Below are 72089 nucleotides of genomic sequence, written 5' to 3'. Positions count from 1 at the left end.
CAGTGAATTCAAGCATGGTACCGTGATAGGTTGCCACCCGTGCAATAAGTCCATTCGTGAAATTTCCTCAGTACAAAATATTCCATGGTCAGCTATTAGTGGTATTATAACAAAGTGGAAGCAATTGGGAACAACTGCAATTCAGCCACGAAGTGGTAGGCCACGTAAAATCACAGAGCGGGGTCAGCGCATGCTGAGGTGCACAATATGCAGAGTTGATTACATAGCTACATACATACCTCCAAACTTTGAGTGGCCTTCAGATTAGCTCAAGAACAGGGCATTGGGAGCTTCATGGAATGGGTTTCCATTGCCGAGCAGCTGCATCCAAGCCTTACATCAACAATTGCAATGCAAAGCGTCGGATGCAGTGATGTAAAGCACACCGCCACTGGACTCTAGAGAAGTGGAGAAATGTTCTCTGGAGTGACGAATCGCCTTCTCTGTCTGGCAATCCAATGGACGAGTTTGGCGGTTGCCAGGGTTTGGCGGTTGCCAGGAGAACGGTACTTGCCTGACTGCATTGTGCCAAGTTTAAAGTTTGGTGGAGGGGGGATTATGGAGTGGGGTTGTTTTTCTGGGGTTGGGCTTGGCCCCTTAGTTCCAGTGAAAGGAACTCTTAATGCTTCAGCATACCAAGACATTTTGGACAATTTCATGCTCCCAGCTTTATGCGAACAGTTTGGGGATGGCCACTTCCTGTTCCAACATGACTGCGCACCAGTGCACAAAGCAAAGTCCATAAAGACATGGATGAGCAAGTTTGGTGTGGAGAAACTTGACTGGCCTGCACTGAGTCCTGACCTCAACATGATAGAACACCTTTGGGATAAATTAGAGCAGAGACAGGCCTTCTCATCCAACATCAGTGCCTGACCTCACAAATGCGCTTCTAGAAGAATGGTCAAAAATTCCCATAAACACACTCCTAAACCTTGTGGAAAGCCTTCCCAGAAGAGTTGAAGCTGTTATAGCTGCAAAGGGTGGGCCAACTCCATATTAAACCCTACGGATTAAGAATGGGATGTCATTAAAGTTCATGTGCATGTAAAGGCAGGCGTCCCAAAACTATTGGTAATATAGTCTGTCTGTCTGTCTGTCTGTCTGTCTGTCTGTCTGTCTGTCTGTCTATCTATCTATCTGTCTATCTATCTATTAACAGGCATAATTTCTAACTTGCATGAAAAAAGTAAAGTGTATGTTTTCGTATTTCGTAAATTTCGTATACTCTTTCTGAGGTACCTTTATCTTTATCAAACAGTGCAAACGATGGCTGCCTGTATGTGTTTGATCGTGAACAAAACAAGAGAACTCTGAAGGTATGTTTCACATGTTAAGAATAAACAAGAATAACAATAACAAGAATAAAAACCTTCTCTAGAGAGACAATTCTTATAAAAATATTGATTTAAACTATTGAAAAGTGACAAGAACCCCATCCTTAGTAAATGAAAAGTCAAAATGGTTTTGTCACATTTCACCTACTGCACGTGTCACTTTTTTCTGTTCCATTGGTATCCAAATAAATATTTTTGTGGCCTTTTTTTCCTTGGATTAATGTGCAAGATTTTTACCTTCTAATGGATTATTATTTCTTTATCAAATTAAGTTAGCTCTACTGTCAATCTGTTATAAATCTCAGCCGTCCTGTGACCTTATTCCTTGCATAATCTTTACAGCTTCCCGGTCTCAGTGCATCAAAGCAAAGGTCTATCGCTCTGAATTGAATGTGGTCATTGATAAGCATGATAGATTTAGTAAGAACATTATCCAGACATTGCCCTTTGTAGAATGACTCATGTGTATTTCTTTTTTCATCTCTCCGTCTTCCAGATTGACGCTCATGAGGATGATGTGAATGCTGTTGCGTTTGCAGACAGTTCATCGCAGCTGCTGTTCTCAGGCAGTGATGATGCTCTGTGTAAGGTATGGGACAGACGTACACTCAGAGAAGACAGACCACAGCCTGTGGGTCAACTGGCTGGACACAGAGATGGAATCACCTTCATACACAGCAAGGTATAATAGCAATCCATACTGTCATTGTCAAGACGCTGTGATTTGCACTACAGTTATTACATCAATATATTCATATGTGAATATACGCTTTTTAAGCAGCATTTGTATGTTTTCTTGAAGGGTGACGCTCGATACTTGATCAGCAACTCCAAAGATCAGACCATTAAGCTGTGGGACGTGAGGAAGTTTTCACCCAAAGAGGGACTCGCGGCCTCACGACTCGCTGTCACACAACAGAACTGGGACTACCGCTGGCAGCAGGTTCCTCAGAGAGGTGTGTTAACATGCTTGAGTAACTTTTATAGACCAAAACTGGTTTATTTTCAACCTTAATTGTACACATAAACACAAAGCACCTGTTTACACTTGTCATTTTGTTGCCCTGCAGCACTAAAGAGGCATAAGCTGACCGGTGACACCTCTGTGATGACCTACAGGGGTCACGGGGTTTTGCACACGCTCATTCGGTGCCGCTTTTCCCCTGAATTCAGCACTGGACAGAAGTTTATTTACACAGGCTGTTCAACAGGCAAAATCGTCAGTAAGTTGATAAAAAATGCGTAACAAAGTGTGAAATAGTCGTATTATTCAAATCTGCATAATTTCACCTTTTCCCATCTTTTTTGTAGTCTATGATGTGTTGACGGGATCCGTTGTGTGCAAATTGTCCAATCATGACGCATGTGTGAGGGACGTCAGCTGGCACCCGTATCACAACAACATGGTCAGCAGCTCTGTAAGTAAAACCACTGTTTAATACTATTAATGATGTAGTCAATTGTGAGAATATATCGATTTGCATGGAATACATTAATCATTGTATCTCAATGTTTATGTTCATCCCCCTGTCATGTCCCTAGAGCAGATGCCAATGAATAGGATGACAACCCTGCTCAATACGTTTGCATTCAAACGGGGGGGGTTATCAGTTTCAGGGCTGAGAAAGAACATTATGGGCCAGATTTACCAAACAAAGCAAATTAGTGTAAGAACACAATTCCAAAAAAGTGGCGATGGGAGTGGAACGTTCTGCACGACACGTGATCTACTGACGACGTGCAAATTAAAGAACAAACACAGTCGGATCAATTCCATAATGACCAACGCAATCTACCAAGAGCAGCGCAAATTTGCGTCTGGTTTACCAGTAAATTGACAAGCGCAAACTACCTTGCATGATTCATTTTAATACTCTCCGCGCATAAATTTTGCGTCTGAAATGGAAACTCCTACAAATGCAATAAGGTCAGCCGCAAAATTTACCCTGTACGTGTCTTTTCAGCGTACATTTTTCACTGTGTGTCATTAGTAAATCCAAAATATGGTGCTAATGTGCAACCTGCCCCTTATGTGCAAATCTACCCCTATATGTAACGTGCGTGATTCTTTTCCCCCCAAATCAGTTCAGCGGAAATCCCGCCCTGGAGCTGATTCTAAACAATTCATTGGCCATGTCAATCACAATAACGACATCCAACCCTGATCCCTAAACCTACCCGTCACTGTAACCTCAGCCAATGAAATTGGTTGCTGGGCGGGGATTTCCGCCGAACTGGTTTGGGGAAAAAATCATGCATGTATTGTTCTACATTACAGAGAAATACTAAACCATAATAATGAGTATTTAAAATATGAATTAAGCGCTCAAGTGCAAGCATAAAACTTGCCTCAGCGCACCAGCAAAAGTGATTATGGATGTGAATGTTTTTTTATTTTTTTATACTGTGGTCTGAGGTCAACTTATGACGTTCCCGTGGTTTTTACATTCGAAAACATCATAATGAAAAAGTAATAGGCTATTTTCTACCCTGGTTTTGAGGCTCTCTGAAAAACGGTTGTGCCGTTTGATGGGCGTGCCGCACTGAAGACTTGGAAGTAAACGCTCACGGCTAGGATTTGATAAAATTTGCATATTTAATGAGCTTCAGCTCCCCTCAGTACATGTGGAAATTGTTTTGAAAGCGTCTGGAGAAACGGTCACAGGGATCGAAAAATATCTTTATCAAACAAACACAATTATTCATCTCTCATCCACCCGCGATTGACTGGAATGTTATTTCTGTATTACTTGGTCGGCCCGATCATCAGTGAATATTACTGCGAATCGTACACACACACGCGCGCGATTTGATAGATATCAAATGATCTGTAACAATGCAATACTAACATATAAAAACACGTTTCACTCACATAAGTGTGTTGCACCGTTCCTGTCGGATCCAATATAGAAGGCACAGCATTGTGTTTTAATCTCAATATGTCTGCAAATCCAGTCGAGACTAGGGATGCACCGATATGAACATTTTGGCCGATACCGATAACCGATAATTCTTAATATTTGAAAGCCGATAACCGATATATTGGCCGATAAATCTAAATACAAATTTTAATAAACTCTGAGAGCCTGATTACAAAAACAAAAGGCTCACCATTAAAAGCCATGTCCCAAACACTTCAACATAAATCAAACCTATACACTACAGTAGCCTATTTGAACCAGTGTGAGATTCCTTACCTTTTCAAATTAATTTTACACTCCTATGGCCAAATTTTTTTTTTGTTAGTATTAGTTAACCAACAATGAATGAACAATACATCAACAGGATTTATTAATTTTAGTTCATGTTAATCTCAACAGATTCAGACCCAAAGTTGTGTCTTTTAACATTAGGTATGAACTGTGAATGGACTGTTACAAAACACAAACATTTTATTACTAAAATAAACAAAGGTTATTGCTCTCTGTTTGTTCATGATAGTTAATGCATTAATAAAATGAGACCTTATTTGTAAAATGTTACCAAAAATTATATTGTCTAAAAAATAAAAATAATATACCTAAATAATGCAAACAAGTAATTGAACAGCATTACTTAGGCTGCATAATAAAGAATCAGAATGCAAGTGCATGAAATAACCTCCGCACAGACGATAAAGAAATGGTTTTAATCAAACCATATTGTTGATGGAAATGATACGAGAACAATAAAAGTGCTAATTATAAAAAATAATGCTTCTGTGTTTTTGAAAAAAATATATGTTTAATATTACAGTAATAGTAAACATCTGTAATATTAGTTTAGTCTATTAGGAATAATGTTGCTGTTTGAGAGAGCGCGCTGAAGCTGGAGAGAATGAACGAACAACCATAAACTGAAGCGCTTAGAAGTTTAAGTAACAACTAAACGCATCATATATGAGAACAATCAGATATTTATACAAAATAAATATAATATTACAACTTATATTAGCACAAAATCACGCATAGGTGAAGGGTTATAACTCCTGTGGGTGCTCTTCCCCTGTTTGAGAGCGTGCTGAAACTTAAGATGATCACCGGTACAGTGAAGCACTGCGGGTTATTGACTTAACGAAACACATCCTATATGACTTTAATCAAATGTTTATACTACAAAAACGTAATATTACGACTTAAATATGCTTAAAATGACGCGAATGCACAAGCGAACTTGACTGTGCTGGTCAGAATGCGTTGTTGACGCTTCCCACAACAGCGCGCTGAAAAACAACTAAACCCAGATAATTCACTACGTTTTATAACAGAAATATTCTCATTGCAGTGTTATGTATAGGACAGTCCCAGTTATTAATGCTGTGCATTTCTGTTTGAAATGCGCGCGCCGGTACAATGAAGTGCCTTACTGCATCGTTAATTAACTCAACCAAACGCATCCTATATGGGATTATATACACAAAATAATAAATATAATATTACAACTTACAATGGCACAAAAGGCTGTGAATGCACAAGCAAACTTGACTGTGCTCGTCATGAAGGTGTAACTCCGTGGGCGCGCGCTGAAGCTAAAGACCGGTACAATGAAGTGCTTTACTGCATCGTTTATTAACTCAACCAAACGCATCCTATATGATATTACATACACAGAATAATAATAAATATAATATTACAACTTACAATGGCACAAAAGGCTGTGAATGCACAAGCGAACTTGACTGTGCTCGTCATGAAGGTGTAACTCCGTGGGCGCGCTCTTCCCTCAACAAACAAGCTGAAACACAACGCTCTTTTACAGCCTATTCTATTCTCATTATCATTTTATGTAGATTATAGAAGACTTGTGCTGCACATGTTGCACATAACTATATTTTCCTTTTCGAAGTGATTCCAAACATATTTAGAGCAATTCAAACCCATCATGGTGGACAGCGCGTCCGTCTCAGCTGAAGGAAATAATACATTATCTATCGGCTTGACTATATCGGTCAAATTTTCTTATTGGACCGATAACGATAACATCAAAAATAATAATTTATCGGCCGATAACGATATGTTGCCGATATATCGTGCATCCCTAGTCGAGACCTCTATCTTGTTTACAATCGATTCCACGGTGAAATGAAGCGAACAAACGCAATGTCTTACACAGGTGAGCAGAAACCGGCATCGTTTAGCTCCACGAGTCGGTGGGCGGGCTTGAGGCGGTGCTTATGCATTCTATTACGTCAGTGGTCGACATATTCTGAGATCTCTCGTTTTCTGGGCCTGGTGTCTATAAAAGCTTTTCTTTAGCTTACAAGGACGTTTTCAGCTCTGAAACTTATTCTTATATCACGATGAACTTTTTAAATACCAAAGGCTCAAAGGAAAGTTGATTTCTCAATTCATCACCCCTTTAAGAATTGATTAATAAACTAGTGATTTCTGAGTTGGTGTCGGCTGCAGAGATGAAGTTGGCGACGACGACTCGTCATCTCCACAGAATAGTGAATACGCCTTTAGAGAGAAATGCACATTACTAATTTAGCTTCCACACTCCGCACAAACACTTGGATACGTGTCTAATAATAGCGCACATCTGGGTTAACGTTTGTTGTTTAAAATATCTGACAGATGAAGTGTCACCTCAGGATTATAGCATGCTGTCATTTGAAATAAAACTTCCTAGTGTAATGGGCATCACCATCTTTGATAACTTATACTTTGAAGGATTAATTGACAATCAGAAAATAATCAATAGATTTATCGATTATAAAATAAACGTTAGTTGCAGCTCTAAACATCATACAAATAAAACAAAATCAAAAGATGTGCATCAACAACTCATTGCCGCTCTTTTATCTTTCATGTTCGCTCAGTGGGATGGCGCCATACGTTTGTGGGAACACACGCAGAACCACCTTCTGGACAAAGACAGGGAGAGGATGAACGTGGATGTGGTGGAGACGAAAACAAAAGGCCATTGATGACATCAGAGGTAGATGGTGCCATCCCAGCAGGAACGAGATGATGGAGGAATAAAGAGAAACGGGAAATAACTCTCAAAAGACAACTGATTTTGTGCAGAGAATTTTGTGAAATCACATTGATATAGTGTCAGGCAGAGTCTTCAAGTGTTGTTTGTTTGATTCCACATTGCTCCGCCTACTGGCACAAAAAGATATAAAGGATCAATGACATTTAATTAATGGACAGGGCGTTTTGTGATTTCTCTTTCACGCCTACTTTCTCCTCTTTTTCAGCTCGGAGGTGACCTTTTAACTGCAGGTTTAAGCTTTAGTGAAAGACTTTGAGTGAATTTCACCGATATAAAGAACGCATGATTTCAGGCACAAAACAATTGCTTTGCTTGAAAAATTACTGTATGGTAATATAGCAAAATAATTTAGACATGTTTCTAAAAATGCAAAGATTTCCGGGAATAATTCTAAATATTGTAAGATATTTTATTGCTATTAATGTCCAGGATTTGATTTTGTAGTTCAATGTAAAGAAAAAAAATATTTTCTTTGTCAAAACTGAATGTGTGTTAAAAGTGTGTGTGGAGATGTAGGGTTTATGGGGGCGGGAGTGAGTTTCTTTATGCGTGGGAGCGTGTGTGCAAATATGTTTCTGTTGACACAAAGGTTTGATTTGTGTATGATTTAAGTGCATTTAGAATTCATTGAAACACTCAGAATTGTTTTACAAGATTAATTAAACTTATGCGCAAAACTTTGTTTGTTTGGACTATAAATCATATCTCAAATATTTTCAGCCAGCTGAAAGAACTACAGTTCAAGCCAATTTCTCACATTCTACATGCATTCAAAATTATTTTTCAAACAATTTATGAGGTCATATTTTATGTACTCACATTGACAGTGTCTCACATAGTCTGTACAAGAGTTTGCTATATTGTAATGATAGTACCGGTAGGTAAAGCTAAAGAGAACATGCTCTTTTCTACTCTTGATCTGTAAAGATACAAAAATCAATGTACTCACTCAACATATACACTGATCAGGCATAACATTTCGACATAATATTGTGTTGGTCCCATTTTTGCTGCCAAAACAGCCCTGACCCATCGAGGCATGGACTCCTAGACCCCTGAAGGTGTGCTGTGGTATCTGCTGGCACCAATATGTTGGCAGCAGACCCTTTAAGTCTTTTAAGTTGTGAGGCAGGGCCTCCATGGATCATACTTGTTTGTTCATCCACAGATGCTCGATTGGATGGAGATCTGGGAATTTGGAGGCCAGGTCAACACCTCAAACTCGTTGTTGTGCTCCCTCAAACCATTCCTGAACTATTTTTGCTTTGTGGCAGGGCGCATTATCCTGCTGAAAGAGGCCACAGCCACCAGCGCATACTGTTTCCATGAAAGGGTGTACATGGTCTGCAACAATGCTTAGGTAGGTGCCGGTGGTGAGTGTCAAAGTAACATCCACATGGATGGCGGCAGAACTCAAGGTTTCCCAGCATCACACTACCTCTGCCGGCTAGCCTTCTTCCCATAGTGCATCCTGGTGCCATGTGTTCCCCAGGTAAGCGACGCACACTCACCCAGCCATCCACGTAATGGAAAAGAAAACAAGATTCATCAGACCAGGCCACCTTCTTCCATTGCTCCGTGGTTCAGTTCTGATGCTCAAGTGCCCACTGTTGGCGCTTTCGGCGGTGGACGGGTCCGCATGGGCATCCTGACTTGTCTGCGGCACTGCATTCCTTTCTATCAGAACCAGCATTGACTTCTTGAGCTCGTCTGTTTGATCAGACCACACGGGCCAGCCTTCGCTCCCCACGTGCATGAGCCTTGGCCGCTCATAATGACCCTGTCGCCGGTTCACCACTGTTCCTTCCTTGGACCACTTTTATGGGTCAAAGACGAGACGTCACAATTTTGGCGTCAGTATTAAATAAAGTTTACAAAAGTCATTTTATACACATTAAAAACATGTTAAATGCAAGTAAAGTGTCTACTTTCTATTTCAAATTACTTTTGTCAAAATAAAACATCACCATATAGGGGAAATAATGTTCCAAAGTGTAAATTTGTCATTCAACGTATGGTCCGGACTTTGATTTTGTCATTACATCTTTAAATAAACGTATAAAATACCAAGTAAAAAAAAAAACATAAAAAAAAAATGTTTCCTTGGCATTTTCAAATAAGTGTTGGCTGCGTTATATTACAACGACTTTTTTAAGTATTTAAATAACCAGGGGACTTTTGTCACGAAAATGCAGTTTGTAACAGGATCAATATAAAAACAGTATGTGACATCACCACCATGTGGTGCTGCCGAAAAGTGAATTCATCCTTAAGTTACAAAACCGCATGTCATTCAGTGAAATGCCAAAAAACACTTAAATTGTTAGATTTTTTTGAAAAATAGGTAGATGTTGTGAATAATTGTGATTAACTTTACTGGTCAAGCTCACTGTTTGATATAAGTGGCCAGTTGATGGCCTGCAATATAAGCTGAAGTAGAAGTTTCGTCATTCTTTTTTTCATTCAGTGTAATGCAAATTCTAGCATCTTATTTATATTACAGATAAATGAGGAATGTTTAGCAAGAACAAATATTTGTTAAACTTAATAAATATCAATATTTTAATGCATTTTTGTATTGTTTAATTTGTGTTATTGATTCATTTTAGATGCCCACGAACAGAGAGAGTTAAAAGGCACTGCAAAATGCCAAAAACCCAAAAAGTAAATGCAGACACTCTTAAAGCCCATTCACACCAAGAACAATAACTATTATGGTAATTATAATGGTTACCATATCAGCGTCCACACTGTTCATTCTAAGCATCTAGGCTACTGCAGTTTTGTCGTCTGATGCTTTAAATGCTAGAGCTCTTATTATTGCTTATTATTGTCAACATCTGCTTCTGTCGTCATTTACTAAGGAATATTATTAAAACTAATTTAATGATACAGACTAATACTAAAAACATTGCAATTATGGGAACAATGGCAATACTATCTCCCTTTTTGGCAAAATGTCATTCAGAGTAACAAACCGTGGTCATTCAGCGTAACATATTTATTTATGTAAAAATTAAACAATATATTTATTCTAACCTGTAATCATTAAAATATATATATAAAAAAAATATTATATTTTAACTGATTTTCACTTCCTTACAAAAACTTCTTGCTGACAAATGGGTAAACTTAGTGGTTTGAAAATGTGTGGCAAAATACAAAGATTTAAAAAGGACAAAAGGACAATTAATTAGTATTGTGGGCTCATCTTCAGAACAGAAATTAAGATATTTTAGTTGAAATCTGATGGCTCTGAAAGGCCTCCATTGGCACAATGGCACTCTACACTCTCAAGACCCTTAAAAGGTACTAAAGACGTCGTTACAAAGTCCATCTCACTACAGTGGTTCTAAAATAACTTTATGAATTGGCGAGAATAGTTTTTGTGCGCAAAAAAACCCTGAATAACGACTTACATAGTGATGACGATTTCAAAACACGGCCTCATGAAGCTTCGAAGCGTTATGAATCAGTGAGCTGAATCATGATTCGGATCACGTGTCAAACCGCCAAACTGCTGAAATTTGGCGATTCAAACTGCTGATTCGACTCACTGATTCATAACGCTTCGAAGCTTCATGATGCCTTGTTTTGAAATCGTCATCAATATGTAAGTCGTTATTTAGGGTTTTTTTGCGCACAAAAATTCTCACCGATTCATAAAGTTATTTTAGAACCACTGTAGTGAGATGGACTTTGTAACGACGTCTTTAGTACCTTTTAAGGGTCTTGAGAGTGTAAAGTGCCATTGTGCCAATGGAGGCCTTTCTGAGCCATCAGATTTCAACTAAAATATCTTCATTTCTGTTCCAAAGATGAACGGAGGTCTTACGGGTGTCGAACGATATGAGGGTAAGTAATTAATGACAGAATTTTCATTTTTGGGTGAACTAACCCTTTAACTTTCAACATTCAAAACTTTTCCACGGAAGGCGGTGGGCCGAAAGTTTACTTGATAAAGTTTTAAATATGAATATTTTTCTTACACAAATGTGTCGATTCGCTTCAGAAGGCCTTTATTAACACCCCGGAGCCGCGTGGAGAACGTTATTTGACGAACAGATGCACTTTTTATGGACTTCAAAAACAGAGCAACTATGAATCAAATTCTAATGCTTGGATTAGCCTGGACTTTTGTAATATAGTGTAACTCCGATTTTATTCGTCTGAAAGAAGAATGTCATATACACCTATGACTTGAGGGTGTAAATTATGAGCTAATTTTCATTTTTGGGTGAACTATCCCTTTAAATAGTCTTCAAATGATTCCTGTTTTAAATATGCCTAATAAGATTTTCTGATGCATAAATAGTGTCACACTGAATGTCATTTTAGTGGGTGTCTTCTGTAAATCATGGTAAAATGTGTGATAGTCATTATTTTTTGCTCAGAAAATATGAAATTAAACCGGACATATTCTAATGTACAGGGAAATTGCATTACACATTAATTTTTTGGATGCTTGAAACCCCTGCTTCGTCTTTGACCCAGATACTGAACACTGCAGACCGGGAACACCCAACAAGAGCTGCAGTTTTATTATATTTTTTGTTATAGTAACCAATATTAGATAAGTCAGTGCTCTGTAGGTAAATATCTTGTGATCAGCTGCCGCATTTATTTTGCTTCAAATTGAACCAATTTGAGCAAAGGAATGAACATCAAATTTAATGGAATCAGCTCTTTCCTCATGGTTGAAGTCAACAAGAGTGCCTTGACCAAATTACAGGTAAGAAAACATTTTAATGAAGTAGGGTGGAAGGATTCTGGTGGTTCCTTTATATAGGCTTATAGTTGTTAATAGTTGTTAATTTTCTGTTAGGAGTGTAATATACAAAAAAATGAACTATTATTTTTACCATTGTTTTGTTTATGTGTAACATTTATATATATTTTTAAATCAACGTGTAATGATTGTAAGGAAAAACTGTTAGTTGAATCACAGACACGTAAATGCTAAATACAGTTGAAAACACTAAGGGAATGCTGCTGCCCTGCTTTATATCACACACACATGAGGGCTACAACAAGCTGATAAGATGGGAATGTTCGGAGCTGTTAGGGACCAACATGTTGTCAGGGACTCAGTGAGTGAGAGGGTAAATGATGAGACGTGTGACATAAACCAGCAGGTTGAGCTCAGCTGTGAAAACAAAAGGGAAGCTATTAACACAGATGGTAGAACAGTCTCATCTCTGTCTTTCTCTCAATTTGTGCTGTTATAGGATTTGTTAGACATGCGCTGGAAGTACTGCCCTGAGCAAACCAAGATGGATCATTGTGGACAAAAGGAGATACTTTATAAGATCCATAACTCTGCCAACAAGCTTCTGCACTCGGCTCTGGTGCTGTTTACTGATCTCACAGCTGGAATACTTGGTCATTTGTTCTTCAGACGGCACTTTCACTTCCTCCTCTCTGTGCTGGTGCTGTTTGGACCTGTTCTGAGTCTCTGGGTGTCCAAGTACAGCATATTTGGCAACAAGAACCACTACCTGTACAGGCAAGATCTTACTTAGTTAACTGTACCAGAGGAATTACTCGACTCTTTTACCTTTAAAATATAGGATTTTTTAAAATACACATTATTATTGTAAATATTATTAGTAACACTTTACAATACGGTTCAATTACTGATTGTGCAAGGACCCGATTGGAATTGCTCTCTTTATTAATTTATGCATAATCAACAAATACTGATTTTTTTTAGCATTTATTTTGGTTAATGTTAATTTTATATTGTTCATTGTTTATTCATCATCATTCATAATGCATCAAATAATATTAATTCATTCAACTTGTTGAAATGTTTAAAAATAAATCAATGTTAGTTAATGCATATAGCCCAATGTAAACAAATTGAACCTATAATTGTTAGCATATTTCTTTAATTAAATAATATGTTTAATACTTATTATTGTGAAGCTATTAATTATTGTAAATTGTTAAATTTTTAAGCTGTAAATTGTAAAAATATTTAAGCTATACATGTTAAAATATTTAACAAACTTAATCTTAATCTGTATTTTTCCAGACTTTCCTTGTTTTAAGCATAAACCTCTGAATTGTATTCGGTTTTTGTGTAAATTGTAATAAATCTTAATACTCTCTTAATCTCTCTCTCTCTCTCTCTCTCTCTCTCTCTCTCTCTCTCTCTCACACACACACACACACACACACACACACACACACACACACACACACACACACACACACACACACACACACACACACACACACACACACACACACACACACACACACACACACACACACACACACACACACACACACACACACACACACACACACACACACACACACACACACACACACACACACACACACACACACACACACACACACACACACACACACACACACACACACACTTAAAATAAAAATATTGTAATTTAGAGCATTTATTTTCAGAAAATGTGTGATAAAATAATATATATATATAAATATATATAGTTATAGTATATAACTGATTACACCAGTCTCTTTCCATACATTCCCATACACTTTTTTATAGAGCAGATCTTACTATTTGTCACAAGTTTACTATTTATTTATTATTATTGATGTATTTGAATTATTTATAGTTTATTAACCGTTTTGTATTTATTTCCTTTGTAATGTTTGTGTTCTGAGATATCTCTTTGATTCTGGTTGTTGTGATCTCATAGGGTATTTCTGCATTCATGCTGGGGCTGGACCTGTATATTATGTGGCTCTTTCGTCTTTCTTCTGTCATACTGCATCAGTAACTCCCTCGTTCACTCAATCCGTCACCTCTCTCGGCTCGCTGTGACCGGGACGCTGTGGATACTGTTCCGTCACGTTCTCTCCTTCCTAGTGGACGCCTCAGGAAGCTGTTTTGAGCCTCTACAAAGCACCACAGAAGTTTGCAGGAACCCCGGGGAGCTCCTGGACTCTGATACAGGCCCCTTATTACTACTGAGAGAGCAAAAGGGCAAAGCAGCCTGCCTTAAGGCCGGGCTACAATGGCAGGGATGTGAGGTGTCTGATGACATCCTGATTCTAAGTTTATGTTGTTTGATTCTTGCTGAGGAAATAGCCGTTTTTGGGCCCTGCATGGCTCTAGGAAAGCCTCTGGGGGCGCCACTGAGGATTCTCTTCATGCTGTGCGTATTGTTGATGAGTCTCTGGATTTTCCTGATTTTCTGCTTGCTACGGCACTTCCCCCAGTTCCCTTCTCAGCTGGTTGGAGGAGCTCTTGGGTATCTGGGATGGAAGGGACTTTATAAGGGCTGGTATGTTTTAAAGCCTGGCTGGTGCTGTCTTGGAAGACCAAGAGCTTCGCAATCGGACATCACTCATAAAACTGCAGTAAATGTGTCATGCATGTTAAGGAAATAAGAAATATACAGTACTGTGCCAATCCAATTAGATGCGTCTTGGAGACGTTGCCGCAGTTCTTCTGGATTTAGTCAGTCTCATTTTTTTCTGTTTCTTCATAAAACAGACTCGATGACGGTGAGATCAGATCTCCATGTGGAGCACCAGCTGTTGTCAGAGTCCTTGTGCATGCAAAAATCTCACTGGATTATCACAATTAATGGCAAAATGAATGTTTTGAAATGTAAACTGATATTTCTTACTGACACACTACAGCAAAATATATAAATAACTGGCTCGAAAAACATTTTTGTGTGAAAATACTAACATGCCTAAGGCTTTTGCATAGTACTATCTATCTATATATATATATATATATATGAAGTATGTTCATTTTAACATTTACTAATACATTTTAAAATCAAAGTTGTATCTGTAATTTTGTTATTTAATGGACCTGAGCAAACAATAAACAGTTGTATTTTGATTAACTAATGTTAACAAAGTCTAACAAATAAACCAACATTAACCAACAAATGTATTGCTCATTGCTATATGTTGGTTAATGCATTGTCTAGTGTTAAGTAATAATACCTTATTGTATTTTTTTTATACTCATCAAGTCCGCATTTATTTTATAAACAAATACAGTAAAAACAGTAATACTGTGAAATATTATTAAAATAACTGCTTTCCATTTGAATATATTTTCAAATGTAATTTATTCTTGTGTTGGCAAAGCTGAATTTTCAGCATCATTACCAGTCTCTAGTCACATGATCCTTCAGAAATCCTTCTAATTTGCTTATTTGGAGTTCAAAAAACATTTATTGTTATTATTATTAATGTGTTCTGCTTATATTTTTGTGTAAACCATCATGCAACAATTCATTCAGGATTCTTTGATGAATAAAAATATAAAAAGAACAGCATTTATTTGCAATATAAATCCTTTAAAACTTTATAAATCTCTTTACTGTCACTTTGGATCAATTTATTGCCACCTTGCTAAATAAAAAAGTATTATTTTCTTTAACTATAAAACAATTCAATATATATAGTTATCTTCCTGTTTTGTCAAACCATAATGCATTTATAAAGATATTACATCTAAATGTCATGTGACACTAGGAATGAAAACATGAGTGACGCCACATTTAGCTAAACTCTTTATTGAGGAAAAACTACTACAGTTGATTCTGTTGATGTAACTGAAGCTCAAGTCAATGCACTGTGACTGTGCATGTGAAACTCAATATGACATGTTTTACTTTTCAGCAAATGTGTGTGTTTGTGTGTCGGCTGCGGTTCTCAGTAGATAAGCGCTTTTGAAGATAAGTCTCCTCTGGGCTTCTTAATCTTGTCAAAATTCTTGATGATGACATCATACAGCATGGCCTAGAGTTGAACAGAAGGGATGAAATCAGTCAAAGCCATCTTACGACACACGCAAGACCCAACTTACATTACCCCCCCCCCCCCCCCCAGTTATTATTCAAATATAATAATATTTGTTAATTAACAGTTGTTTAAACGTAATTACAAAATTATTATAACATCTCAAATTCTAAATGTGTTTTTTTTTACATTCTATGGTTTTTGCATAATGCTTGATGAGTTTGATTGACAATTAGGTGTCAGGCTGTCTCATGCATGCGAGTTCATGAAGTGTGTTTGCCTATTCACTTAGCCTGTAATTTGCAGTTGTGTGATAGATAAACAGCAGCGATGCAAAATTCTATATAAAGGACTTATTGACGTGGGAGAGAGCTCATCCATCAGCCCGCAAGTAACTAAGCAGGTTCATTCTGTAAAGCCAGGAACACACCGTAAGGAACTGTCAGTAGTGATAGTGTGGGGTTTTGGGGTGAAGTTTTGACACAATTCGACCTGAGGTTCGAATCCGCCTTTTGCCAAACTTGTTCTACTTCCTTTTCCCATCACTTGTCAGATCAGGAAAGGCGTTTGTTTTCAATAAAAATGAAGAAAATATTAGAAAAGTGGAAATAAAGTGTCTAACGTGTGTTGTAACCGCTGCTCATGTTTTGTATGTGGACAGGTTGTAGCTACAGTTTTTGGTTCTGTTGACAGTAGCCGCGTTTCCATTACCCTTCAAATCACGCAAATTGAAATTGAAAATACGCCCAATGGAAACGCGTCAATTTTGCAAAAAAATCCCATATATCACAAAAAAGTTTTTACGCTCACATGAGGTAGATTTTCAGCTAATTCGAAAAAGGAAATTTTCACAAAACTGCAATGGAAACAGTTTTTTCGCATTTACAGGTCACCTGGCATGTGTAAAAGTCTATCATTCTTTACAGATAACGCAGTATGTTTGGACAGAAGACGAGACTCATAAAAGACAATAGAATTACAGGAATACTGGACTCTAAACAACAGAAAAACCACAAATTATCATTAAGACCTTGAAGCAGATATGAGGGTGAAACATCCACAAACACCCCATATGTGGCCGCTCCCAAGTATAAAGGGCTTTCCTTGCCATTAATGCTTGGATAACACGCCAACATCTCCTTCGATTAAAAATAATGGCTAGTGCGGTGGCTGGGATATTAGGAAACCTACCAACATACTGTGACAAGCAGGGAGAGCGAGAGCTGTGAGAGAGTGGCGCGAGGCCGGTGCATGATTGAAGATGAGCGCCAGCTGTACGTCACACCGGCCTTGAATCCTCTCACGGAGGAGCTCGGAAGCATAAAAGGAGGAGCGACGACAGTGAAGGATGAGAGAGGGCCAGGCCTGGACTTTATGTTGTGTTTTGTTCATGTCCGGCTGTTGTCAGAGTCCTTGTGCATGCAAAAATCTCACTGGATTATTACAATTAATGGCAAAATGAATGTTTTGAAATGTTAACTGATATTTCTTACTGACACGATACAGCAAAATATATAATTAACTGGATTAAAATGTTTTTTTGTGTATGTATGGAAAAGGGACTCCTTTTATGCTTCCGATGTTTTATGTTTTACTATGTGTGTGTGCGTCGTTTTTAATAACAGTTTGTTCATTTATTGATTAAAGTTTGTTGAACGTTCGCAGGTTCCCGCCTCCTTCTTCCTATAACTACGAACTGCGTAACGCATACGTTAGCATAATTTTTGTAATGACTTATCGCGAGGAAAAAAAAGTTTTAGTCGCATAACATTAGTAAATGACATTTCGCAATAGTTTTTATCAACATTTAGAAATTATCGCAAAAGTTTTAGTCATGGAAACGCGGCTAGTGACACTGACTGGGCACGTTTGTGACTTATTTTTTCAATAGGATCAAAGAGAATAAGATTGAAATGACCTGAATATTTAGTCCATCCGTTATTTTACCTGAAAGCACAGGTGTAATTTGTAGGTGGGACACTGCACAATCTCCAACCACACCCCACCCCCGCATGAAAGTGCCCACTCACTTTTGCCCAGGCCCGACCATAAATTCTGCCTAAGCCACTGATTGCAGCATTGAGATGTTTTGATCAGGGTAAGCTGAGACTGGACTTACGTAAATGTTGCGAATCTCCAGTGCTACGATGCGTAACTCACAGTACTGGTGCTGATCCAGTTCATGGACAAGCTGCCTGAAATCTCCCTGTTTCCAAGCAACAAAACAATCAAATTATCAGAAGCTCAAAGATTTTGGAAAACATATATAATTCAGCTGGTTAGCAATGTCTAAATCTAACACAAATTAAACTGACCACATGTGGCTGTTTGGAAGCCTTGGCTACAGCGTCTCCCCTCTCGCTGTAGTACCTGAGTAAAGGCAAACACATTAAAAAAAACTATAATATAAATAACTATAACTGCATTTGTAATAGAGACATCAGGAGGTTAGTGTTTGACTGTGGTTGTGATGCAGTCTGGTCTCTTACTTGGAAATCTGTGTCTGAAATCCCTCGATCTTGGTGCGGGTGGCGGTAAGCAGTTCAAAAACTTTTTCCTGTGGGAACATTTTTGCACTTATTCACATATTAAATAAGTACAACGTTTCTATCCTATGTACCACAGCCTCATCAATATGTCCTGTGAACTTTCAGTATCATTACTCCGGTCTTCAGTGTCACATGATCCTTTTGTAGTGTACTTTGTACTGCCTTATTTGATCAATACAGTGCATCCTTGCTTTCAAAAAACAACAAACCCCAAACGTTTGATTGGTAAAGTAATTTAAAACTCTAATTAATATTTAAAATGAAATATTAACCGTGCATAAATTAAAAAATCATAAAGTGCACAAGTCATAAAGTTGCACATATATTCTGCAAGTGTCATCCACACACATTTATTAAACTTTCCATACATTACACATCATTTTGGTATATAAAATAAATTACATTAAATATATATTATACATTTGTTAATTGATATAATTTTGATTAGGGGAGCGCGGGGCACAACCTTAGTTGAAACACTTTCCACACATGCCAGGATGACGAAACTTAGTGTATTAACTAGTTGCCATATCAACATTATTGAGAGAAAAAATAGCACCAAAATTAAAAAATCTTTGGAAGATATCACTGAGCATTTATTTAACCATAGCAAAAGTACATTTCTTACTTAAGTTCTAATTTCTGTTTTTTTGTGTTTATTTAAAACAAGACAAATCTGATATTATTTTAATCTTATATCTGTTATTTATCAGTTGAGATCGTTCTTTAATGCTGATCTAACCAGCAGAAGACACGAGCCGTGGTTTAAATCCCAGTTGCGCAGTTGGAGTGTGTTGTAACACTGCGTTACAATGAGCCCCTATTAGAACTACGCTATTATATTCTATACTTTTATGAATTCTTTTGAGAAACCATGAGAAAAGGGTGAATAATGACTGAGAGTCAATGTTCAGAAATTATTAACTATTATTATGTTTTTAACTCTGCTGTTTAGCTGTATTTAGCGATGTGTTTGTTGTCAAACTCAAAAATCAGTATATTTTTAATGATTAAAAAATGCCATTATTTTATTTTAAAAAGTTAATAATTGTATTTTATTGACTAAATATTTTAGTTTGTCTTGTATATTTTTTTTAATTATAACAGGTAACATTTTAAGCGGTCATTTGGTCATGTTACAAAGTGCCCCTCACATGTTACAATGTACCCATCCATGCACCTATGGGGCATGTTGTCACATTTCACTTCCATTCTTTCGGGGTAAATCAAGAAAGAAGTATACACCGTATTAATGAAACAAAACCACATATTTGTACTAGACATGTGGGGAATTAATGTGGGAAAAAATAAATACTCTGAGCCCCAAGTGAATTTACACAAACTGAGACAGTCAAAAAGTGTTAGGTTGTGCCCCGCTCTCCCCTACCCCTCTTAAATGACACATTTTATACATATATATTGAGGCTGCACAATATTTTAAAATATTTCAAACGTACATGCATATCGTATTGGCTTGCGATTTCTGAATTATTTTAAAACTTCAAAAAGTTACAAAAAGTCTTAGGTCGACGCAGATAGCAAAGAATAAACTGGACATACATACATACATTTTCTGAAAAGACACGATCACTGAAAAGACACTATGAACAGATTCAATTGAGGCTTTTATTCACATATAAACATTCATCAGCACAAACATCAGTTGTGGTAAACGGAAGCTCAAGCATGTTCGCTTGACATGAGAGAACCAATGAGGTTCATTCTTGGGTGTTACGTTGCACGTTTGAGTTTACACAAGAGGTTTGTTCTCACGTGCCAAGCAGGTTCGGCTGAGCTTCTGTTTGTGTTCGCTGATCAATGTTTAAATGTGAATAAAAGCCTAAATTCAATCTGTTCATCATATAATGCGATCAAGTCTCTTCAGAAAATCTCATTGCGCCGCTGCACCCATGGGACGGCAGCAAAGTTCCTTGATTATTACGCAGGAATGAGAGATTAGTTCCTAGCCATATCGGTCTAGAGAATCACAACTTTTAATTTTCCGTCGGTCTTAGTACACAAAGTAACTATACACATCACAACATGTAAATAGGAAAATGCTGTTATTTTGTCCCTTATTGAGCAGTAGGCTAGCTGGAGCCGTTTACCTCCAGTCTTTGTGCTAAGCTAGGCTAGCGGTGGGTGTGTCAGACAGAGTTATGGCACACACAGAGAATGGTATGTATGGTCTTATCTAACTCTGAGGGATACAGTGAATAAGCTAAAGTCCCAAAAAGTTGGCGTGTTCCTTTAAGTGAATGTAAACAGTTGAGAAAGAATATAGTATAATGGATTTGTGCGGTTCTTAAAGTGACAGTAACCTAAAAAACCTGCTGCTGTCTGTCATTAATGTTACTCAAGCAACAAACGACAAAGAGAAAATCACTCACTGCTCAAGAATCACTATTTAGTTCATGCAGCGTTTTTTACATTTGATTATTCAATTTGTTTTATTTCTTACTTGAATGTTACTGTTAAAGGGATAGTTCACCCAAAAATGAAAATTAGCCCATAATTTACTCACCCTCAAGTCATCCTAGGTGTATATGACATTCTTCTTTCAGACGAATAAAATCTGAGTTATATTTCAAAAGTCCAGGCTAATCCAAGTATTAGAATTTGATTCATAGTTGCTCTGTTTTTGAAGTCCATAAAAAGTGAATCTGCCCATCAAATAACGTTCTCCACGTGGCTCTGGGGTGTTAATAAAGGCCTTCTGAAGGGAATCGACGCGTTTGTGTAAGAAAAATATCCATATTTAAAACTTTATAAAGTAAAGTTTCGGCCGACCGCCTTCGCTGTTCAATTTATGGAAAAATTGAAAGTTCCCCTGCCGATCGAAAGACTAACGCGACCAGGTAGGCTCGTCATGACGTCACGTACGCATTTTGAGTTTCACTTTCAACATTCAACACTTTTCCACAGAAGGTGGTCGGCCGAAAGTTTACTTGATAAAGTTTTAAATATGGATATTTTTCTTACACAAATGCGTCGCTTCAGAAGGCCTTTATTAACACCCCGGAGCCGTGTGGAGCACGTTATTTGACGGACAGATGCACTTTTTATGGATTTCAAAAACAGAGCAACTATAAATCCAATTCTAATGCTTGGATTAGCCTGGACTTTTGAAATATAACTCCGATTTTATTCGTCTGAAAGAAGAATGTCATATACACCTAGGATGATTTGAGGGTGAGTAAATGATGGGCTCATTTTCATTTTTGGGTGAACTATCCCTTTAAATAAACCTTGTAGTCCTACCTGAAAAAGTGTAAAATGTTAAAGCACTGTTTATTTCATTTGTATCTTTTTTTATAGCATTTATCCTATTGTTTGTAATTTGCACACAAAAAAAATTATAACATAAAAGTAAAGTACACTAACAAAAATATTTTTGTATGATCTTGAAGTTTTCAGGTTGCTATTGCTATATATTACCAAAGAGATGGTGGTTTTTGAATAGTTTTTTGTTTGTTTATCTACATCAACGTTAAAATTAAATTTTTATGTAATGCTACAGTAAAACACTGCTGTTGACTTTCAGAAGTTTTCGGGGGTTTTTTTTATTTAAATATAATTTAAATCGATTTTACACATTTAAAGCATCATCATATAGTTATTTAATGAGTTTTTTTCTTTCTTTTTCTAATACAAAAATTCAGAAATTCAAATCTATACTTACAGATGTGGAAAAAGTTATTTCATTAAGTCACTATATAGGGCTAACTGACCTGTACAGAAACTCCGAAGTTGTTCCCATCTTCAATTCTGGGGACCTGTAGCTGGATCCACATTGACACCTGCACAAAGGTGTCACAATGTTACAAAATTTTCAAAAATGTACCAAAATGCTTTATTAAAGAGTCTACATGCAGTACAAATTAACTATAAATTACAGTATTATAGAACCAGTTGAGCAATTACAAATGTCAAAAAAATCATCAAGAAGGTAACAATGGAATATCATATTTACTTTTTTTTTGACAGGTTTAAGTTTTTTTTTTACATTTTTTTTAATGTAACTGTTCAGATCTGCATAGTTAGCATGATATCACTTCCTCACCGTGTTGAGACACTCCTTTAGAGTCTGAATCTCAGGCTTGATGAGCTTGAAGAGTTTCTCTACTGTCTCATTGCAGGCGATGGGACCACAGGGAGGACCTTTCAAATCAAAAATAATATTATTAGTTAAATTTGTGCTCTCCAAATCACCACTTCAGTTTGTACGGACAGAGATGGATGGAATACTTTGGCTGCGTCCAACATTGCATAATTCCCTACTATATAGCAGGCGAAAAAACAGTATGTGACAAAATAAGTATGTCCGAATTCACAGTCCTCATAAAAGAGTAGGCAAAAAATTACTTCTGGCGAGATTCTGAAGTGTGCATAGTGCATACGATGGACACTTTACTATCCAATGAGGACACACAGGAAAGGATTTGTGATAATGACAACATGGCATTACACTCATACAATAGAATATAGTTTTTTTTAGCAGTCACAAAGTAATTGCTTATTCAAAAATCTTTAGGTTCTGAACAATGTCCATGACATTAACAGTCCAACAGTGCCAACCTGTGTTCATGCTGTGAATTACACATTGACATTTTGCATTTGGGGGAATTCAGATCCAGGCAAAAGGGAACCGAACAATTAACATTTTCAGTTTCATTTTCCAAATTGCATCTATACATTTACCTTCATCCTCTTCTTCTCCTTTCTCTCCACCCTTCTTTCCCTCTTTTCCCTCTTTGGCCTCTTTCTGTGTGAATAAAAAGTTGAATAGGTTACTTAAACTAAACCACAAACTTGGAGGTGCAAAAATTGACCTAAAAAGTCTTTAATGTGGATAATTAGTGTCATTTTTTGGTAAAACTTAACTGAGCAATAGTGTGAATGAGGAATTAATTATAGAAAGAGAATGTCATTCATTTATACGATGCCTTCACCTAAATGTATGACATTTTTCATATATATCATGTTAAAATATAGAAAATGTCTAAAATGTTGCTAATATATATTTGAAATGCATTGGATGCATTTCAGTCATTTATTTGTCCTGGTATATTTGTTCTATATTGAAATAATGTAAATAATTAGGCTTGTTGATAAAAAAGAATGTGTACCGCCTCTTTCTTCTTCTTCTTAAGCTCCTCTTTGGCAGGGTCTGGGATCGGGATGTCCAGAGGAGCCCTGACGACAGACAGATCCTTCAGACTACAGGAACCCTAAAAAAATTAAAATTAAAATAACATAAATACAAACACAAGCGACATTGCTTAACCACAGCACAACCTGTACTCACTGGGTGTGAATGTTTATGATGCACCTGCTGGATGACTTCATACCTGTAATATTTTATCCATCGCTGCAATTTTCTCAGGGAAGACATTTGAGATCAACTGTTCAGCCTGATGAGAGAATGACATGTAACACACTTTACAGTTATTGTTACGAGTGCAAAATCATATATTGGTTCTCCATCAAACTGCTTCATGAATCTTTCGGTCACGTTGTTTCATTTCTTTTCACAATTACAATAGAGTATAATACACAGTCTTAACTATAATAACTAGAATTTTAGCATAAACTAAATTACTGAGGTATATTTGTAAAATAAGTGATGACAGAGAGTGGCAATTTGAGTATAATTACCTCTTTGGTGATTTTTTGGGAGAATCCATCCACCTGCAAAGTACATAGGAAGTGTCTGTCAAACTTACATTTTCAACACAAATACGCCTTCATTATATATGCTGATGTTTATATACAGGTTAAACTCAAATTCCCTCATTTTTTTCGCTCAATAAACAGTCATGAATTCGTTTAAGTTATGTTTCGGGCCTATAATATGCGGCTTACCTGTTTCTTAGACGCGGGGCTCATGTCTAAGGAAGTCATTTTTGCAGAATAGTCGTTTCGATTTGTCCTTTTGCAAAACTTTATTGAACCTGTTTGCAGAAAAACGCGTTTATTGTCTTATCCCACTGGGTAACGTGGGGTTTAGTTTGAAAAGAGACGATGAAATCCAGTTGTTATCGACGAAACGACGATAAGTCGCAGTTAGTCAGCACAAAGAATGAAAATGAAAGTGAATTATGTATTAAATAAATAATTCCTGATGTCACCGAAGGGGGCGACAACATGCAAAAAAACGTTTAGCGAGTTACGGAAATAGGCTTGCTTTGCCAAATAGAATAAAAGTCTTATAGGAGACAGCAAATGCAGCTTTAGTTTTTTTTTTTTTCTCCATCATGTCACGATTCCTTGCCACTGTCGTCTCTGACTCGCCTTTGGCTTTTTCCTTGCTCAATTGGGGACACTAAATATTCAACTATTACTGATCAGCTCATTTCAATTATCATAAAGTCATAATTAAGAGATAAAATGTTGAACATATTAAATGTCCTCATTATTAGATGAAAAGTAAAAAATATGAATTGAAAAGTCATAATAGTGAAAATACAAAAATATGACATGCTAAGTCATAATTATAAGATAAAATGTTGAAAATATAATTTTAAAAGTCCTCATTATTAGCCTAGATAAAAAGTAAAAATTATGACATGCTAAATCATTGTGAAATGAACAGTTGAAATTAGGACTTTAAAAAAATCTGAGATAAAATTTCAAAAATTTGGATTTAAAGGCAAAATTATGACTTTCAAATCTAAATTATGATTAAAAGTCCTATTATGAGATACAAAACTGAAATTATATATAAAAAAGTCTAAATTATGACCAAATAACACACTAAGACATTTAAGAGATTTTTTTTAAAATGTGCTTTTAGTTTTTTGATTCACACTTATAATAATAGCTAATATTTACATTATTGTTTTCATTTTGTGCAGTATAATTTTTTACATGCGTTTTTACATTTTGAAATCAGTTTTAACAACAGAAATTAATCAATCGAAAACTTACTTTAGCTATTAATCTAAAACAAAATAATTTTCCTATCATCACTGTATAGCAGCTTTGAAGCAATCCGCAAAAAGTGCTTTAGAAATAAAGGTGATGACTTGACTTGACTTGAATGTATGGCATTTTTTCATGTATGTTATGTATTTAAAAAAAACAAAACAGAAAACGTCCAGAATATTGCTAATATATTGCTAATTTTAAATTAAATTGAATAAAAAAATGAAATAAATAAATAAATGAATGGAGTAATTAATGAATCAATATAAAAATACATTGCATCCAACTTGTTTATTTAAAATTATAGAAAAATATTCAAAATATTGCTAAGATATTTAAAATAAATGAGAAAAACGTAAATATGTGTCAATAAACGAACAAACAAACAAACTAACAAATAAATCTAAAATACAAAAATAAATGTATTTGGCAAATATTTCAGTTATGCATTTATCCTGATATATATATATATATATTTTTTGTATAAATTTTAAAATAAATATATATAAATATTATTGAAAATAAATTGAAATATACATACAAATACATTGTATACCCCTTTTATGTATTCAAAGTATAGAAAAATATTCAAAATATTGCTAATATATATTTTAAATAAATTATAAAAATATAAAGTAAAATATATGTATAATGTATGTATGTAATATATTGTAAAATGTGTTATGTATTTTACAAACATAAATATAAAACATATATTTCAGTTATTTATTTGAGCTAATATGGTTTTCCTATATTTTTTATTGGAATATTTTGAATTACATTTTGTAATATATTTAAAAAATGTTTTTTTTTAATGTTAAAATTTAAAAATTAAAGTATTTATAGCCTACATGGAAATATGTTTTATATTTACAATATGTGTAAAAACAACAACAACAAAAAAAACATACAGAACCCAAAGAACATTGTTCCCTTTCGTTCAGTCACTCCGACGTACGTCAGTGACTGACGAATGGGGGTTTCGCCTAGAAGCCAATTACCTTCGAGGTGTTTAACAGCGCCCAATGGCGTGCCAATGCCATGGGCATGTGGAATTTGCATGCGTAACTCCGCCCCACCTCGTGGGTATATAAGGAAGTATGCTAGCAACATCGCATTATGTTTCTGCTTTGGAGCCAAGAGAACCTCTTCACTCCTTCAAGCCTGCTAACTGAGTCTTTGTCAGCCTTCGAGACGAACAGCTTTCCAGAGGCGTTGGATCTACGGCGCGTTCCAGTGATCGCATACTGCCTGCCTGCTGATCTGCGCAGTGGTCCGTCTGACAGCTGGTGTGTGGTCCCTGGGCGCTTCGGCGTCTCTGCGAAGCTTCCTCTCTAAAAGAGCTTACACGTGGCACGTCCTTTTCAGGATGTCTCGCCCGTGTACTTCTGGGTGTGGCCGGTCGCTGACTTCCTCTGATGGGCACAATCTCTGCTTGGTATGCTTGGGCGTTCAGCATGCTCAAGCAGCGTTTGTGGATGAGTCATGTTCCCACTGCGAGAACATGACCATCGCGGTGCTGCGGTCAAGACTCAAGGATCTTCGTAATGAAGTGAGAGTCCCCTCAACCACACCCCGATCTACCGTGCCCCCCGTGGCCGGTACTTCGGCTGGTGGTCAGGGTGACCTGAGGGTTACGGTGTGGAACAAAGGCTCCGCAACTCGCGAGTGTCCAGGCTGAAATCGCGGGGCCAGCTCCGGCTCCCTCGCGCATTTCGTTTGGCGCTCCGGAGGATGATGCGATGTTGGTCACCGCATCACAAGGTGGGCTCGAGTCCTCTGAGGATGATAACTCGGCTGTGCTGCCGCCTTCGGGCGCGCCAGCATTGCCCGAGTTGGACCCAGAGCTGACAGCCATGTTGTCTCGGGCAGCCGCGAGTCTAGGGTTAGAGTGGAACCCTCCACCCTGTCCCGAACGCTCGCGGCTCGATGATTGGTTTTTGGGGGCCCGCGCTGACTCACGTCAGTCCCCGCCCCCAATACCTTTCTTTCCCGAGCTGCATGAGGAGATTGCCCGGTCCTGGAAGGCCCCGTTGTCTTCCCGTGATCGGTCTGCAGTCTCCTCCGCCTTCTCCACCCTTGATGGGGCCACGGCCAAAGGGTACACTGGGGTCCCCCAGGTTGAACGTTCTGTTGCAATGCAACTGTGTCCTCAGAGCGCTTCGACCTGGCGAGGCGATCCTAAGCACCCCTCCAAAGCCTGTCGATTCACATCAACCTTGGTGGCGAAATCGCACAGAGCTGCGGGGCACGCTGCCGCCTCTTTGCATGCCATGGCGATCCTCCAGGTCTACCAGGCCAGGATCCTCAAGGACATGCACGAGGGTGGAGTTGATCCGGGGCTCTTAGATGAGCTGCGTGCCGCCACCGACCACGCTCTCCGGGCGATGAAGGTGACCGCACGCTCCCTGGGTCAAGTGATGTCCACAAATGTGGTCCAGGAGCGACACCTGTGGCTAAACCTGGCCGATATGCGGGACACCGAGCGGACACGTTTCCTCGATGCCCCCATATCCCAGGCTGGCCTCTTCGGCGGAGCGGTTGAAAGCTTCGCCCAACAGTTTTCAACCGCCCAGAAGCAGACTGAGGCTATCAAGCATATACTGCCCCGGCGGCCAGCTGCTGCTTCCACCCAGCCGCCGGCACAGTCGCCTCAGCCTGCTCACCGCCGAGGACGCCCTCCTAAGGCTCCCGCCCCTCCCACCCGGTCCAAGCAGCAGCCTTCACCCGGGCCGGGTCGTGGAGGAAGCCGTAGGAAGGCGTCCCAGTCCCCTCAGGCCGCCCCGTGCCCCGCTAAACGCCAGGCCAAGCGGCGCTCCTGAGACGGGCGGCTCAGGGATGGGAAATTCTTTCCAGGAGATGGTAGCAGGACAACTCCTTTCCCCGGTGGAGGGCCGGGGGAAAATCCTTTGTTCAGCTGCTGGCCCCCGGGTCAGCAGCACCCTAATTTGGTCAATGAAAGAATTAACACTCCCATCCCTGAGCCCCCAGAGATCGGTGATGCCAGTGCGCGCCAACCACGGGTCCCACCACTCGCATCCCTCTCTGTCGCCAGCCTCCTGGCAGAGCAGACCCCAGTGGAACGTGCATCCTTCCCTGGTCTCCTCTGTCAGGACGGAGCCGTTAACCGCACCCCCACACCGGGATGCCCAACAGCCTCCCTTGTCCGGGTCGGTAACGCTGCATCGCTGCCCCACACCGGGTACGTCTGTAGTCCGAATGACCCTGCTGGTGCAGTTCCTGGGAGCCTGGCTTCAGATTCCAGGGCTGTCCCGCTGGGTCGCAAAGACAATCAGGCGCGGCTACGCGATTCAGTTCGCGCAGGCTCCTCCCTGCTTCCGGGGAGTCCGCTTTACTATGGTCGGGGCCAATGCCCCTGTCATGCGAGTGGAGGTTGCCACCCTATTGGCAAAGGGTGCGATCGAGCCTGTCCCTCCAGCCGAGATGAAGTCCGGGTTTTACAGCCCCTACTTCATTGTACCCAAAAAGACCGGTGGGTTAAGACCAATCCTGGACCTGCGCATCTTGAACCGTTACCTACACAGGCTTCCGTTCAAGATGTTGACAGCGAAACGCCTTTTCGAATGCGTTCGTCCCGGCTATTGGTTTGCAGCGATCGACCTGAAGGACGCCTACTTTCATGTCTCCATCCTACCTCGACACAGACCGTTCCTACGGTTTGCTTTCGAGGGGCGGGCATACCAGTACGCGGTCCTCCCATTCGGGCTATCTCTGTCCCCTCGCGTCTTTACGAAGATTGCCGAGGCAGCCCTTGTGCCCCTACGGCAGCACGGGGTTCGCACCCTGAACTACCTCGACGACTGGCTCATAATGAGTCACTCTCGAGAGCAGGTTTGCGAACACAGAGATCTGGTTCTCCACCACTTAGCCTGTTTGGGCCTTCGGGTCGACTGGGAGAAGAGCAAACTCTGCCCTGTGCAGAGGATCTCTTTTCTCAGAATGGAGATCGACTCGGTCGCCATGTGCGCGCAGCTTACAAGCGAGCGCGCGCAGTCTCTGCTGACTTGCCTCCGTCAAATCGAGAGCAAGAGTGCGGTTCCACTGAAACACTTTCAGAGGCTCCTGGGGCATATGGCATCTGCAGCCGCGGTGACGCCGCTCGGATTGCTACATATGAGACCGCTTCAGCACTGGCTTCGCGATTGAGTCCCGAGATGGGCATGGCGGTCTGGCACGCTCCGGGTCCAAGTAACCCAGGCCTGCTTACAGACACTCACTCCGTGGTCGAACCTCAGTTTTCTACGGACCGGCGTGTCCTTAGAACGAGTTTCCAGGCATGTTGTTGTATCAACGGATGCCTCCTCCACGGGCTGGGGTGCCATGTGCAATGGACAAGCAGCTGCGGGCTCCTGGACAGGACCCCAGCGCCTTCTGCATGTCAATTGCCTCGAGTTGCTGGCAGTACGGTTCGCCCTGCACCGCTTCCGAGCGTTGCTGAGGGGTCAACACGTACTTGTCCGGACAGACAACATGGCCACTGTAGCGTACATCAACCACCAGGGCGGTCTACGCTCCCGCCGTATGTCTCAACTCGCCCGCCATCTCGTTTTATGGAGTCAGAAGCACCTGAGGTCCCTTCGTGCTATCCACATCCCGGGAGAACTGAACCGTGCAGCCGACGAGCTCTCACGGATTCAGCCACTTCCTGGAGAATGGAGACTCCATCCCCAGACGGTCCAGCTGATTTGGGAACAGTTCGGCGACGCACAGGTAGATCTGTTTGCCTCCCACGACTCTTCCCACTGCAGTCTGTACTATTCCCTGACCGAGGGCACGCTCGGCACAGATGCACTGGCGCACAGCTGGCCCCAGGGCCTACGCTTATATGCGTTTCCCCCAGTGAGCCTTCTCGCACGAGTACTGTGCAAGATCAGGGAGGACAAGGAGCAGGTCATGTTGGTCGCCCCGTATTGGCACGGCCAGACCTGGTTCTCAGAACTGCTACTGCTTGCGACAGCCCCTCCCTGGCCTATCCCTCTGAGACCGGACCTCCTCTCTCAGAGACGGGGCACCCTATGGCACCCGTGTCCAGCGCTCTGGAAGCTCCACGTGTGGCTTTTGGACGGGACGCGGCAGGTTTGAGTGGCCTGCCACCTACGGTGGCCGCCACCATCACTTCCGCTAGGGCAGAGTCTACACGACACCTCTATGCGTTGAAGTGGAACCTCTTCGTCACCTGGTGCTCTTCCCGCCAAGAAGACCCCTGGAAATGCCCGATCGGGTCCGTGCTTGAGTTTCTCCAAGAGGGGCTGGAGCGAAGGCTGTCTCCCTCCACCCTGAAAGTGTATGTGGCTGCAATATCTGCCCATCACGACCTCTTGGGAGACAAAAAGGTAAGTCAGCACGACCTGATCATCAGGTTCCTGAGGGGGGCGAGGAGACTGAATCCTCCTCGCTCTCCTCTCGTTCCCTCTTGGGACCTCTCAGTAGTCTTAAGTGCTCTGCAGAGGCCTCCCTTTGAGCCTTTGCGGTCGGTTGATATTAAGTTTCTGTCGATGAAGACGGCTCTGCTGACCGCATTGGCATCTCTTAAGAGGGTTGGGGACCTGCAGGCATTTTCGGTTGACGAAGCGTGCCTAGAATTCGGGCCGGCCAACTCTCACGTGATTCTGAGACCCCGGCCTGGATATGTGCCCAAGGTTCCTACCACTCCCTTCAGAGATCAGGTAGTGAACCTGCAAGCGCTGCCTTTGGAGGAGGCAGACCCAGCCTTGGCATTGCTCTGTCCAGTACGCGCTCTCCGCGCTTACGTAGACATGATGCAGTGTTTCAGGACCTCAGACCAGCTCTTTGTGTGTTATGGTGGAGAGCGGAAGGGAAGAGCTCTCTCAAAGCAGAGGTTGTCTCACTGGACAGTGGACACCATTGTTTTGGCTTACCAGCAGCAAGGTCGACCAAGTTCCCATTGGTGTGAGGGCACACTCCACCCGGAGTGTGGCCTCCTCTTGGGCTCTAGCGCATGGCGCCTCGCTAACAGACATCTGCAGAGCTGCAGGCTGGGCGACACCCAACACATTCGCCAGATTCTACAATCTCCGAGTGGAGCCAGTGTCCGACTATGTACTCGCCCCCCCGAGGGGCCGGTAATGGACCAGGCTCTGGTGTCTTCGCTTGCTCGCCACTCCACTCCACGGACTGGATACGTGCGATATTCTCCTCAGGTGAGCTCCCCGAGAGCCCTGAGCTCCTCCAGCACTGTCGACGCCGACATCAGTTCAGTCTGCCCTTTCGAGCCCAGACCCTCATGTCCGGCCAGGTGCCCCGTGTGCATGGTTCCCCTCCGGCGACCCCCACACGAGTATTTCCACCGTAAGCCTCCTCAGTGAGCAGGTGTCTTTCCCTTGGCAAAAATCCACCTTCGGCTGGTACCCTGGAGTTTCCCATATGCAGCCCACAGCGGGTCATATGTGTACTCTCTAAGTCCTCCCCACGGGTAGGCATCTTTGGCATTCCCTCACTGGGATATGCTTCCCAGTGTACCTTGGTAATCCTGTGATAAGTGGGAGTCCTACGGCCTTAAGTGGCGGGATCTCACACTTACGCAGGGCACTGGATGACAGCTGAGTGGCGCGGTTATACTGGAACCCCCATTCGTCAGTCACTGACGTACGTCGGAGTGACTGAACGAAAGGGAACGTCTCGGTTACGTATGTAACCCTCGTTCCCTGAGGAGGGAACAGAGACGTACGTTCCTTAGCCACATCAGCTGTGCTGCTGGAACGCGGAGTTCAGATCTTGGCTCCGCAGCAGATACATAATGCGATGTTGCTAGCGTACTTCCTTATATACCCACGAGGTGGGGCGGAGTTACGCATGCAAATTCCGCATGCCCATGGCAATGGCACGCCATTGGGCGCTGTTAAACACCTCGAAGGTAAACCCCCATTCGTCAGTCACTGACGTACGTCTCCGTTCCCTCCTCAGGGAACGAGGGTTACATACGTAACCGAGACGTTTTCTTTGTGTGAAGAATATTTTAATAATCTAATAATCTTTTTCCACTAAAGGAAGTTTTGTGCACTGGAAAGGTTCTATAGATGTTAAAGGTTCTTCATGGAACAATTGATGCCAATAAAGAACCTTGTATACAAGAGATATAATAATTTATTCCTAAAAGTTGCTTTTAATGATATCAACAAAGGACCAGACAAAACTGTGAGTAAAGAGATACTGCGTGCTGTTTCTCATAATACAAAAAGTAGACTGCAATTATGTGCAGGTCACTGGACTTTATTCCTTGACCTTCCCTTCATCCACTGAACTGCTCTCTTCCATCACAGATATCCACTGATTAAACAGAAAACCTGTTTACATGGGTTGTTTGCATATTAAAGAGGACAGAACAAGTCTCCTTAATCTAGTCAAACTGAATTGAGTAACATTTATTCAATGTTATTTTTGTTTGGGTTAAAACTCTTTTCAAGTTTAATTATTGCTTGAAATGACCCAATGCATGTTTTTGTTTTTGCACAGTCCAAAGGGCAAAGTTCTCTTTTCTCATAAAATGTAGTGTGGGTTTGTGAATGAGTGAATGGTCCTTGCTCCATTCAACAAATTCATTATATATTGTTTGTTTTTAAATGTAATATTGTTTGCATATAGTCTAAAAAAGTGTGTTGCCACCTTTGTACGATTTGAACCCCAATAAACTTCAAAATTAATTTTTATTTATTCATCTTTACTCAGGATGTGTTTATAATGGTATCATGAATATAGTGGTGTATTGGGCTTCAGTGGATCTGTTACTTCACACAGATTAAAGTCTAACAATGGCTTTTCATCTTATCTTTATCCACTATTCTCTAATCTACCTCTATCTCTCTCACACACACACACACACACACACACACACACACACACACACACACACACACACACACACACACACACACACACACACACACACACACACACACACACACACACACACACACACACACACACACACACACACACACACACACACACACACACACACACACACACACACACACACACACACACACACACACACACACACTGTGATCTTTAGCCTGTTCATAGTGTTCCTGTCCCCTCTCACGTTCTCACTCAATGTCACCGTCATTGCGCTGGAGACGTCATGCAATTTACCATGCAGCATATACAGTACCTGTGGTTTGTGTGTGTGCACTGGCAAGGGTTAAACCTTCATGGCTTTAAAACATATTTGGAACATATTCAAATGTAAATATTATTGTTGTATACAAAACGAAATATAAAACCAAAAGGCAGTCTGTAAACAAATGATTGTACTTTTCTCTGAACTAACTTTACTCCTCTGAATTATGTTTGCTATTGTTGCCTCAAGGTCATTTTTGTGTCAACTTTTGGACCTTTTTTACATTCTCATTAGTGTTCATCTGATTTGTGCACTAAAAAGGTCAAGAAGTCATGAACATTTTCACCACATCTCAGAAAAAGTATTTTGTCTGTCAGCAGTCTCACAAATTATAATTATCGTAGCTAGCATTTTATATATTCTAAATACACACAATTAAAATGATTCAAAATATTGTATTATTGCTTTATTATATTGTTATTAATTTTTATAATTTCAACAATAGTATTGAACAATCAAATATTTTATATTCTATATTGAAATACTGAAATAAAATTATATTGAACTTTGAAATGTTTTATGAGCAAGTTTTAAAGGCACACAATGTAATTTTTCGCCGCAAGAGGTCGCTTATTTAAAAAAAAGCCATAGCTTGATCACGCCATGATTTCGCGGAATCATGGGAGTTGTTGATATTAGGCATGGTAAAACATGGTACTCACAATAAATCAAGAAAACGAGATTTAAACAATAACACCGTGTCTACAACAGATGCGACCGTTATCGCTCGTGACGCAACAGCTAAAAGCTGTCTATACTGAACGCGACAAAGCTCCTGTTGCAAACATTTGTCATTTGTGTCATTACGTCATAAATGAATGAGTTTACTGTCAGAGATTTGCCGCATCCAGTGTAGACAGACTCACTGATTATAACTGGTTCTGTTGTCTTTTGTTGCATCGCATCGCGCCGCTCACGTCCGGTGGAGATCAACTGATTAATATAACAATGATTAGCTTCTGTCGATGAATATACAAACAGTTGCTTACCTGTCTATTAAAACACATAATATATTAAAGTGTCTTTGGTGTTTCCATGGTTTCTACAAAATAGTCTCGGAAATCGAGAGAAATGCGGGTATTATGTCATTGATAGGCGACGCACGGACACGGTCCATGTCCTTGTTAAAGGGATAGTTCACCCAAAAATGAAAATAAGCCCATGATTTACTCACCTTCAAGTCATCCTAGGTGTATATGACATTCTTCTTTCAGACGAATAAAATCAGAGTTTTATTAAAAAATGTACTAGCTCTTCCAAGCTTTATAATGGCAGTGAATGGCTGTTTCTGTTTTGAAGTCCATAAAAGTGCATCTATCCATCATAAAAGTGCTCCACACGGCTCTGGGGGGTTAATAAAGGCCTTCTGAAGCGAAGCGTTTGTGTAAAAAAAATATCCATATTTAAAACTTTACAAACTGTAATCTCTCTTACGAGAGACTGGCGTTCCAGCGTATGACGTAGGACGCTCCGGTGAGAATATGCTAGTTCTCACGAGAACCATGTTTTGTTTTGCTCTATCCTCTGCGCTTCCGCGTTCGTCACCAGAACTTAGTCGTCAACCAGTTACTACGCCAGGGTCTCTCATGAACACGCGTACGACAGTTAGCGGAAGTTCCAGATTACAGTTAATACAATTTTAAATATGGATATTTTTCTGCAGAAGGCCTTTATTAACCCCTGGAGCTGTGTGGATCACTTTTATGATGGAAATAAAAATGTATGGACTTCAAAACAGAAACAGCCATATTATAAAGCTTGGAAGAGCCAGGACATTTTTTAACATAACTCCGATTGTATTCGTCTGAAAGAAGAATGTCATATACACCTAGGATGACTTGAGGGTGAGTAAATCATGGGGTAATTTTCACTTTTGGGTGAACTATACCTTTAAAATTGCTTATTTCTCTGTATTTAAACATTCTTGGAAACATTTGGGATGATGTAAGTACACAATATATATAACAGTGTTCTAGTGGTTTTTGAATATTTAAATCCAAAATCGTACCTATTGTGCCTTTCAACGTGGCCATAACCACATAAAAAAGGTTAAATCTTCTAACTTGAATAAAAACCAAGAGCTAGTAAACAGAATGCAAAATAATCTGACACACATAGATAGCAAACAGTGATTGAAACTATCCTAAATCAACATTTCGTGGTCAACATTAAGTCATTGAATCAACATCGAACTCTGATGTTGATTCTACATCATTTTGCACCGTTTTAATATTTAAACAATGTTGAAATCCTGTCCATAGTTCACCGTGATTTCAATGGAATTTCAATCGTTATCAAGCCATAGAAAATGATTGCTATGCATACGAAAATGTAATGTCATAAACGAAATAGCCTATAATGAATATCAGCCAGGCTGTTAAAAAGGGATGGCACATTTGAAAGCTTGTATGCCAAAACACTGACCACACCACACTATTTAAGGTAAAAACAAATTCATTTATTATTTTATTATTTGTCCTTTTTAGCCTATTTACAGTTCATGGTCCTCTGACGTCTGAATGATTTGTCGTCCAGTCCCTCCTGCCCGCATAGCACAGCCACTTTGGCACAGCCTGGGCAAAAGTAAATTGGGTGACGGCGGCTGTCCACATCTGCTGTGTAAGAGCATCTAAAACAGAAAATACAAGCACAATGCCAAAAAATTTGCATTTAAGTTAAACAGAACATATTTTCACACTTGGAAACAAATACAGTAGCCTAGGCCTAGGAGTTTTCAATGATCTGATAAGGCAATTTGTCCAGTGTTGTAGGCTAGCCTGTCATGTTTTCCCTACATTCAAAGCACTACATTTCAAATTGCCAAAATAGGCCAGAAAATTCTTTAAATAAAAATAAAAATATCTTTTGGAAAACATACATCACTTAAAAAGGTTCCCCTATGATTACGAGCCAAGAACTATTTTTGGTGCCATATAGAACCTTTTTTTTAGAGTGTGCTCTTTAAAGGCTGCACTAGTTCACCAAAAAAAGAAAATTGTCATAATTTACTCACCCTCATGTCATTCCACAAATTAAGATATTTTTTAAAATTCTCAATTTTTGTCCATCTATTGCAAGTCTGAACAGATCATTTTATATGACATTTAGGATATCATTCATAAATAAATATTGGTATGGATTACTTCTACAATCACTTTGTATTTTTGAAGCTTGAAAATGTTGATTATCTATAAATGGATCAACGAAAAATTATAAAATATCTTAATTTATGTTCCGAACATGGGCAAGTCTTTGGGTTTGGAAAGACATGAGGGTGAGTAAATGACAATTTTATTTGTGTGAACTAACCCTTTAAGAAAGGAAGACACCATATTACTCAGCTATGACCATTGAAATGCATCTCTTTTTTTTATTAAGACAGATTAGTTATTGCTTTTAAAGATTTACAAAGATTTTAGAAATAAAAAATGTAATAAAATCATTCAAATGTCTATAGCTTTCTTGTTTTTTTAAACGTAGGCCTAATATTATTTTTATAGGCTATTATTAACCAAAAAAAAAGTTCTATTTCCCCCATATTTATTTTTTATTGCTAAGCACATAAAAACCAACACCAGGGATTAAATACAGTCGAGAATTCAATTAGTTTACAAAATCAGGAAAATATCATAAAAACTAGACAGTTTTAAGCCATTTAAATGCGCTACACAAACACAGCTGTGATGATGAATGAAGCGACGTCACAAGGAGCCCATAAGCTTCCGCCTTACAATGTTCATTGAACAACACTCAAGTTTTCTCAACATCTGCAGTCTTGGAACGAAGCAAATCCCGACGACGCTCACGTGACTTCAGAACTCGATATAGAAGCTTTAAAAGCAAGATTCACTTCTACACAACTTTATTCAGCCGTGTTTTGCAGCCGGACTTGAGCAGAAACGCGGGACGGTGCACAGCGAGTGCTCTGCGGAGTCGGATACAGGAACCACCGCGCGCTTGCGTCCGCCTCGGGATTCACTCTATTTGATTGACTTAAACCACTTCAGATGCTTCAGTCTAGAACTTTTGACTGAAATGCAACAGCTAGTTTTCCCACTTTGTCGAGTTTTATTGGAAACGCACGCTTATATAGTAATATTAAACTTATAGAATATGTTTATCGACTTGGAAGTTTGTCAGCACAAAGCTTTATTTATTATTGAAACATCTCAGGCTGGTTTGCAGAGAGAGGAGCGTCATTAGTGCAGGATCTAAGTTGAGGGGGGTGGGATCAGCTGATGATAAGTTACACGTGTTACAGTGCAAGGGTCTTACTTTACTCTCCTCTACACCAAGAGCTAGATTATCACTATCTCCAGTCTGATATGAGAGGTTCACAGGACTGAAGAGGAACAAGCCAACCCCTCTCATATTGCTTTATTTTTATTTTATTGTTTACTCCACAAATTTGACTTGCACCAAAGATGTCCTGCCTGTTGCTTGGAGTACTAAGGAGGTGAGTGTCTTTTAGGCATCATTAATAATCTATTTAAACAAGGTATATCCCCATATACTGTATATTGGGGGCAATATTGCTGAGCTGCAAAACAGAATTAAAGGTCTAGGTATACTTTTATTGATTTTTCTGCTGTCTCAAAATATTCACTATACAGTATCACACCCCTCTTGTTCCTGGTTAAACATCCTTGTTGTGTAGTTTCTTTTGATACTTAAACAAACCTAACTGGTCTATAAAACATTTGTTAACACCCTGTACAATTACAGTTTTAGTTGGGTACTAAACTACAAAAGCCTGTTATTATAATGCAGAATGATCTTTGATAGAGTTATATAGAAATACAGCGTAAATTATAATACTCCAAAGTCCTGTAGTCTGCTATTGCAAAATAATGACATTTGCCACATATTACATCTCACTATTAGACTGAAACTAGTGTTATTGAGTGTGTCACGTACAGGAATGCAGAAACATAAATCACGTATAACTGGCATTCTTCTTTTGAGTTTAGAGACAATGTGCATAAGTCAGAAAAACAGGTTATGAATGAGTAAATATAACCATCACCTTTGACCACACAGAGCAAAGTCACAGCAAGCATTTGTGAGCCATATGTACCACTTTAATATGGAATATTTGGAGATCAATCATATCTCTTTCGAAGCCAAAATGATGAAATTGAACAAAATCTGTATCTACTCTGTCAATCTCTCAACAGAATGAGTGATTACATCAGCACAGGATTTCAAGTAAATATGCAGTGTGAAAGTCTAGTTTGCTAAACTTTACCCTACAGCTGCATGATACTGGGAACTGATTGTTAATGACGTATATGTGTGTATGTGTGCGTGTGTTTTGAATGAAAAATTCTCCTAACTTGTTTAACAGGTTACTTTTGCACTGAAACTCCCTTTAGGTATAGCCTTAATGCATGCGTATGGTTCAAAAAGAAAAGCACCCAAATTTGACTATTTTACACATCTGATATTGGTACGTGTGGTATGTGTTCATGGCATGCATGTGCATAGTCTGCTTGTATAGTGGCCATACCCTGTTTAACCAGACTCTGAGGGGAGGGGAGGGGAGTGAATGCCAGGGAGGCCATCTGATTGGTCAGTTCACATGAGGGTGTGTGTAGCTGCTTATGAGTGATGGTGTAAAGATCAGTGTTTTTTAATGAACGTGAGGAATCGTGGGGGTCAAAACAGTGATTGACTTAGAGACTTTGTTCTAGTGAAGTTTGTATACTTTATGGCTTTGGAAAACAATAGAAGATACTAATGGGGTAGAGAGTGTTGCAATTGGGGTGGGGGTTGGGCTGAACAGAATGAAATGGTAAAAGAAAAGGAACCCACCCTCTGTATCCTTCAGATATCCTTAAGAAACCAGGCATTGCAGTCATGTGCTGTCTTTTTTAGTTGAATGGTCAGTTTGCTAACACTGTTAAAGAATGACAGGCTGGTTTTTGACCCCTATGTAAGTTCAGGAAGCAGATGATTGAATGGATAAGACAAAATGCAGACCCCCTCTTGCATTAATCCTTTCTTTTTACCGAACTTGTGTATTTTCTCTTTCATTAATTCTCATTATTATGGAGGCTTGTTTCCACCATGCAATAAAAAAAATGAAAAGTAAGTTCAACTTTTTACCTCACAATTTAGTCTTTATATTAGGTGTCTTTAACTATTACTACTGGCGTCAATAAAAATGGTTAGGTACAACAAACTTATTGTGTTCATGTTGTACTGCAAAAGACATTTGGTGGTGTTCACTGTTTAGGTGGGATATGGGTAAGGTTAAGACAGGTTTTGTGGTATGAGTAGGTTTAAGGGTGAGTTAAGGCCGGGGTAAGGGAATGTCATTATTATTGTAAACGAACTGTAATAATAGATGTAATTACCGAAATTAATTACAGATGTAAGTATGCCGATATTTGTTAAATATAACTACAATGTAAAAATGTGTGTGCACAATAAGCGCATTGTATTAAATTATTCATTTAAATGTTAGTGCATAGTAGTTAAAGACACTTAATATAAAGTGAGTCAAAAAAGTCAGAATTGCGAGTCATAAAGTCTTGAGATCGAGATTGAAAGAGAATATCCTCTCCTCCCCCTTTTCTGCCTCTTCTTTGTTTCTTTTTTAATTTTATCCAATTTACATTTATGAGTTTGTTAGTTGCATTGACATTCAAGGTATGCTTTTTATCAGTTAATGTGTTCCTTGGGAACCAACGCCATGAACTTGATATTGTCACTTTAAAGCATAATAAATCATTTGCTGTAAATGGAAAAAAATAAAAAACCTTTAGATTAGGGCCCAATTCTCACTATCAATGCCTATTGACTCAATTATAAACTCCTAATTTACTTCTTATTAATAGATAGTAAAGTAGTTTTAGGTAAGGTAGGATTAAGGGATGTAGAATAAGGTCATACAGAATAAGGCATTAATATGTGCTTTATAAGTACTAATAAACATCCAATATCCTAGTAATATGCATGCTAATAAGAAGTGTTTTAGTCAAGACCACCTAATCTGAGACCAAGTCGAGACCAAGACCAATGTGTGTTGAGACCAAGACAAGACCAAGGCTGGGCGAGACCGAGTCGAGACCAGCACTCCTTAAATTCATAAAGATCCACATTACCGTCTGAGAAATGACTTATTTTTAATCAATAGATATAATTAGAATAAGACGCATATAGAGCTGTTACCAATCCAATAAAATTACCCAAATACATTAATGATGTTAATAAATAAATCAGACAATGCACTGGCAATTTAGGAACATCCAAGCAGTTGAGGTCTTGACTGGTCTTGAAACTAAAAAGACAGAGACAAGGCCGAGTACAAATGTGGTCGAGACGGAGACCACATCTAAAAATGTTATTAAGACCGGTCTCAAGTACTACAAGCAACACTACTAATAAGCAACTTGTTAATAGTGAGAATTGGACCCCAAACTAAAGTGTTACCAACATTTTTTAGACAATTAGATAAAATAAATGTTTCCCAAAAAGGACAAATTAAAATCTGAACTCGACTGGGTCAATGACAAAAAAATTCTTAAGCCCTGCAAAAGTTTGACTGGTTGTGCACATGTAGCATATTTAATTCCAAGGGACACTGTATAATATTGCAGCTTCTAAATCACTTATCTTTCAGTTTCGGTCAAAGATCGGTGTTAAAGTACATCCAGCAGTTATGATGCAATATTCATGCTGACAATATTCATACTGTCAGCTTAAATGAATGTTCATTCATTAATGTAACACGTCATGGATCTCACATATCCATCTATTGTATACATTATCTACAGTCTTTGGCTTAGACTTTAAATTGAATTGGGTTTAGAAATGTTCCACCTGAAAATCTTTATAGGCCTTTTAGATTAGCCACCTTATTTTTAGTATATAAGAGCACTCACTTTTTTTGACTTGAATGTGCAAGTCTTCCGGTGTCATCAGCCTCCAGTTATTTTAGCTGTTCAAAAGTCCATTATGCTCATGCATAGAATCATGCAAAATTATGTAAAAATGCCCATCTTGGCGAGTATCCTAAACATAGTCGGTTATGTGAATGTATGTAAACAATCAAGAAAGACCGTGCATTACTCTTAAAGTGACAGCAGCCTAATATTCTTGCTGCTGTCTGTGTTTTTTGTGTTATGTTATGTTATGTACAAATAATAAATCACTCACTGCTCTTGACTGAATAACTTTAATAAGGATGAATCTATATTTCATGTATACCGTGAAGACTATGCCGTGTTATTTTACATTTGATTACTTAATTCAATTTCTGTACCTCTTGTTGACTCCTGTTGGACCTACCTGAAAAACACTGTTTATTTCAATTGTATCTTTGTTCTATTGTATTTATTTGTGCTATTGCTTGTAGTATTCATCCTACGAAGAATGTGTAACGCCTCGTGCAGTTCAAAACGCTTACGCTACATCCGACGTCATACGTCACACCAGATACGCTTTTTTCCCGTAAGTTGAATACCGAAGGCGTTCCTCCGGAAGCTAGATATTTTACTTTATAACATGTTAAATATGGATATTTTTCTTACAAAAACCCATCTGTTCGCTTCAGAAGGCCTTTATTAACCTCCCTGGAGCTGTGTGGAGTACTTTTTATGGATGGATGCACTTTCTTAGGCTTTAAATTTTGGGCTGCCATTTTAATGCTTGGATTAGCCAGGAAATGTTTTATATAACTCTGATTGTATTTGTCTAAAAGAAGAATGTCATATACACCTAGGATGGCTTCAGGGTGAGTAAATCATGGGGTAATTTTCATTTTTGGGTGAACTATGCCTTTAAGCTCTTAGTGCTGCACTCATTTTCATTCACTCATTCAGTGAACTATATTGCAATATTAATGCAGTAATGTAGGGAATAGTGAATAGATGATTTCAAGTACAGGCTTTCATCAGTGTTTTGAACAAAACAGTTGAGTGAATGATTTAAATGACTCACAAAAGACAGTCACTTGTCGCCACCCACTGGCATATTGATTGATTCCCACCACTAATGCACAAACTGACAGTCCTTCTACGTGCAAACACAGTCATTGTTGTTGGATTGTATATCAACACTCCTAATGTTCATAATACAATAATACTTTTCAGTTCTGTATGGTGTGTGTGCTCGTAAAATGTGTAAAACTAACCAAGAATGAAGTGTTTTGTTGGTTCACCCATTCTTATGCCATTAATCCTTCATTTGTTTTACTGTTTGCGTGTGCCCATGTAGGCGAAATGCCATCAATACAGCTTCAGTGGGAGCGCGGTCCCTCGCCTCCATCCCCTCTCTGCCCACATCAGTGGCTGAGTTTGTGTCTGGCGCAGTGGCTGAGTGTAAACCTGCTAAAGTGCACGTTGTCACAGGCACACCAGAGGAGACCGCAGACATCCTGGCCAACCTGGAGAAAGAGGGCATGGTAAAGAAACTCAGCAAATATGAAAACTGGTAAGTTGTTTTTGGCTTATATTGTAAGTATTTTAAAGTGCACCTATTATGCTTTTTCAGATGTAACCAGATGCTTTTACAATTGTCAAGTTTAGCTGGAATGCGTCTCAGACCACCTCCTGAAGTAGTTTCAGTGATCGGATTTAAATCTCAAAGTGTTTTAGATCTCAATCTCAAAGTGTTTTAGAGGGCACTTAGTCTTTTCACGATCGGATGGCTATCTGAGCGGAGAAAGTGAATGGAGTGACCAGGTGTAAACAGCCCCTCTGGCTCGAATTGATATGGTAATGATGATATGGTATATGGTAATGGTAAGGGGCGTTTTGTTTCCGACACGCGCTGTAAACAGTAGATCAATCACAACAGACTGACCATCTGACCAAACAGAGCAGAGTAGGCTTTCGGAAAGGAGGGGTTTAGAGACTGAATCCTTTATTAAGCTGTTTAAGACACTGTGAGAAAATAGATAATGATGCAATGTATATTATGAGAAAATTATAATATAATAGAGGCACTTTAAGAAATACTGATGATAAAATGAATGGTCTGACATAACTTAATTCTGATTTCTGTGTGCAGCTGGCTGGCACGTACTGACCCTAAAGATGTGGCTCGCGTGGAGAGCAAGACAGTGATCGTCACGAAAAACCAAAGAGACACTGTCCCCATCCCCACCGGAGGTGCCAAGTCCCAGCTGGGTAGCTGGATGAGTGAGGGAGACTTCAAGAAGGCCAGAGAGGACCGCTTTCCTGGGAGCATGGCAGGTGTGTGTTTCTCAAATCACTGATCAATTACTGAAACCTGTCAAATAGTAAATCCAACCATCAGAAAAAAAAGTTGAAATATGTCTTAAAAAAATATTTGTTTTATTGATTTTGAATATAAAATGATGAATATTATTATGAAAAATGTAAAGTTATTGTATATGACAAGGACAAGAATCAATGCAAACATGCAATAATATTGACCCCACTGTGATCCAGGCATCTGAATCAGCTCTTTAAAATACTGAAAGTACACTTTTCTATATTGTTTGCCTGGATATATACCTGGTTATAATGCTTTTCTCCATTATTTGATTATCATATGATGAATTACTGCTGCCATGATCAATAGCAAATGTACACAAACCAGACCTCTCTTAAATCAAATTAATTTTGCTGCAGTGCCTGCCTTTTGTGGAGCAATAGTGCAGAGTTAATTGCGTAAAATATAATCCTGACTAGCATAGGAGGCATGTTTGAACTGAAAATAATAACTTTTCATTTTGTAAAACACATACACAGATTCCCATCAGTAGAGCTTCCTGAAATATAAATTTAAAACCCAAATGTTGTTCATCAGTCCTCATGATCATGTAGAAGCTGGGAAGAAACTTTTGTAATGCCTAAAAAGTCTGAATATTTCTTACTTTCTGCCCCTCTGTAGGACGCACTATGTATGTGATCCCCTTCAGTATGGGCCCTGTGAACTCTTCTCTTGCTAAGTTTGGAGTTCAGGTGACAGATTCTCCATATGTGGTGGCTAGCATGGGCGTCATGACACGTATGGGGACACCTGTGCTGGAGAAACTTGCAGAGGGGGCGGAGTTTGTACGCTGCCAGCACTCGCTGGGCCGACCTTTACCACTTAAAGGTACCTTAACTGCTTTATTTTGATGTCAGATTAAATGTAAATGTGATTCCATCCATCAAATGAAATTCTAAATTTCACCAATTCCTTCAAATGGTCCAAATTTTTCTTTTTAAATAACAAAATTATTTATAATATCATCTGGCTATGTACACAACCTTTCAAAAGTCTGGGGTTAAGATTGTTTAATGTTTTTAGTTTTTAGTCTCTTATGCTCACCAAGGTTGTATTTATTTGATACAGTAAAAACAGCAATATTCTGTATTTTGCTGTATTATTAAAATAATTAATTATTCACATTATTATTAATATTCTAAATAATTTTTAACAATTTAAAATAACATTTCTTTTTATTATCAATGCTGAAAAATGTTGTGCTGCTTAATATTTTAAGTTAATAAAAAAATATATATTTTGTAACATAATAAATGTCTTTTAATGTCACTTTTGATCAATTTAATGTCCTTGTCGAGTCAATTTCTTAAAAAAAAAAGCTTACTGCCCCCCCAAACCTTTGAGCGATAGTGTATATATATTTATTTTTCTTATCTATATCTCTTTCTCTGCTCTTCCCGCACAGCTCCTTTAGTAAACAGCTGGCCTTGTAACCCAGAGAAGGTGTTGATCTCACATCTCCCAGACACCAGGCAGATCTTATCCTTCGGCAGCGGTTACGGTGGAAACTCGCTCCTTGGAAAGAAGTGCTTTGCTCTTCGCATCGCCTCACGCATCGCCAAAGACGAAGGCTGGTTGGCTGAACATATGCTGGTATGGGACATCAGACAAAATCCTGGATCTTGCTTGCGAGTTTACACCAATGCATCTAACTGACATACTACTCTCTTAGCTGGAGTATTCATTTCTAAACATGATGTTGATACTCGTCCCTGTTTCTCTTCCCTCCAGATTCTGGGAATCACAAATCCTCAGGGTGTAAAACGGTACATTGCAGCAGCGTTCCCGAGCGCTTGTGGGAAAACTAACCTGGCAATGATGAAACCATCACAGCCAGGCTGGAAGGTTGAGTGTGTGGGCGATGACATCGCCTGGATGAAATTTGACAGTCAGGGTGAGAAATATGACTTGTCCTAGACAGCAACTATTGACACAAGTGTGGGTTTATGGGCAGCCAGAAAATTACACCATATCTCTTATTTTGGCATGTTTATTGGGCAGCAAAGAGAGAACTAATTAATATAAAAATAATTGCGTGGCTCCGCAAACAAAACACTGTAAAAATAGTTGCTCATGTTTGCAGTAGAGTGTATTAATGCATGATGTGAGGAATCTGTTGAGGGGAATACTGTTGTTTATGATTATAAATAGATGTTTTCAATACAAACGGTGGTGCATTTTGACTCTCTTCACCAGGCAAACTTAGAGCTATCAATCCAGAGAATGGTTTCTTTGGAGTTGCCCCCGGGACGTCCCTAAAGACCAACCCTCATGCCATGGCAACCATCTCCAGAAACACAGTGTTCACTAACGTAGGAGAGACCAGCGATGGGGGTGTGTGGTGGGAGGGTCTGGATCCACCTGCACCTGGAATCAAACTCACAGACTGGCATGGAAAATCTTGGAAATATGGTAAGATCATTGATAAGTTAAATCATTTTTACTGAACTGTCACCCCCCTTTTTGAGCATAGACATGAAAATGCGCTATCCAAACATAAACCGTTTATACTTACATATGTTAGGTCCATATGTGTTTGTGTTATGTCGTGAATGTGAAAATGAACTGCTACCTCCTCTGTCAGCTCTAGCCACTGAAAAGAAATAAGCGGAGAAATCAGGTCAATTTCAAAAGCTGGTCAGTCTGATGTGGTGTTGCCTGAGCTCATTACTATTCATGAGCTCGTCCAGTTGAGACCGCACCCACAGAATTCGCCTAGCTCAGTGCCAGTTTTCGGGGCTTATTTTCCGATAATTACCGGCGGACAATAATTATCCCGCTTATTATACGGCTACTTGCCAAAACGAGAAAAGAAACTTAACACAATGGGTCTTTAAAAATGATTTTGCTACCGTTTCGTGGCTTCCGCTGGCAAAATAAATAGTTCGCCACACAGATAGAACTTGACAGTTTCGGGTGTTGCGTAGCAACGTCTAACTAGCTGACTTTCACTTTCAATGAAATTCCATTGCAATAAGCGAATTATATTAAAGACGTGAATCAAAAGCACAAAACCCATTGCCACTGACAGCGGTCATTATATACTTTGCAGCGGTAATTATATAGATTTAACAGACCTCCGAACATTGGGAAGGCCCATTCATGTGAATGGAACTTTCTGCAGCACTCTGAAGAGCTGTGTAATAAGCTATAAGAACATGCTGTAATTATCATTTCAAATGGCAAAACTACCAGGCTCAAACCATCTTTGCTTCTGTAATGCCAAAATTACAAGTAGGCTATTTGTCTTTGAATGTCTATCTAAAGGCCTGTACACACCGGGACGAATATCGCGCGCGCTTATCGCCAGCGTTTTTCGTGCCGTTTTTCGGCGCGTCTTGAGTGTTCACACCCAAACGATTTTCACTGGCGCTGCGCCGAGTGAACGTGCACATTCAGTCGATGCGCTCCCGGTACACAAGATGGTGCTGCGGCACTTTAAGCGTCTGACACTCGCTTGTCACACAGAAGGAGAAGAGAGACAGTATTTACGTGCTTGCCAAAACCATAGACATATTATGTATATGGACAAAACCATTCACACACTTTTTGCTAACTGGCAAGCAGCATTAGCAGTTCATCTTCTTCTTTGTCTACTTACTACTTCTTCGTCGTATCAATGTGTGCTCGGGAAGACCGTTTTGTGCTTGAGCGCCACCAAGTCGTGTTTTACTGTCACTTCAGCAGCTCCAGGCACGTGAACAAAAGCGCCAATCTCATTGGTCGGACAGTTTTTTACGCGCCGCGTCAAAATAAAAAAACGAACCCGAGGCGTTTTTTTAAAAATGACGCTTTTACGCCTGGCGTTTTGCGCGTCGGTGTGAACACTCACATTGGCGCCCATTGTTTAGTCCCGAGGCGTTAAACGTCGGCGATAAACGCGTGCGAAAATCGTCCCGGTGTGAACAGGCCTTAAGGCAGTCGCCATGCCTCCAAATGCAGGCATAAGCCCTTTTTGTCATATAAACACATTTGGCCACTAACCAATAGTGTAATGTTTTAAAAGTGAAAATGTCAGAAGACGATTGCCACGATTACATTTTATAACTTTTCAAACTGTTTGATGGTTTACTTGCACATAAATTACCATTCAGAAACATCCATGGCTAAACGAGCTGTTTGCAGTTGTTGTGGTGCTTGTCTCCTCTTCAGATTCAGGGTCAGGTAATATACACGAAGAAGCCATTTCTGCAGCGATTTCAGACAGTAGTAAACAAAGTTCCTCTACTTGTTGCTGGGTAAAGGATGCTGATAGCCAGGCTCTCATTGGCTAGCTGTTAGCCAATCAGAGTCAAGCAGCTTAGCTAGTTGAATATTAATGAGAACGGCCGAAAATCGAGCTGAGTTTTCCTGCAGGCTTTCTATACCACGCTTGAATGGCTTGAAACCAGGTAACCAAGGCATTTTTTCCACAAAACATGTTACAGAGTCTATGGTAAAACTTCAGACATTACCACAAAAGTAATGAAATACATGTGGCAGGGCACCTTTTAATGAAGACACTCATCAGCACTTCAAAAAATGAAAGAGTAAAAAGTAGGGAATCTAGGGATGCACCGATACCATTTTTTAAGGACTGAGTACCAATATTTTTTTTCTGGTACTCGCCGATACCTATACATTTATTAATTTCCCTTTTTTTTGGTGATGTGGCAGTTTTCCAAGAACAACACAGTGAGACTAATGAATGTAGGACAGCTTCTTTATTATTACTCGAATGAAAAAAGTATTATTGACAGTGGTTGATCATCGAGAATAATGAATTGGGTAAGCACCTCTGTTATTTTGAAAGCTCTTGGATTATCTCTTGACATTTTCTCTCGTCTTGCAAGGGTTTGCTGCAGCGTTTGTTGCCGAATGCTGCTACTGCTAGCGGCAAATTCTCTGTGCTCATTTTTGTGTTTTAATTTCAGATGTTTTATCAGGTTACTTGTATTATATGTACTGGGTTTTGCACCTGCTGCAGCCAGTGTCTCTGTGCATGGAAAATTCTGTCTGTTATTATTAAAATTCTGAAAGTTATGTCACGTGAGGTATCGGTCTTTGCTATCTGGGATTTTACGAGTATGAGTACATGAGCTTGGTATTGGGGCCGATACCGATACTGGTACTGATACATAGTAAAAAGGTTATAGAAGTTTAAATTTACTGTTAAACAAATGTACTCTACCAAACATTTTAATTTTTTACAAAATACAAATTTTACAAAACAATTGTTAATCTAAAAATGCCATATGTCTAACCAAGTTGTTTTCCAAATTTGAAGTTGATATAATAATTGAAGTTCCCAGATTTTGTTTAGGCGCTGTACCAAAAATAACCACCGGGTGTCAACCACATTCCATTTCATTTTATGCGTTGTCCTGTCACAACTGAATACATTTCTGTCACAATATCACTTCTATCACAAAACAATCACCAAATAAATCTTGAGTCTCAGACCTTTCCAGCGATATGAGTTTTGTCAAGATTAGAAAATGTTTTGATTATAAAATAGTATAATAGCCTGCTAAAAGGAATTGAAATACTGTTCCATGGTAAAGCAATGTCTGATTTCAAAATGGGTGTAAGCTTTCCAATTAGCTTTATGATGATTAATAAAATATGTGATTCAATAAAAAAAAAACGGCAATCGTCCCATTGACAGTTAAGAGAAACATTCATTAATATATAAATATAATTTATAAATATAAGAATTGATAAGATTATTATATAAATGTAACTTATAATTTATTGAACTCCTCTTCTGTTTCTCAGGTGATTCTACACTGTGTGCTCACCCGAACTCCAGGTTTTGTGCCCCTGCTGGCCAGTGCCCTATCATAGACCCACGCTGGGAGAGTGATGAGGGCGTCCCTATTGATGCCATTGTATTTGGTGGCAGAAGACCAGAAGGTGGGTGTCGTGGAAAAAAGAAACTTTAATAATTATCACGAAGCTGGAATTGAAAAACAGAAGCTAAGTGTCTTTTAAAGCTTTTATTCTTGCCAAGAAGGTCAATTCGGACATACAGGTTGTGCAGTCAGAAAAGACAAAAACCAAAGCCTATCACTCGTTCTTTTATACTCTCATTTCAATGGGTGAGGGCCAATAACACAAAACACAATAACAAACTCCTTAGTTGGTGTTATCTGCAGCTGTCCCACCTTCAGTGAAAACACAAAACCTTCCGAGAACTTGTTCAAGGCTACAGACAACGCAGTATCAAAATGTATCAAACACAAATGTGTTTACTTCGGAAAACTAGAATTCCCCTTATATTTAACAAAAACAATATAATTAAAAATGCCTTGTGAATATGGTTTGATATAGTTTATGTTCAAAATTTCCCTTACAGTGGGTGTCACTGAATAAATTTCTTTATACCAAGATATTGTTACACTACATACTATAGCCAGCAGCTATCATTCTGCAGCTCTCGCCTGGTCGCCACTGAAGCTAAGCAGGGTTGAGCCTGGTCAGTACCTGGATGGGAGACTCCTTAAACTCTGTTTTTTTTGGGTCGACAGCTTATAAAAACTTATTTCTGTGTTTATTTAGCTTGTTTGTTGTACACTTTGTCACATATCAGCTTTTAGACATTGTTCTGTTTTTTTTTTTTATAAGTCCGAAATGACAAGGATGCCGCCTCACACAATGCAAAGTCAATGGAGAGTGTTGGATTGTTTTCCCCCCTGGTGGGCGTGGTCTTCAGATTGACGCGTGTCGCTCCCTTTCCCCCGGTGTGGGCGTGGCCTAAATACGCTCTGTCTCTATATATACTGATTGGCTTCTTCACTCTGTCTCCACCAATAAGTTGGTGTGTGGTGGGCGTTCTGGCACAATATGGCTGCCGTCGCTGAATCTTATTATATATATATATATATATATATATATATATAATACACACACTTTTATGATACTTTGATACTTAACAGGGATGCAATACATTTATCAAAAGTGACTGTAAAGACATTTATGTTACAAAAAAAGTTGTTTCCACAAATATTTTAAGAAGTACAACTGTTTTCTACATTAAATATAATAAATGTTTCTTGAGCACCAAATCAGCATATTAGAATGATTTCTGAAGGATCATGTGACACTGAAGACTGGAGTAATAATGCTTAAAGGAACATGCCACTATTTTTGAAAATAGGCCCATTTTCCGTCTCCCCTAGAGTTAAACAGTTGAGTTTTACCGTTTTCGAACCCATTCAGCCGATCTCCGGGTCTGGCAGTAGCACTTTTAGCATAGCTTAGCATAGATCATTGAATCTGATTAGACCGTTAGCATCTCACTCAAAAAAATGACCAAAGAGATATTACACAGTGCCTGAAAATAGTCCCCAGCACACTCCCTGTGCAAGCAGGTTGTCACGTTGGTTATGTTGACGGAAGTTAGCCTATTTTCAGGCGCTGTGTAATATTGCGCCGCTGCACTCATGGTACGGCAGCAATCCTTGATTATTACGCAGGAAAGAGAGTATAGTTCCTAGCCATATCGCTCTAGAAAATCACAACTTTTCATTTTCCGTCGGCCTTAGTACACAATGTAACTACAGAAGAGTCAAGTTTTAAATAGGAAAAATATCGAAACTCTTTGAGTGAGATGCTAACGGTCTAATCAGATTCAATGATCTATGCTATAAGTGCTACCGCCAGACCCGGAGATCGGCTGAATGGATTCGAAAACGGTAAAACTCAACTGTTTAACTCTGTTTTCAAAAATAGTGGCGTGTTCCTAAAATTCAGCTTTCCATCACAGAAATAAATTACATTTTAATACAGTTATTTTAAATTGTATTAATATTTCACAATATTGCTGGTTTTATTACAAGACTTCTTTCAAGAACATTTTAAAAATCTTACTGACCCCAAACTTTCCAACAGTAGTGTGTATATATATACATACATATGTTATACATTATCATCTCAAAATTTACCTGTCTTTTTCCCCAGGTGTGCCTTTGGTGTATGAGTCATTTAACTGGCGTCATGGTGTGTTTGTGGGTGCAGCCATGAGATCTGAATCCACGGCCGCTGCTGAACATAAAGGTACAAACTTTCCTTTCTCCATATTATAAATAATGCGTACACTACAATTCAAGTACTTAGTGACAAACTGAACAAAAACCTGACACTGTTTTTCATAAATGACAATATTTATGGCTCATTTTCCTTAGGCAAAGCAATCATGCATGACCCCTTCGCAATGCGTCCTTTCTTCGGCTACAACTTCGGCGACTATCTGACCCACTGGTTGAGTATGGAGACGCGCAAAGGCCCGACCCAGCTCCCTAAGATCTTCCACGTCAACTGGTTCCGGAAAGATCAGAAGACCGGCTCTTTCCTGTGGCCAGGGTTCGGAGAGAACGCCCGTGTCCTAGAGTGGATCTTCAAGCGTTGCGGCCGTACCAGTGAAGACGAGGCTGCCACCAAGAGCATTGTGGGATGGATTCCTCAAAACGGTGCCATAAACACAGAAGGCCTGGGTGGGAATGTCGATATGGGTGCCCTCTTTGACCTGCCCAAACCCTTCTGGCAGAAGGAAACACAGGAGCTTCGGACCTACTTCACCCAGCAGGTTGGAGCTGATCTACCCGCACAAGTGGAGGGAGAGCTGAGGGCGCTGGAAGAGAGAGTGAGGGAATGAACAGACACTACATAACATTGATGTTGAGTAGATGTGAGGAATAGGATGGGTTGAGGTGGAGGTAACTGTTTTAATGTGACTGACTGTTGCACTGCAGTGGACACTGCATCTGAGAAACACAAAACCAAAACGTTCACTAGATGCCATCAGTGGTATCAATAACTAGGTGCCTTATTTTATCTTACAGTAGAGGGTAAAAACTCATTTTAATGTTTACAAGCTATCTACCAAAATGCCATTTTAGATTATCTTCGGTTCAAACAAGATCACATGATCAATTTAAACCACAACATCTTAAAAAAATGTACGAGTACACTAACTTTTATCTACTTATTTTAAGCAAAAAATATCAGAAGGAAAGCACCAATATCATCATTGGTTACCTAATGAAAACCAAATTTTTATTTTCAAAGAATGTGCCTTTTATCTGTGTAATATGATTGACATGATTCAGGTTGAGCTCGGGTTGAAGGATCTGGACCAAAGAGCACCAGCGAGTCTTTGAATGTGTGTATGTTTTTACCTGAGCTGATGGAATAAATACAACTCTAAAACAAACTTTATGTGTGTCAGTCGGTTTTCTTATATCACAATAGTTGCAATAAACTGTTTCATAAACTACTGACGTAGTAACACGTTACTAGCCTACATGTACTTACTATAGTAATAACAGTAAATTATGCATAATTACAAGTAACTCACCCCTAACCGTAACTCTATAGTAAGTACATGTAGTTAATATTACTCAGTACTCATTTGAGTACAATGTAACGTCACATTAAAATAAAATAAGCGTGTTTTATACTTCATACAATGCCATAAATCTCACTTATAGAGTGTCCATTCTGTTTTGAACAGGACGTTGTCACATAAGATTCATTGTGAATGTGAATTTTACCAAAATGAACACAAATACTCAGGGTTCTTAGTTAACCCTGTAACATATGAATAAAAACCTGCTTACTTTGTAAAAATGTCCCCTTCAATTCGTGGTTCACCCGTCTTTTTGCTGTGAAATCTTTAATGATTTTTATAATTATACTAAAATGACTTTTACTTGTTAAAAAACATGAATCAGAGGGCAGAAGGTATGTGAAAGATTGTGTACAACAGAATTTTCAGCATATTTTGTTTTTCATCAAATTGATAAAGATATGTGTGAGCAAAATGGAAAACCAAACTAATGTCATTTTTGCTATTGAGTGTACACTACAAAATTCAAATCTACAGTATAGCACTGACCACATACACACGTCTTTACTATGGTAGGATCTATAACACTCGCCTCAGAGAGACTTCTGTGCTTATTTTTCTGTAACTACTGTGCTGAAAGTAGATGCACACTATGATACAATTAAAGCAAGGCTAAATTTACCTAAAACTAAAACAGAAGCAAAAAATCCTCCAACACAGCCAGTAATCATGGGTCCACCCTGTCCTGAAATAAAAATTAAATTAAATACTACGCGCGCACCCACACGTACACACGTATCTTCAGCCTTTTTGAAAGACATAACAACCAGCAGGGGTCACTCATACACTCATAAATGAAAGAAACAGGTAATTTTGCTGAAATACATCTATCGGGTGAATTCAGGGTGATTGGGACACTTTGTCCTAGTCATCTCAATGGCAAAAAGTGTCCCAAACACCCTGAATTCACACTACAGTTTTTGGCAAACATAAGTTACTTATGCAACAATAATAACAATATTCGATTAAAAAAAAAAAAAAAAAAAAAACACGATTATACTAAGGGTGGTTGCTAAGAGTGTTGTGCAGTGATATAACCTACACAGATCTGTTCGGTGAAGCGATCATAACCGTGTAAACAAACCACTGTTATTGACCAGTCAGCATCAAAGACCAGAGTTATCCATTTTAAAAGATGTATTTTTATTCTAGACAAAATGTTTACTACTGCAAAACAAGTCTTGTGGCCCATACTGTGAAGGAGGATTTAAACAACAACCACAAAAAACAACAGCAGTAAAACCCTTTAAATTGACACTGAATGTGACAGGGTAAGCTACATTTCTCAAACACTGCCAACCATTTTGTCAGGTGTGAGAGAGAACCCCAGAGAAGGCAAGTAACTCAGTCTTTTAATGGAAAAATAGGCAAAACAGCCGCTGGCACAATCAAACAAAGTCTTTAAAGGATAACCAAAGCTGCCGGAGATCTGGGTTGGTAGACCAGTCCTTAGATGAAAACAGTGGTGACAGGCAGGCGGCCGTCGATAGTAGCACTCAGTGTCCTGATATCAGCATTCAGCGGCAGGCGAGCTGGGCAGAGCACAGACTAAAGGCCTGTTCACACCGGGACGATTTTCGCACGCGTTTATCGCCGACGTTTAACGCCTCGGGACTAAACAATGGGCGCCAATAGAGTGCCGAAGTAATGACGTCACTTTGTAGGCCAAAACGCGGAAGTGAGTTAGCATTTTAGCCCTATGGGTTCCCTCGCCCTAAAGTCTAAGGGTTTTTTGAATGGGTTTTTGCTAAATCGCCTGAAATAAGGTCTGTGGTTAACAAAGCCTCTATATATTTTCACGTTTTAATCTATGACATAAAACACACTAGTTATAACCTGCTTGTGATTTTTTAAGACTTTATTGTGTCTTAAAAACGATGGTTGCTAACAAGTTGCTAAAAGGGACTACATCCTTTGGCGGGGACTTTAGACGTCATCGTGACAAACAGGCAATCTCTCACTAGCCCGCGTTTCAGCTTATGAAGAACTTATGTGGCGTGAATAAATCACGCTATTCGCGCAAAGTTGGATGCTTGAACATTTGGAGTTTACTCTCTTCACATGTTTGTCTCGTTGAGAAATGGCTGACAGGGGCTGTGTTTACACGTCTTTTTGTGTTAAAATCTACTGTTAATGTGTGACAACTTAGTTTTAAGACTTTTTCAGTCGATAATGTAGTTGTTTAAAGCTCAAATCTGTGGTTTATTTATAAGAAGAGTGCCTATTTAAACATTTTATCTGGTGTTATCGGAGTTGTGAGCTCCAGTGAGTCAGCGGCGGTCAGCGCTTGTTTAGCCGGCGAGAGTTGACTTTCCTCGGCTAGTCCTTCTGCCGTCTGCCGCTGGCTCTGATGTCTCTGTGGCGTCTCCAGCTATAATTAGTCTTGTGGAGATTTAACGGCCCATATTTGCTCTCATGGATCTATAATTTGTTCCCTGGCAAATCGTTTAGGCTGAGTGCAAAGATAAGTTTCATTACTTGTTTATTTGTAGGCGATAACTGTACGTTACCGTTGTAAATTAGCCAACTAGCACTGACTTTGAATGTTTGACTGAATTGTTTGCTTTATTTCATGTGTAGCTTATTATACGTTTTGTATTATTGATCATACATAAACTTGCATTTAACAAAAAGAGACTGGGTTGTGTTTCATGTCATTTAATGTTATCACATTGATAATCATATTGTCTGAAAAAACATTAACAAAAGATAAATCTCAGAGAGGCACGCATAAACAAAATTAGTTTCTAACATTTTTGGAAAAAACGAATGGGCAATATTTCTCATGAAAAAGTGGATAAGTGTTCATACACAGCGCAGATCATAATGAGCGAGCGTGCTTTTAAATAAAGTTTGAGGAAGCTTGATGATGACGTTGATCCGCGACCATGGTGTGCTGTAGTCCGTTTATAGCCTACCGTTATCATTTTATATCTGACGGCTTTATTTGGGCTTCAAAATGTATACATTTTGGATTAACTTGTAAAGATTATCTTGGTAGACAAAACGTGTAAGGGTCATTGCTCTTTGTTGAACACAGATCTTATTTTTTGCGATTTTCCAAAAGTCTATGGGGAAAATGAATGGCTTTTTGATCGAGGGAACCCATGCGCCGCTAACTTCCGGGTTGGCCTACAAAGTGACGTCATTACTTCGGCACTCTATGTGAGTGTTCACACCGACGCGCAAAACGCCAGGCGTAAAAGCGTCATTTTTAAAAAAACGCCTCGGGTTCGTTTTTTTATTTTGACGCGGCGCGTAAAAAACTGGCCGACCAATATGGAACGCCAAAAGGTTCACAAAACGCCATTAACCAAACGCCTGGTGCCCAGAAAACGCCGTTATTTGCGGCGTTTTGGACGAAACAACGGCGCAAAAGACGGCGTTATGTTGTACAAGCGCCGTAAATGACGGCGTTTTCACCGCAGAACCGCCGTTAATATCGGCGTTTTTTGATATGACCCAAAACGCCGTTCATTTCGCCGTTTGGCCTTCCATATTACGCCGTCATTGACGGCGCTTAAGTCTGACAAAGACGGCGTAAAAAGCGGCGTTTTCTATAATATTCAAAACAACCCCTCCTTTTACTACACAGCCCAGCCCCATCAAAAGGCGGTAAGACCTGTGTAGTAGAATGTCGATCCACCTCAGAGTCCTATCTTTTAACGCTATTGTGACTGATATTTAGACTTTCTTCGTGTGAGGCTATTTGTATTTTTTCTTTGGGCATATGTATATGCGCCTTTTCCTTAATCATATATGCATAAGTAAAACTATTTAATAATATTTTGTGTGTATTGTTTGAAAACCGAGCTATCGCGAGTCAGTAGCCACTTCCTGACAGGAGTTCAAGTCCGAGGTTCGTTCTCTCTCTCTCTCTCTCTCTCTCTCTCTCTCTCGCTCTCTCTCTCTCTCGCTCTCTCTCGCTCTCGCTCTCTCTCTCGCTCTCTCTCGCTCTCTTTTAGAGATGATACTTATTAACAGGCGACCTGGCGTTATGCTTTAATAATATCTTATTGTTGTGTACAATAGCTTTGGGTCGGGTTTATTGTTGATTTAAAAAAAAAAAAATCCTACACAAACAAGTGTATTTTTGCCCTCTTGATGCAAACCTTGAGCATAATATACCTAGGCTATAGGTTTCTGACGAACAAAACGGTAATGATAGGCTACATTTACATTTCCTTGCTTTATTCGTAAACTGATGAATTAATTTCTCTCTTACATCGAGCAATGCTGCTGCATAAATAAATATTTACACATTGTTGCGGTTACAGCAAATACACAAGCATTGTCTCCGTCCTTAAGCATATATTTCCGGACATAGAGCTGCTCTGTTCTTTATTTCTAGCAGCGCGGTGAGTATTTTTCAGTTCAATCATAAGAATAATCCATAGGCCTACTGTCAAACTTCCAATAGACAATTCCTAAACCTACAGACAGTCCTGTAATAACTACTGGCACTATATCTTTTTTTTTACCAGTAGCCAATATCTTCTTCTTTTTTATTGGTTCATGCACTTTAATAAATTAAATTAAAAAAAATTAAAGCTTTAAATAAAAAATAAATAAAAAACCTGTTAATTATGTAAAGTGAACTACACGAGTAAGAAGAAAGAAAGATGGAAATATGTCGGGAGGCATGGAGTGGACATTTTAGTATTGATCAACGTTTCATCAAATAATTTCCTGGATTTGATAGCCTATATAAGATGCAAATATAGCAGACAATTCTCCAGTGAAAATTTCTAATGTAATATATAGCCTAGTTGTATATGTATATAGGCCTACTACAGCCTATATATATATATATATAGGCTGTAGTAGGCCTATATACATAGCTATTCTGAGTATCTCACCGAACGGACCGAGCGAGAATCTTCAGAGAGGCGCTCTCACTATATGGAGGATATTACCGCTCCGCTCACATGCTCTGAGCTGGAACATCATCGGCTAGCTACTAAGACTGTATACTATTCACATATACAAATTATTATTTATTATCACGCATTGTCTCAATGTAATGGATCCTTGCTGAATAAATGATGTATTCATTTATTTAAGTTCTTTCTCAAAAAAATAAATAAAACAAAAATTATATTCATCAAATCGTAAAAGTACATTGATAATAATCATCAATGCTTCTTGAGCAGTGAATCCTTATATGAGAATGATTAGTGAAGGATCATGTGACACTGAAGACTGGAGTAATGATGATACATTCAGCGTTGATCACAGGAATAAATTAGCTACACTTTACTAGCTATATATTCACATAGAGAACAGTTATTTTACATTTGAATAATATTTCACAATATTACAGCTTTTTTGTATTTTAACAGCATAAATGCAGCCTTCGTGAGAAGAAGAGACTTCTTTAAAAACATTTTATTACATGGCTCTGTGGAATACTTGATTCTGATTGGTCAATCGCGCATTCCAGCAGTAGGTTATTCCCAGATAACAACCACCTAAAATGAATAACATACTGCTCATCCAGGTACTACGAGTTATCTTGACCGGTTCTACTTATATGCTGTCAAAAAATAATAAATAAATAAATAAATAAATAAAGTAAAAAAAGTAAAAGTAAAAAAAAAAAAATAACCGCCATACAATGGAAGACTTCAAGGGTTTACTCTATAAAGTTTTAAATATGGTTATTTTTCTTACAGGCATCGATTCGATGGTTAAAAATAGTTTGAACGCTAATGAATGGCATAATAGAAAATAAAATAGCTACATAATAAAATAGCTACTTGTTGATAATGTTTGTAGACATTTCGTTTTTACCAGTATATTTAATAAAATGGGAATGACACACCAGTGCGATTTACCTGGGTTTATTTCTTAAGTCTTACCCAGTGCATATACTCGGGTGCAACTCTGTGTTACAAAGGCACATAGTAGGGCTGCTCGATTATGGAGAAAATCATAATCACGATTATTTTAGTCAATATTGAAATCACGATTATGTAACACGATTATTTCACATGACTTTGGGAATGTGTTGTATTTATTAAAAATACACCTTTCAACAAGTCAATTGAAATTGTAACATTTGTTGTACTTTTTGAACTATTAAAATAAATAATATAACACATATTCGAATCAAAGTATAAAAGTATTCACGTAAAAATGATAATCACAAATAAATAAGATCAACAATATGGTTCGGCTATGCTTTTCATGTACGTCTAACATTAGTTTTCAGGTACAGAAATGTATCAAATGTAAAATAACATTGCATATTTGAGTGCATAAATTAAAGATTAATCCTATTAAACTTACAAAAGCTATTCAATCAAGAGCGGTGAGTGATGTCCTTGTCTTTTGTTGTTTGACATTAAACAGACAGCAGTAAAGGCTACTGCCCCTTTAAGACCTCGCGTCTTCTTTATCGACTGTATAAAGTTCACTTAAGGCATATACAGACTATGTCTGCTTAGATACTCATCAAGATGGACATGTTGACATACGTTTTGTGTGAGTTTGTCCGTTTAAGAGCAAGACTTGAAAGAGAACTCAATATTTGCGCGCTGAGAGACGTGTGCGCGCTCTCGGATGAGCGCACAGAGATACATTTTCTCACAGCGCGCGCGGCTTCTCATTCTAAACCTAAACCCTAAAGCACTAAACCCGGGTGATGACGGTGAAAACGACTGGTCATATTCGAAAATATGGCAGCACTCGCAATCTCGCATCCATTGAACAAAGTTTACAAAGAGAGAATTATTTGAAAAATATGAAGGAAAAAAGGACGTTTACACGGCTCCCCTGCTCTCGTCAGTTTTTGTTTCTTTATCAGATTGTCATAGGTCACTCTGTTTAATTTTCAAGTGGTTAAACAAATTCGTGGTGTTCCCTTGCGTTGCAGCCACCACCATGTAGAAAATCTTAGCATGTTTCTGCTCGTCGTCTGATTCCTCGAAGCCAAACTGTTCCCAGACAACGGAGTTGGTTTTGCCTTTTTTGCTCACCAAACGCTGCTGTAACTGCCCTCCTTCTGCCATCTTTACTCGCGCCGAGTTTTTAAATTCCAGCGGATGATATGCACACGAGTCACGAGACTCACAAACTGAGAGAGATTTGTGGGTTCGGGAGGGGCGGATGTGCGCGTGAGCGTTTCATTCAGAACGCAAGGCAAAATAATCGTTTTTTCTCGATTGTACTATTTTGGTGATCGTTGGGAGGCAAAATCGAAATCGAAATCGAAATTCGATTAATTGCACAGCCCTAGCACATAGGCTATATCAATTCTCTAATGTGGATAAAGGCATATGTTGTAGCTCAGGTCACTATACAACACATGTCCTTATTAGGAGAAAATATATAACATAAGATCTCGTTATTACGAAAAAATTATGTCATTTTTATGACATAGAGAAAAGATGTGAGAAAAAAAGAGTGGAAAAAAAAGAATATGTAGCCTATGTGGCAGCAATGCTTACACATAGGCCTAGTCTTTGTCCATTTTTGCTTCATTCTTTTAAACGTTACCAATTAAAAAGTTTTTAGTAGGCTGTGTTGACCATGAGAGGTCACTGATTTGGACGTCCTGCTTCAAGATATTTCCATTTTTAAAAAAAGTTTAAAAGTTTTTTTTTTTTTTTGATGGAAAAAAGTAAAAAAAAAATTGTTTTACACAATAGGCTACAATTATTTTGTGTAAAACAAAACTTTTTTTTTTACTTTTTTCCATCAAAAAAAAAAAAAAAGTTTTGTTTTACACAAAATAATTGTAGCAACAAAAACAAAAAAATAGTTTTAAAATAGCCTACACATTTTAAAGAAAAAAAAATATTGCAAAATGCTATATGTAGTTATAGGCATTATGGAAATACAGACTTATTATTATATAGCATATATAATAATAGTATATAGCTAGGCTAAATATTACATTATACATTTTTAACAGTTAACACGAAGTCATCCCGCCAGCGTAGGCTATTTGCATCTTATTTTACAGCGGATTCTATATTTGCATATTAAATCCAGGCAATTAGTTGATGAAACATTGATCAATATTAAGATATAATTTTTCCAAAACGAAAGAAAGGGTTTTTTTTTTTTTAAGTTGTAATTGTTTTTAATTGAATGAATCTATTTTAATTGAATTAATCTATGAATCTACAGTGCATATAGGCCAATAAAAAAAGAAGAAGATATAGGCTACTGGTAAAAAAAAAAATTAATAAAAAAAAACGATATAGGCCTAGTGCCAGTAGTTATTAACTGTCTGTAGGTCTAGGAATTGTCTATTGGAAGTTTTGACAGTATGGATTATTCTTATTATTGAACTGAAAGATACAATGCTTGTGTATTTGCTGTAACCGCAACAATGTGTAAATATTTATTTATGCAGCAGCATTGCTCGATGTAAGAGAGAAATTAATTCATCAGTTTACGAATAAAGCAAGGAAATGTAAATGTAGCCTATCATTACCGTTTTGTTCGTCAGAAACCTATAGCCTAGGTAGCCTATATTATGCTCAAGGTTTGCATCAAGAGGGCAAAAATACACTTGTTTGTGTAGGATTTTTTTTTTTTTTAAATCAACAATAAACCCGACCCAAAGCTATTGTACACAACAATAAGATATTATTAAAGCATAACGCCAGGTCGCCTGTTAATAAGTATCATCTCTAAAAGAGAGCGAGAGAGAGCGAGAGAGAGCGAGAGAGAGAGAGAGAGAGAGAGAGAGAACGAACCTCGGACTTGAACTCCTGTCAGGAAGTGGCTACTGACTCGCGATAGCTCGGTTTTCAAACAATACACACAAAATATTATTAAATAGTTTTACTTATGCATATATGATTAAGGGAAAGGCGCATATACATATGCCCAAAGAAAAAATACAAATAGCCTCACACGAAGAAAGTCTAAATATCAGTCACAATAGCGTTAAAAGATAGGACTCTGAGGTGGATCGACATTCTACTACACAGGTCTTACCGCCTTTTGATGGGGCTGGGCTGTGTAGTAAAAGGAGGGGTTGTTTTGAATATTATAGAAAACGCCGCTTTTTACGCCGTCTTTGTCAGACTTAAGCGCCGTCAATGACGGCGTAATATGGAAGGCCAAACGGCGAAATGAACGGCGTTTTGGGTCATATCAAAAAACGCCGATATTAACGGCGGTTCTGCGGTGAAAACGCCGTCATTTACGGCGCTTGTACAACATAACGCCGTCTTTTGCGCCGTTGTTTCGTCCAAAACGCCGCAAATAACGGCGTTTTCTGGGCACCAGGCGTTTGGTTAATGGCGTTTTGTGAACCTTTTGGCGTTCCATAGACCAATGAGATCGGCGCTTTTGTTCACGTGCCTGGAGCTGCTGAAGTGACAGTAAAACACGACTTGGTGGCGCTCAAGCACAAAACGGTCTTGCCGAGCACGCATTGATACGACAAAGAAGTAGTAAGTAGACAAAGAAGAAGATGAACTGCTAATGCTGCTTGCCAGTTAGCAAAAAGTGTGTGAATGGTTTTGTCCGTATACATAATATGTCTATGGTTTTGGCAAGCACGTAAATACTGTCTCTCTTCTCCTTCTGTGTGACAAGCGAGTGTCAGAGGCTTAAAGTGCCGCAGCACCATCTTGTGTACCGCGAGCGCATCGACTGAATGTGCACGTTCACTCGGCGCAGCGCCAGTGAAAATCGCTTGGGTGTGAACACTCAAGACGCGCCGAAAAACGGCACGAAAAACGCTGGCGATAAGCGCGCGCGATATTCGTCCCGGTGTGTACAGGCCTTAAGCATAAGCATTAGCGCAGGTCAATACGAAGGTAGTGTTAACCAGACAAGACAGAACCAGACGGGAAGAATAACGATCGACACATACGTCTACAGAAATAATAATCTGGCAAAGAACAAAGGACAGGCAGGGACTAGAAATAGAAAACCCAATCAGAGGAGAACAGGGAACAGGTGTAGCGAGAAACAGCCTGTCAGCAGATAACGAGCGACAGCTGATCAACATGTGTGCGTGCAAGCACCCAGAGGGAAAGTGAGAGTCAGAGAATGACTAGCAGAGGGGGGAAAAGAAGGAAGAACCAGGATCATGACACATTTATTAACTCAAATGGCTACAAAAGTACACAGGCTCAGTACATACAAATCAAAATGATCAGACGACATTTCATCAGATTCTGGTCCTATATACTGTGTATATGATGTATGTTGTGTGTGTGTGTACATTATATTTCATATATACAACATTCATTTACGTCAAGTTTAGGCTTACAACTAAGGTTAGTCAGTGTTATTCAACTATCATTTCCCTAAATTATGGGTAGGGTTAGGTTTAGGGTTATGGTTAGGACTACATTTTCAGACAGGAATTGTGTTCCAGGATCAACAAAATTTGAAAAGTTTTGCAAGTTGAATACGGAAGGTGGTCTGGCGGAAGCTAGATATTTTATTTTATAACGTGTTAAATATAGATATTTTTCTTACAAAAACCCATCGCTTTGCTTTAGAAGACCTTTATTAACCCCACTGTGGGTTATTTTTATAATGGATGGATGCACTTTTTTGGGCTTCAAATTTTGGGCTGCCATCAGGGGCGTAGCTAAGGGGGGGAAAGTAAGGACGATTCTAAGGGCCCACACACTTTTGGGGTTTTATTAGTAATAACAGTACTAGTAGTAATGTATAATAAATGTAAAATCTACCAAAGAGTTACAAATATAAAAAAATGATGGCGCATTTCCGGCAAAAAACTGCGTTCACTCATATCCCACATGAAAATTCTCTGTGCTATAATTGTTGCAGCCATTAAGGTATTTATTTTTATATTTCTGTTTGAATATTTCAGTTTTTTTTTTTTTATGTCTATGTTGTCAATCTATGTCGATTATGAAAAGTGAACAGCATGAGATAGGACACATCATAAGATGAATGGAGTTGATCAGACATGATTGTGACCACTTCATTAAGTTTTGTATAAATTGTATCTTAATTTTAATCAATGTTTCATCAGCCAATCGGGGCATTCTGGGTTGAGCGAGCGGAGCTTAATTGGCCAGTATTATTAAATTGCAGACAAAGATTTTGGATAGCTAGGTTGGTGTGGTAGAGGGCCCAACATCAAATTCTTTCATAGGGCCCAAAATTGCTAGCGGCGCCCCTGGCTGCCATTCACTGCCATTGTAATGCTCGGATTAGCCAGGATATTATTTTATATAACTCAGATTGTATAAGTGTGAAAGAGGAATGTCATATACACCTAGGATGGCTTAAGTGTGAGTAAATCATGGGGTAATTTTCATTTTTGAGTGAACTATCCCTTTAATATGCAAATTATATTCCTTTTAGATGCTGGGGTCTATTTCACTATTTAGTTCACTGTTTGTTTGTCCATTTGCTCAACACTTTTGATTCTTGTTGTTTCTCCCTGTCACTTGAATCTCAGCATACTCTGTCTGTGGGTCATTGTTTGAGTTTTCCCTTGTCATGTTGCCCATCTGGAGTTTGGAGAAGTCAATCTCTCCATAGTGGAGATCATCAGTTTCTTTCTTCTCACTTTTCTTGCTGATCGCAATGGATCTGTTAGCATAGATAGCCACCATGTCACTGTTTCTATCCGTAGCCTGAGGAAAAAAAGGGGGGATTTTAAATAAAAAAAATAAAAAATTTAAATGGTTTAAATCGCGTTCAATGTGCTCTGTAAATTAAATGTTGTTTCAGGAGATCATATAATGAGTGAGTCTTTAGAAGCTTAACAGAAAACAATTTACTTAAAGGGTTACTTCAGCGATTGGCATTAAGCTTTGTATCAGTAGAAACCCGGTAGTAAAAAATCCTCTGACGGATTCAAAAAAATCTAAGACAAAGACGGCCGCTCAGCTCGGGCATTCATAACGGAGCAGTGCGGAGCAAAGTGAGTGTTTCAACTTTTCAATGAATTTCTATGAAAGTTAAGCTTCCATAGGCATGATCTGAAAACGCGCCAGACTGGACATGCGCGAGGCAAGTGCATTCTGGGAGTTGTTGTCTTTCATCCACATGAGACAAAAATACATCTACTGTCTTTTCTCAGTCTAGAAGGTACCAAATTCAAAAATAATTTCACATTTCGACTACATAATTTACCCAGTTTAAATACACATTCATCTTCCCAGCGCTGAAGTAACCCTTTAACAACATTCAGTGACCCTTCCTGCAGATTGCATTGGTACACCTGTAGATGGCGACAAGGGACTGTCTTAATGAGTGAATCATTGATTCATTCACTCATCCGATTGTTCATATAGCTAGGCTGCATCCAAAATCGCACACTTCCCTTCTGTATAGAAGGCGAAAAACAGTACATAGTATGTGACAAAAGTATGTTGAGTAGGCAAAAAGACTTGCTACTTCCGGCGAGATTCTGAAGTATGCGTATGATGGACAATTTACAATCCCATAAGGACACGGGAGAGGATTTGTGAAGGACAGTGAAGCGATGCAACTGACGTTGGTAGGTCACATTACGATGATAAAACGGCAAATGTAGTACGTCCAGATTACACTCACACCACACACATTCATACTATATAGAACCTAATTTTTAGCAATCGTGAAGTAATTTTTTATGACTGAGTCATTGAATCATTCAAACGGATTTGTTAAAAACACTGATTTATTCAGTAGTTAAACACTGCTTTAGTTTGAGACACAGACATGCAATGGTTAATTCTGCAGTGATTTGTTTGGAACATTTTTGTTGTTGTGGACAAAATAAAATGCAATTTATACTCAGTGTCTTGTTTATTGAACTGTTTCATGTATTTTAGTAGGACTTTTATAAAAAGAAACTCACCTGATCGCTTCCTATGACATGGGGCTGACTTGATGTCTTTGTTCTGTTGTAAAAAATGTAATAAAAAAATATATATATATTTAATTCATGAATTTATATACATACAGGGCTTGACATTAATATTCGCCAACCAGCCAAACACAGTCACTCCTACTAGCCAGTTTGGCGGGTTGAATTTTATAATATATACAGTTTTCAGTAATAATAATAAACTAAGTGCAATGTAGTGCTGTCAAAAATATCGCTGCTTATTGCTCTTAAACAGTCAAATATACACAAAATAATGTCATAATGCTGGTCTTATTCATGTAAAGACAGTCAGTTATATTTTAAGTGAACATAAACAGTTGCGAAAGAACGCATGTGTAACTGTATCATGGATCCGTGCGTCAAGTCTTAAATTGACAACAGCCTGCTGCCAAATTATTAGATATTACAAATATCTATATGGCAGTTTTCCCTCATGGTATTGATGTCAAAATTGTGGCTGGTGGCTGGTGAGCTATAAAGTTAATGTCAAGCCATGTATACATACTGTATATATTTCTATTATTATACATTTACCTCATGAAGTAAAAGAATACTGCAGACAACATAACAAAAGCCAAAAGTCCTCCTGTACAACCATATATCACATGCGAGAATCCATCTCCTAAAATACAACAGAGTTACAGGAGTGTGTTTTAAACAGTATTCATAAAAGCAGGATACTACATCTGAAATCAATGCCTAATTTACCTTCAATCGTGAGCTGGATCTTTGGTGATGACTGTTGTCCATGTTTATTTCGTGCAATGCAGAAGTACGATCCTGTATTATTACGAGTTACAACAAAAGTAATATTCTTTCCCCAAGCTATTGGCATCTCCTGTTCACGTTTGAACCAGGTGTAGTTCATGTCTTTTGATGGACTGCCTTTGCATTTGCAGGTCAAAGTCGCATTAGTGCCAACAGAGACTGAAGCAGATGGATCGATGATGATGTGAGTTTCTTTTGGAGAAACTTTAACAGAAACACAAGCGCAGAGTAAACTTAACATTACGAACCGATCTTAAATGATAACCTTGATCTATTAATTTCATCACATCATGCATTATGAACACAAAACTACTCCAAGTCTCTTACACAGGACTCGTAGCATCACGGTGTTCTCCACAGTTGAATCTTCAGATGTTTTTCTTGGATATGTAGCAGTGCAGGAGATGTTCTTTCTGTGATCCATGTATGAAGCTTTGAACGTCACGTGTGAAAACACTGACTGGGTTTTATCAGGTTTCTCCTGTAACTGTGTTGTAATGTGGGCAGATTTAGGGATGTTGGACCAGGATACTGTAGGAGGTTGTTCGGGGCAGGGGGCTTTAGCAGAGCAGCTCAGATCGACTGTTGTGTTCTCCATCACAGGGAGTTTAACATTGGGTTTAAGTTCAGGAGGTTGTGGTGAATCTACAGAAATAATGATTGCAGACATCATTTAGGTATACATGCAACACATAGTTAACCCCAGAGGGGTGTTTTCACAAGTGTGGTGTGGTTTAGTACATTTGTTTTTAGTGGATTTCACACATTTTGGGTTGTTGTTAATTATATAAAGGGTCACTTGGCCCTATTCATAAAAGGTGCATTTTTGTTTTTTCTATGCCATTCTTACATGATACAGATAGTTAAATTTGGTCAGACATTTGTTCTGCTGGCAATATTTGAAACAGTTGCTGCACTAAAAACATTATGCCAAAAGAGTAGTATGTCAGAATAGTAGTATTCGGAAAAAAAACTAGGTGAAAAGTCCCTGTATGACCTTGTCTGGCTATCACCAGACCAAGCTCAATCTTTTAAGATTGAACATCGGTCTGAGGAGTCCGCTCTGTATTTTCTACTACACAAGAGGCGTGATCAACGGGCATAGTTCAAGTGGAGATGACATTTACCTATGACAGTGATCCTCACAGTCTCTCTTGAAGCATCTATATCAGGGTTAAACGTTGCTCTGAACACATCTGGCTCCATTTCCAGTCTGAAGTAGTAGCGATCTGAATGATTCTTCATGATGTTATAGAAGACAGTTGTGCAGTTCCTCTCATTGAGATTTCCAGCCATCTTTATGTCACTAAATCCTCTAATGATGTTTTTACTGCTATTAAAAGCAATAATACTATCACTCTCAGCAAACTTAGATTTTTTTTTCAGCCAGATCCCATAAATAGATTTTGTCTTGTTACGTTTGTCCTCAAAATCGGAGATGGTGAATGTGCAAGGAATCTGCACACAAGATCCTGTCAGAGCTGTTACTGTCAGAGGCATTGCCGCAGAGTAGCTATCATCAGCTGAAACATAAAAACACATTCAAATACCACAAAAAAAATCCTCGTACATGTGTACTTGGCAATTAAGACTCTGATTTACCATGCTAGAGATGTGAAGGAATAAGCATTCAGATTTAAAGCACATTATGAACACACTTTGCCCTTATTCATAATGATGACAACATTTTAACCAACCTGAATGAGTATGTTGCAACACCAAGTTGAGGAAAATGAAGGAAGTGATCTGGATTCCTGCCATTAGGGTTCGTAGCGAGGATGACATCAGACTTCACAATAGTAACAAATGAGTCCAAAACACCATCACAGTACACTTCATCACTATACAACATAAAATACATCATGCACTTGTAGCAACTTTACTTGACTGCACTATATTTATTAGATTAATGTAGGACACAGATGAGTTGCCACATTTTTACTGTTACACTCAGATACATAGTCTTCTGTTGTCAGGGGCGCCGCTAGCAATTTCGGGCCCTATGAAAGAATATGATGTTAGGCCCCCTACCGCACCAACGTAGCTATCCAAAATCTTTGTCTGCAATTTAATAATACTGACCAATTAAGCTCCGCTCGCTCAACCCAGAATGCCCCAATTGGCTGATGAGACATTGATTAAAATTAAGATAAAATTTATACAAAACGAAATTTACTTTAAAGAAAGGCTTTCTACAAAACTTAATGAAGTGGTGACAATCATGTCTGACCCACTCCATGTCTTCTGGCATTGCGCATCTTATGATGTGTCCTTTTTCACTCATGCTGTTCACTTTTCATATTGACAACATAGATAGACATAAAAAATAACATTATAATATTTAAACATAAATATAAAACTAAATACCATTTCTTAATTGCTAAAAGAAGTATAGTAGCCTCCAGTACAGAGAATTTTCATGTTGGAGTGAATTTGAGCAAATGTCGTTTTACCCCATTAGCTTGAGTGGTTTGTGTGTGGAGCGTTTTGTTGCATCTTGCCGGAAATGCAGAAATAAGCCATAATTTAGTTATATTTGTAACTCTTTGGCAGATTATACATTTATAATTTCTATTACATTACTACTAGTACTATTACTACTAATAAAACCAATCTCTGGGGGCCCCAAACGTGCGTGGGCCCTTAGAATCGTCCCCCTAACTCCCCCCCCCTTAGCGGCGCCCCTGTCTGTTGTATTGATTGTTTGCTTATTTTATTCATCCACTGTAAATAATCTTGTTGAATTCTTCATGTCGAAGATTTAATTCTTTATGTCGAAACATAATTCAAAAAAATATGTAATTCACCAAATGTGACACGTTTGAGCTACAGACAAACCTATTTAAATGATTTGCATTCACTTAATAAACTTATTTATAATAACATAACAGATAATACCAAATGATTTACTCGACATCAATAACAACTTTTTGTGAGCTTAATTACTGGAACTGAGTTACTTGGTTCAGTAAAACTCACAGGAACTCACAGTCAGCTGAGCTGCTACTGGAAACTCTCACCCCTAAGCAACTCGCACTCTCACTGCTATTTACAGAAAATATATGAACTGTGAAATAATAACATGTTGGTGTTCAAGTTATAGCCTATGTCAAATGTATTGAGTGCGAAAGAAAAGTAAAAGAACAAAATCTGCAAAAATTCTTACCTCGGAAAGTAGTTGTGTTATAAGAAGCAGAAGTGCCTAAAACTGCCCTTTGTCACAATAGCCTTTTAACACGCTTCATGGCATGACATATTGCAAAACCCCTCAATCTAATGTCATCACACAGGAGGTTATTTCCAGGGGGCTAAGCCTTTGTAAAAGATTTTTGTAAAAGCCCCCAAATCGTATCTTTAATCATGTACGTTTAAAATAACGACGGGCTACGTGCTCATGATACTGTTAGCTAGCTTGCAACATCTGTTAAACTGTTACACTCTAAAAAAAAAAAGGTTCTATATGGCACCAAAAATGGTTCTTCGTCGTAATCATAGAGGAACCACTTTTGGTGCTATATAGCACCTTAGTCAACAAACCGGTGAATAACCTCTGAAAAACCACTGAAGAACCACTGAAGCACCAAAATTGGTGCTATATAGCACTTAAAAAGGTTCCCCTATGATTACGAGCCAAGAACCATTTTTGGTGCCATATAGAACCTTTTTTTTTTTAGAGTGTAAGGTCAGGCAGCCTCATATAAAAACGTACTGAATAACATTTTTTTATTATTATTATGACTAGTCTAAAGTAGTGAAAACTTACTCTCTCTGTTCTAACTTACTACAAATTCACATAGCTTACATCTGTGTGATATCTCCAGTCAGAGGATTTTCCTGTCTGTTTACTTTTAGCTAGCAGGATCAAGCCACAGAAGTAGCCTAGCTAACATTAACCAATTGTACAAGTAGGCCTGTAGTATTTTTTATCTTCTTTTATTAGGAATTAACTATGATTAATTTACTGACTTAAAAATAGGCCTATGACGCCATCTCTGAACCTACTAGGAAGTAGTGTAATTTCCTTAAAGAAATGCAAAAACGGAACATATGTGACTGTAAAGGACAACACAGTCTCACTCCCACTCGTCACATATTGACGCTTGGTCAGGACCCCTCGTCGTCACTTTTTTACGTACAGGGTACCCCTTGAAAGTCATTTTTCCACGTGCAGGGTACTCCAGTGATTCCAATGAGACACCTTTGGCGTCATACACAGACGTGTTGGGCATGTGAATGTTATCATGATGTAACTATTTATTGGGTTATAATTTTTCCATTATGACATGTATGATTCTCAATTTAATCAGCCAGCATTATTTTATTTACATTTATTGATTTGAATTTACGCTATTCAGACACGTTTGAAAGTAGCCCAACCCCGCCCCTTAACCTACCCATTTGCGTTATATGATATAAAACACAGAATATAACAGACAACATGCACACTTTATTGAAAAATGTCAAGTATTCCAACTGTTCCGAAGCCAAAAGATTGATTTGTGTGAAGAAAAGACCCAAAAGCGATCTGCGTTTCCATCCGCACCGCGGCGTCATAGTGAAGACGCCACAGGTACGGCCATACCCCTCGGAGTCAGTCTATAGACGAACTGGGAACTCCATTGCTTTCAATGGGAAACATTTGCCGGTATTCTATCGGTATGAAATCTCGCTGAAGAAGTCTCATTCAGAATACATCGCGATGTTTGGCATCAGTGCACTTGTGCCACATGTTGGTGAGTAGCCATGAATGTTTGATATAAAGTATTTTCTGTCGTTATTGATCAGATTATGTTCAGTCACTGCATTATATCTTTCATTTCCACTCAGGCTTCACATTTCTTTGCTTTCTAAATCAACACACCTTGCTAATAGGGCATTTAAACACTGTCACGTGACGTGCTAGACCTTTTAAACAGTTATTCATATTTAATAATAACAACTAGTGTAGTTCCAACGTGGCATTTAGTAGAAGCACAATAAAAACAACACTTGCCATGCTTTTAGCTGTAACCTTAGTTGTAATGTGATGTTTGTTGTAAATAGACAGTAACCACAACACTTACCATGCTTTTACCACAGTATCGGTAGTTTTAATGTGATGTTTGTTGTAAATAGACATTAACCACAACACTTACCATGC

The 72089-nt window shown here is 38.8% G+C and overlaps 5 protein-coding genes across 5 annotated transcripts in view; 3 read left to right on the top strand and 2 right to left on the bottom strand.

The window, feature by feature from the left end:
* Positions 1-8033, top strand: part of dcaf11 (ddb1 and cul4 associated factor 11) — a 17339-nt gene extending 9306 nt beyond the window's left edge. Inside the window, exons 10-15 of the mRNA XM_079805758.1 lie at positions 1262-1319; positions 1834-2019; positions 2140-2293; positions 2408-2560; positions 2649-2755; positions 7138-8033. Of these exons, the coding sequence (XP_079661884.1) occupies positions 1262-1319; positions 1834-2019; positions 2140-2293; positions 2408-2560; positions 2649-2755; positions 7138-7245 (766 nt within the window). The 3' untranslated portion in view covers positions 7246-8033. The remainder of the gene's footprint in view (positions 1-1261; positions 1320-1833; positions 2020-2139; positions 2294-2407; positions 2561-2648; positions 2756-7137) is intronic.
* A 4389-nt stretch (positions 8034-12422) lies between these two features.
* Positions 12423-14840, top strand: fitm1 (fat storage inducing transmembrane protein 1). The gene is made up of 2 exons (XM_079806895.1): positions 12423-12822; positions 14009-14840. The coding sequence occupies exons 1-2, from the start codon at positions 12557-12559 to the stop codon at positions 14700-14702; spliced, it is 960 nt and encodes a 319-aa protein (XP_079663021.1). The 5' UTR covers positions 12423-12556; the 3' UTR covers positions 14703-14840.
* A 454-nt stretch (positions 14841-15294) lies between these two features.
* On the bottom strand, positions 15295-24752 carry psme1 (proteasome activator subunit 1). The gene is made up of 11 exons (XM_079806896.1): positions 24494-24752; positions 24287-24319; positions 23980-24042; positions 23758-23859; positions 23330-23393; positions 22692-22789; positions 22360-22428; positions 18569-18636; positions 18395-18449; positions 18199-18285; positions 15295-16079 (listed from the first exon to the last, which is right to left on the bottom strand). Exons 1-11 carry the CDS (start codon positions 24530-24532, stop codon positions 15993-15995), a joined length of 765 nt encoding a protein of 254 aa, XP_079663022.1. The 5' UTR covers positions 24533-24752; the 3' UTR covers positions 15295-15992.
* A 12664-nt stretch (positions 24753-37416) lies between these two features.
* pck2 (phosphoenolpyruvate carboxykinase 2 (mitochondrial)) lies at positions 37417-53760 on the top strand. Its single transcript, XM_079806031.1, has 10 exons — positions 37417-38172; positions 42939-43154; positions 43734-43918; positions 44583-44789; positions 45367-45554; positions 45693-45855; positions 46158-46373; positions 49719-49856; positions 51903-51998; positions 52127-53760. Exons 1-10 carry the CDS (start codon positions 38141-38143, stop codon positions 52594-52596), a joined length of 1911 nt encoding a protein of 636 aa, XP_079662157.1. The 5' UTR covers positions 37417-38140; the 3' UTR covers positions 52597-53760.
* Positions 53761-64178: 10418 nt separating this feature from the next.
* LOC307120100 (sialoadhesin-like) lies at positions 64179-68233 on the bottom strand. The gene is made up of 6 exons (XM_079806966.1): positions 68077-68233; positions 67277-67594; positions 66890-67153; positions 66716-66803; positions 66152-66194; positions 64179-64940 (listed from the first exon to the last, which is right to left on the bottom strand). Exons 1-6 carry the CDS (start codon positions 68192-68194, stop codon positions 64716-64718), a joined length of 1056 nt encoding a protein of 351 aa, XP_079663092.1. The 5' UTR covers positions 68195-68233; the 3' UTR covers positions 64179-64715.
* Between the last annotated feature and the right edge of the window lie 3856 nt (positions 68234-72089).

The sequence above is a fragment of the Gobio gobio genome (assembly GCF_949357685.1).
Source record: "Gobio gobio genome assembly, chromosome: 23".
Taxonomy (NCBI): domain Eukaryota; kingdom Metazoa; phylum Chordata; class Actinopteri; order Cypriniformes; family Gobionidae; genus Gobio; species Gobio gobio.
Note: the sequence above shows the minus strand (reverse complement) of the source record. Positions and strands in the feature narration are given on the sequence as shown.

Bases quoted from the DNA above. Each gene is read 5' to 3' on its own strand.
- LOC307120100 (XM_079806966.1), bottom strand. From the start codon at position 68,194: ATGAAGAATCATTCAGATCGCTACTACTTCAGACTGGAAATGGAGCCA. The intron at 67,595-68,076 runs GTAAATGTCATC...TTATTTCTGTAG, and splicing joins TGTGAGGATCACTGTCATAG to ATTCACCACAACCTCCTGAA. The intron at 66,195-66,715 runs GTAAATGTATAA...TTTTTACAACAG, and splicing joins GTATTCTTTTACTTCATGAG to AACAAAGACATCAAGTCAGC.
- fitm1 (XM_079806895.1), top strand. From the start codon at position 12,557: ATGCGCTGGAAGTACTGCCCTGAGCAAACCAAGATGGATCATTGTGGA. The intron at 12,823-14,008 runs GCAAGATCTTAC...GTGATCTCATAG, and splicing joins AAGAACCACTACCTGTACAG to GGTATTTCTGCATTCATGCT.
- psme1 (XM_079806896.1), bottom strand. From the start codon at position 24,532: ATGACTTCCTTAGACATGAGCCCCGCGTCTAAGAAACAG. The intron at 24,320-24,493 runs GTAAGCCGCATA...TGTACTTTGCAG, and splicing joins GCCCCGCGTCTAAGAAACAG to GTGGATGGATTCTCCCAAAA. The intron at 23,394-23,757 runs GTACACATTCTT...TTATTCACACAG, and splicing joins AGAAGAAGAAGAAAGAGGCG to AAAGAGGCCAAAGAGGGAAA.
- pck2 (XM_079806031.1), top strand. From the start codon at position 38,141: ATGTCCTGCCTGTTGCTTGGAGTACTAAGGAG. The intron at 46,374-49,718 runs GTAAGATCATTG...TCTGTTTCTCAG, and splicing joins TGGAAAATCTTGGAAATATG to GTGATTCTACACTGTGTGCT. The intron at 51,999-52,126 runs GTACAAACTTTC...CATTTTCCTTAG, and splicing joins GGCCGCTGCTGAACATAAAG to GCAAAGCAATCATGCATGAC.